Genomic DNA, 60922 nt, shown 5'->3' on the forward strand with positions numbered 1-60922 from the left:
TGTATCATATCTATCTAATAGACTCCAGTTGTGCATGTAAATGGAGAGTCCTCTTCACACACTGAGGTTAATTATGGAGTTCCACAGGGTTCAGTGCTAGGACCAATTCTGTTTACATTATACATGCTTCCCTTAGGCAGTATCATTAGAAGACATAGCATACATTTACACTGCGATGCAGATGACACCCAGCTCTATCTGTCCATGAAGCCAGATAACACACACCAATTAGTTAAACTGCAGGAATGTCTTAAAGACATAAAGACCTGGATGGCCGCTAACTTTCTGCTTCTTAATTCAGATCAAACTGAGGTTATTGTACTCGGCCCTGAAAATCTTAGAAATATGGTATCTAACCAGATTCTTACTCTGGATGGCATTACCTTGGCCTCCAGTAACACTGTGAGGAACCTTGGAGTCATTTTTGACCAGGACATGTCCTTCAACGCACATATTAAACAAATATGTAAGACTGCATTCTTCCATTTGCGCAACATCTCTAAAATTAGAAATATCCTGTCTCAGAGTGATGCTGAAAAACTAGTTCATGCATTTATTACTTCCAGGCTGGACGACTGTAATTCATTATTATCAGGATGTCCAAAAAACTCACTGAAAAGCCTTCAGCTAATCCAAAATGCTGCAGCAAGAGTACTGACAGGGACTAGAAAGAGAGAGCATATTTCTCCTGTTTTGGCTTCCTGTTAAATCCAGAATTCAAAATCCTGCTCCTCACATACAAGGTCTTAAATAATCAGGCCCCATCTTATCTTAATGACCTTGTAGTACCATATCACCCTATTAGAGCACTTCGCTCTCGCTCTGCAGGCCTACTTGTTGTTCCTAGAGTATTTAAAAGTAGAATGGGAGGCAGAGCCTTCAGTTTTCAGGCCCCTCTTCTGTGGAACCAGCTTCCAGTTTGGATTCAGGAGACAGACACTATCTCTACTTTCAAGATTAGGCTTCAAACTTTCCTTTTTGCTAAAGCATATAGTTAGGGCTGGACCAGGTGACCCTGAATCCTCCCTTAGTTATGCTGCAATAGACGTAGGCTGCCGGGGGATTCCCATGATGCATTGAGTTTTTCCTTTCCAGTCACCTTTCTCGCTCACTATGTGTTAACAGACCTCTCTGCATTGAATCATATCTGTTATTAACCTCTGTCTCTCTTCCACAGCATGTCTTTATCCTGTCTTCCTTCTCTCACCCCGACCGGTCGCAGCAGATGGCCCCGCCCCTCCCTGAGCCTGGTTCTGCCGGAGGTTTCTTCCTGTTAAAAGGGAGTTTTTCCTTCCCACTGTTGCCAAAGTGCTGCTCATAGGGGGTCATATGATTGTTGGGTTTTTCTCTGTATCTATGAAGCGCCTTGAGGCGACTTATGTTGTGATTTGGCGCTATATAAATAAAATTGAATTGAATTGAATTGTCTTGGGGAGAAGCAACCTGTCACTGAACAGACTCCTCTGGTTGTTAATGGCCGTGTGCAGAGGATGCCCAGCATTGTTCATAATGTCCAGCAGTTTCTTTAGTGTCCTTTTCTCTGCCACTGTCACCAGAGTGTCCAGCTGTATCCCGACCACAGAGCCCGCCTTCCTGATCAGTTTCTCCAGCCTGCATGAGTCCTTCTTTGCTGTGCTGCTCCCCCAGCACACCACAGCATAGAAAAGTACTCCAGCAACCACCGACTGGTAAAACATCCTCAGGAGCTTCCTGCAGATGTTGAAAGACCTCAGCCTCCTGAGGAAGTACAGACAGCTTTGGGCTTTTTTATACAGGTGCTCTGTGTTGCATGACCAGTCCAGTTTGTTGTCCACCCACAGCCCGAGGTACTTGTATGTGTTTGAGGTGTTGAGTTGCAGGTGGTTTGTGTGACTCCATGCGACAAAGTTCCTCACCAGACTCCTGTACTCCTCTTCCTGATCATCCCAGATACACCCCATGATGGCTGTGTCGTCCGCAAACTTCTGAATATGGCATAATTCAGAGTTGTAGCAGAAGTCAGAGGTGTACAGGGTGAAGAGAAGAGGGGACAGCACAGTTCCCTGTGGTGCTCCTGTGCTGCTGACCACAGTGTCAGACGTGATGTCCTTCAGCCTGACGTACTGTGGCCTGTCGGTGAGGTAGTCGGAGATCCAAGCCACCAGGCAGGGGTCCACCTCCATCCTGTTCAGTTTTTCCTGAAGCAGACGGGACTGGATGGTATTAAAGGCACTGGATAAGTCCAGAAACAGGATCCTGACCGTGCCTTTTCCCCCATCCAGGTGTGAGTGGGCTCTATGCAGGAGGTACAGGATGGCATCCTCCACTCCGACACCCGCCTTGTGGGCGAACTGTAGTGGGTCCTGGGCATGTTGTACCTGTGGTTGGAGGAGGTTGAGGAAGAGCCGTTCTAGAGTCTTCATAAGATGTGACGTCAGTGCCACCGGTCGGAAGTCATTCAGCTCATTGGGCCGGTTCCTTTTGGGGACCGGGACGATGCAGGATGTCTTCCAGAGGGCGGGCACTCTCCCCAGTCGCAGGCTGAGGTTGAAGACTCATTGTAGCGGCTCCCCAAGTTCAGCAGCACACGCCTTTAGCATCCTAGGACACACCTTGTCTGGGCCTGCTGCCTTTCTGGGGCGAAGCTTCCTCAGTTGTCTCCTGACCTGATCCACTGTGACACTGGGAGACGATTGGAAGGAGGGGGGGAAGATGTCCTGCTGTTGAGAGAGGGGTTGGAGGAGGGGGGTGTCATAGTGTCAGGGAGGGGGGGGGGAGCGAGGGAGGTAGGAGAGTGGGGAGAGGGCTCTGTAGTAAAGGTGGGGGTGGGGGGGTTGTGGGCTGGTCAAACCTGTTGAAGAAGTTGTTGAGTTCATTTGCCTTCTCCACAGCGCCCCCCACTGTGCTGTCCTTGGCGTTGTGGCCTGTGACAGTTTTCACACCACTCCCTCATATCGTTCCTCTCCAACTTCTGCTCCACCTTCCTCCTGTAGGTGTCCTTTGCTTCCCTCAGGCAGCGTTTCACCTCCTGCTGTGCTGCTTTCATCTCCTCCTGAAAGCCTTCTTCTTCATGTTGAGGACAGCTTTGACTTCCTGTGTTACCCACGGTTTGTTATTAGGGTAACACCGTACCGTCTTAGCAGGGGCGACCGCGTCCACACAAAAGTTGAGGTAGTCTGTCAGACGGTGTGTCGCCCCCTCTATGTCCTCACCATGTGGGCTCAGGAGCACATCCCAGTCTGTGGGGTCATAGCAGTCTCTCAGTACTAGCTGGATGATTATTCGTGGTGACGTTGCAGTACGTAGTTTCAGGAAGGTGCAGTTCTGAGAGCTCTGCTGCAGTTATCAGTCCTTTGTGATTGCACTTTCTTTTGTTCCTGTGAAAGTTATCTGATATCTTTGCCATCAGCCTGTCAGTTCTGTCTGCCTGTATTCTCACTACCAGCCGTTGCTGCCATGTATTGTCCACAATGAGTTTAAAGTCTGTGTCATAAAAGCACTTTTTATGTGTCGAGCTGTGGATGATCATTTGCTGGAGAATTACTGAAAGAACATTTATTTTTATGAATAACCTTGTTGTTTACCTGAGTGAAATCAAAGGGCTCAACAAAGCAGGGTTGAAAGCAGCAATTAAAAGTGTGAGCTACAACAGCGGAGCAGCCTCACTCTTGAGCTCAGATTCAATCCTGAACTCCACGGCTGTGTGAACATTTTAGGTTTATTGTGAGCTAAAGCTTTTTTATGTATGCACATCAAAACAACACGCTGTCTTGTTCTTAGGAGAGATTTTAAAATTCAAAACGAGCTTGATTAGAATCTCGATGCATGCTCGATCGTGCAGGTAAGGAAATCCCCAGAAACTCTACAGTCTACAGTAGACTTGAAGGTTCGATTACATGAGCAAAAATGGCCCCAGCCCTGATGCCAGCAACTCTGCGTTATGCACAGGACACTGTGACTGTTTTTTCTGGGATCACTTTAACCAGTTTGGATTCATGACAATGCATTTAATTAATCCAGGACAAACACAAAGCACAAAGGTGTCTGTATGTCTGCGTCTCCTAATATTCAAATCTAAACCAAAGATGGAGGGGGCCACTGTTCCTTCTGAAATGAAAGTGTCGTGTAAGTATTAGGTATTTTATTCTACTCACTTTAAAGTGTTTCATTAAAACTGAGAAACTGGGACTTTTCCCGACTCTGGACTCTTTCGATGCACATTTTGACAAAATGTGACGAAAGAGAGCCGAGTTTCCTGTTGTTTTAGTTTGTTTGTAATTTCAGCTCTCTGGTTAACTTACAGCACCAACAGTACTTGATTAGGTTTAGCAGTAAGTCCCACAACAAACCTGTGTGTGATGGCCAAACCCATGGCCACACTCTAAAGTCGGTAACTTTTGCATTTTCATTCTTCATTTTGAACATAGTAATACATTTTAGTTTCCAATAACTTTATTGATTGGTTTGGATACATTTGTTCTATTTGTAAGCGCGCACATTTAGTTTACTTATGTATTCATACTACTTAATTTCTTTGCTTTCTGACTAACCTTTGTCCTTTTATTTCTTACCTGCTATCATTCCTGGGAGTTGCCGGACAAAAGATGGTAGCCAGGGTTTGAAACCATTAAATACAAGGGAAGATAATTGGACCACACCACCACTTCCTGCTGAAGGGGGGGAATGTGTGTTTTCTTTACTTTAAAAACAAAGTATTTGTATTTAATTAAATATTTGAGTTTAGGGTTTAATGGGGTTTTTGATTTTCTTCTTTAGTGTTTAGTTTATTAACAAACTAGATTGTACTGCATCATTTGTGATTTATGATTGTTTTGTTTGTTACCCCTCATGTGTCACAATGGTCTGATCAGCCATTATATATACCCTTGTATGTCATTCATGTTTAGGTCAATTATGTATGTTTGGGCAGTCATTTGGTTTGTTAAGTTTGCAGTCTTTGCCTGAGTTCAGTTTTGTTTCTTTGACCTCTTTTATGAGCTCAACATTTATTAGTCTTGTAAATATAATTTTGGGGGTTAAATAAATGGAAACTATATTTTTCTAATAATTCCTGGGCTCCTCCTGTTTTTCAACTCGGTCCATCACATGTGGTGTCAGAAGTGGGATCCTTCAGTTGAGGAGACAGGATTTTTTTTTTTGCATTTTTCTGCCCTTTTTTTCTCCCCTGACAAACTTTTTGAGCCATGCAGAATACTGTGCGCCCAAAGAGAGGAAATAAAATGGAGGCCAGAGAGGCCTTGCAGCAGCCAGAGAGGGAGAAGGAGATGGAAGAAGGAATTCCAGTTGTGGCTGGAGACACTGAAGGAGAGGATACCAGGGAGCCAACTCTGCTTGATATTGCTGGGATTCTTCAGGCTTTCATGGGACAACAGGAAGTTCGAGATAAAAAGCAGAGAGAGGATGCTGTACTGCAAGAACAGCGTTTTAAAAGTTTGCAACACCAGTTTCGGCTTTTGCAAATGGAAGTGCAGGCCAGAACCACCCCAATTCCAGAGCCCACATCAACTGATCCAGAGTCTGTTGAAGCTCCAGCTGATTATCAGACACAAGCAACATCTCAGCATGAGGGTTCTGGCTCAGCCTCCATATTAACAGGTCAGTCTGTGCATATTCATCATCCTAAACTGGAGAAACTAGCTGTTGAAGATGATGTTGAACATTTTCTGACCACTTTTGAGAGAATTGCAGCTGCTTGTCGTTGGCCAGAGTCCGACTGGATTTTTCACCTCATTCCTCTTCTTACTGGTAAGGCTCGAAGTGCCTATGTTAATATGGATGTGGACGATTCACTGCAATATGAGAAGGTAAAAGCTGCCATTTTGCAAAAATATGATATAAACCCAGAAACATATAGGCAAAGATTTCGCTGTCTTGAAGTTTTTGATGAGAGTCCCAAGGAACTGTATGCGAGACTGAAAGAACTTTATGAAAAATGGATTCAGCCGAAAAACAGAACTGTAAAAGAAGTTGGTGAAATTATTATCTTGGAGCAGTTTTTAAGAATGCTGTGTCCTGAGCTTCAGGTCTGGATTAAGGAGCATAATCCAAAGTCTGCTGCAGAGGCCGCCACTCTGGCTGATGTGTTTGTAGCTGCCCGAAGTAAGAGTCAGCCATGGAGCAACAGTGCATGGAAGGCTGCCAGAGATTCACGTCGGTCGCAACCCCCTCAGCATCCTCAGAGGTCAGCGACGGGTGTGGGTAAGCCCTTTACAAGGGAAACGCAGCCTCTGAATACCTCGAAGCCAGGTAAAAGGCCACCAGTGTGCTACCTTTGTGGACAGGAAGGTCACACTAAGCCCATGTGTCCTAATAATCAAAGCAAATTATCTCAGATGTGTTTTGTGCCTCACCAGAATGTGGATATTAAATCTGAGAGAAAGCAGTCAAATAAAATCACCACAGTTAAGATTAATGGACAAGAAATTAATGCTTTAATAGACACTGGCAGCACACAGACTCTGGTACACAGGAAATATGTGTCAAAAGACTACACATGCCCCTCTGAAACCTTATCAGTTTGCTGTATACATGGTGATGAAAGACCATACCCTACTGCTGATCTGTTTATTGAAGTGCAGGGGACACCCTATCTGTTAAAGGTTGGTGTAGCTGATAATTTGCCCTATCCTGTAGTTCTTGGGGATGATCTGCCAGTCATCTATGATTTGTTGAGAGAAGTGCAAGAGTGCAATGTTGCTATAACAAGGGCTCAAACTAAAAATCAGGATGAGCATTATGCAACCCTCAGTGCTTTACCCTTCTTTGAGGCTGAACTAGAGACAGATCCCGGGAAGTCTCGGAAGCCACGCAGTCAAAGAAGACGTGAAAAATTTCAACATACTGTTGGAAAGACATCAGTTCAGGCTGCTCCAGATATGCCTTTAGGTTTTTCAGTACCTACGAACATCAGACAAATGCAGCAGGCTGATCCAACTTTGTCTGCCATGTTGCTGAGGGCTAAGGAAAAGGACTCTGAATCTGACACAAATAAAGAGCTGTACATTCTGCAAGATGGCATCTTATACCACCAGCACGGCCAGGTTAAACAGTTAGTGGTCCCTAAAGTAGCCCGTGAAACAGTGCTTACTTTGGGGCACTCCATTCCCTGGGCTGGCCACCTGGGGAAGCATAAGACCACCGCTCGCATCAAGCGATACTTTTTCTGGCCTGGTTTACGCTCAGATGTTGCTATGTTTTGCAGGAGTTGTCCTCAATGTCAGAAGACTTCGATTAGAGTCCCCACCAAAGCACCACTCCAACCTCTCCCAATCATTGGTATACCATTTCAGCGTCTTGGCATGGACGTAGTTGGTCCTGTAGAAAAAAGCAAATCTGGAAATCGCTTTATGCTAGTCATTACAGACTATGCTACGAGGTATCCTGAAGTCTTTCCATTAAAAACTGTTAAAGCAAAAACTGTAGCTTCCTCATTGATTCAACTGTTCTCAAGGGTTGGATTCCCACAGGAGATTTTAACTGACCAGGGCACTAATTTTATGTCCACACTGTTAAAAGAGGTCTATAAGCTGTTAGGCATCAGGAGTATGCGGACAACCCCTTATCACCCACAGACAGATGGACTGACGGAGCGCTTCAACCAAACTCTCAAACAAATGCTCCGAAAGTTTGTCAATGATACAGGGTCTGATTGGGACCAGTGGCTGCCATACCTCCTTTTTGCCTACCGGGAAGTTCCTCAAGCCTCCACTGGCTTCTCCCCATTTGAGCTTCTTTATGGCCATGAGGTGAGAGGCCCATTGACCCTGCTAAAGGACTCATGGGAGGGAGAGCAAGGTAAAGAGGAATCGGTCAATGTTATTTCCTATGTCATTCATATGAGAGAAAAGCTTCAGCAGATGAGTGAACTGGCTCAGAGTCATATGGCAGCTGCTCAGAGGCAACAAAAGACTTTGTTTGATAAAAAAGCTCGCCACAGGAGTTTTGTCCCTGGCCAGAAGGTTTTGGTAATGTTGCCAACTTCTGACAGCAAGTTGCTGGCAAAGTGGCAGGGACCCTTTGAAGTACAGAAGAAACTTGGACCTACTACCTATAAAGTTTCTACACCAGGTCTCCAGCGAGGGAGTAGAGTGCTCCATGTTAATCTTCTTAAGGAATGGATTCCACGCACTGAGAATAAAACGGAGGGTTTGCTTATTCACAGCGTGGATGAGGAGGAAGAAGTTAATGACTACTTGCCTTCAGTAACAGTCTCTGTCCTGGACCTGAGCCATCTCACCAGTGAGCAACAGTCTCAGGTAACACCTCTGATTAATTCAGACATATTTCAAAAGTACCCAGGTCGCACGAGTCTGGTGGAGCATGACATTGTTTTAAAACCTGATGCAGCTGTGAAGCGTATGAGTTACAGGATACCGGAACGCTTCCTGGTGGAGTTAAAGGAGGAGGTGGACCTCATGCTGTCTCTTGGAATCATTCAACCTTCAACAAGTGAGTGGTGCAACCCTGTTGTGTTGGCTCCGAAAAAGGATAGCACGATACGTTTTTGCATCGACTTCAGGTATCTCAATTCCATATCGAAATTTGACTCTTACCCGATGCCACGCATTGACGATCTCATTGAGCGTTTGGGGAAGGCAAAATATCTAACGACCATTGATCTCTCCAAGGGATACTGGCAAGTACCTCTCACTAAACAGTCTCAAGAGTTGACAGCATTCCGTACTCCGTGGGGATTGTTCGAGTTCACAGTCTTGCCATTTGGTCTGCATGGGGCTCCAGCAACATTTCAAAGGCTAATGGATAGGGTACTCTGTGGGCTCTCAGCATTCACCTGTGCGTACCTTGATGATGTTGTTGTTTTCAGTGGAACTTGGGAAGAGCATGTGGATCACCTAAGGATCGTGCTGGATCGGCTGTGTTCCGCAGGCCTTACCATCAATCCAGCAAAGTGTGCTCTTGCTAGGACTGAAGTCCAGTACCTCGGGTTTACTGTTGGAGGTGGGACAATTAAACCACAGGTTGACAAAATTAATGCAATTGCATCATGTCCTCTTCCACAAACCAGGAAACAACTGCGATCCTTCCTCGGCATGGCTGCGTTCTACAACAGATTCATTCCCAACTTCTCAACTAGAGCAGCCCCACTGACGGACAGGATTGGCTCAAGATGTCCCAATAAGATTCGGTGGACAGCTGAAGCTGTTGCAGCTTTCAAAGACCTTCGCCAGTCCCTGAGTAAGGACCCCGTTCTGCACTCACCAGATTTCACAAAAGACTTTACATTGCAGACTGATGCTTCTGAAAGGGGTTTGGGAGCAGTGCTTCTGCAGGGACCACCAGAGGATCGACATCCTGTCGCCTACATCAGCCGTAAGCTGCTACCAAGGGAGAGCCGCTACGCGACGGTTGAGAAGGAAGCCTTGGCCATTAAATGGGCACTTGACTCTTTCAAGTATTATTTGCTGGGAAGAGAATTCATCCTTCAAACTGACCACAAAGCCCTGCAGTGGCTGGAGAGAATGAAAGACACTAATGGGAGGATCACCAGGTGGTATCTGGCTATGCAGCCATACCGGTTTAAGGTTCACTATATCCCTGGTAAAGACAACACCATTGCTGATTACCTCTCTCGCTGCCTGATGGAAGATCCAGAAGTGGGGGGGTGTGTGATGGCCAAACCCATGGCCACACTCTAAAGTCGGTAACTTTTGCATTTTCATTCTTCATTTTGAACATAGTAATACATTTTAGTTTCCAATAACTTTATTGATTGGTTTGGATACATTTGTTCTATTTGTAAGCGCGCACATTTAGTTTACTTATGTATTCATACTACTTAATTTCTTTGCTTTCTGACTAACCTTTGTCCTTTTATTTCTTACCTGCTATCATTCCTGGGAGTTGCCGGACAAAAGATGGTAGCCAGGGTTTGAAACCATTAAATACAAGGGAAGATAATTGGACCACACCACCACTTCCTGCTGAAGGGGGGAATGTGTGTTTTCTTTACTTTAAAAACAAAGTATTTGTATTTAATTAAATATTTGAGTTTAGGGTTTAATGGGGTTTTTGATTTTCTTCTTTAGTGTTTAGTTTATTAACAAACTAGATTGTACTGCATCATTTGTGATTTATGATTGTTTTGTTTGTTACCCCTCATGTGTCACAATGGTCTGATCAGCCATTATATATACCCTTGTATGTCATTCATGTTTAGGTCAATTATGTATGTTTGGGCAGTCATTTGGTTTGTTAAGTTTGCAGTCTTTGCCTGAGTTCAGTTTTGTTTCTTTGACCTCTTTTATGAGCTCAACATTTATTAGTCTTGTAAATATAATTTTGGGGGTTAAATAAATGGAAACTATATTTTTCTAATAATTCCTGGGCTCCTCCTGTTTTTCAACTCGGTCCATCACACTGTGGCTTTGCAGTGTCAGAGCAGACACTGTTGCCCAAACACTGAAGGACTCAAAGTCTACTGGACAGAAACATACAGGAGATCCCTGCTCACTAAAATGTGACAATAAGAGTCACGGCTCTGGGTCAGTGTTTTGAGTTCTCGTGTTTGGTTTCATTTTGATTGCATTGTTGACCATTATTACAGGTTTCTGCTTATTCGTGTTTAAGGATTTGTTCCTTGGTTGTGTCTCATGTTTTTATAGTTCGAGTTTCATGTGTTATATTCTGTCTGCGTCCTTGTTTAGTGGTTTCTTGTTTCCTGTTTTATTGTGAAGGTCTGTGTCTCATGTGATTCAGCTCTGCTGCTCCCCTGTCTCGTTAGTCCAGTTTCTCCCAGCTGTGTCTCCCTCCTGTTGCTCACTCCCTGATTACCACCCTGTGTATATTGGCCCTGTGTTTTCCTTAGATCCTGCCTGTGTGCTCCTGTTTCTGTTTCGTGGCAGCAATAAAAGCTGTGGTTTTCAGTCACATTTCGTCTCAGAGTCCTGCATTTGGATCCACATCTCCACCTGCCCGCACACACAGCCCTGACAGTAAGACTTTATTCTAGTGATGGGCAGATAAAGCTTCATGAAGCACTGAAGCTTTTCATCCAATTGGTTCACCCCAGCGCAAAGCTTCTTGAAGCTTCATTTGCTCTAGTAGGACACCTACTGGACGTAAAAATATTAGTTGGCATGAATTTGAAGAGTGTGGCCTTTTGCACACAGTACTTGAAGTTGCAGTGCAGCGTCTTTCTTTTTGCAGCGTTTTCCTTTTTGCAGCATTTTTCTTTTTGCAAGTGTTTTCTGAAGTTGCAGTCCGTTTGGCCTCTCAGGGCCACCGTAACACAGCCTGTAAATGTCAACAACAAAAGGAGTGTGTAAAACATCTATATTGTAGTGATGCAGTATACTGTGTATATTTATACTGGCAGTATGGAAAATGATCATTTGGAAATGCTTAAAATGGAAATGATCATTTACTGTGAGGTGAGGTGTGGTTGGGTGTGGACAGTGGTTGTGCTTTTGTAACGTTGAGGTATGGACAGCTACACACTGAGGCTTTGAGCCTCAGTCCTGCCCATATTTTATTCAGTAAAAACTAAATTTTCACTGCTTTTATAACCTTTAGTGGGGAGAACGTAGCTAGAATTTAATGATTTAACAAATCTTTTGAATCCTTTGTCCTCCACAATGCTAAATGGCTGGGAGTCCTCAATCACCATGCTAACCAGGTCTTCATCTATTTGAGATTGTTCTCCTGAGGAAAGACAATAAAGACAAAGCACAAATATAAATATCACACACGTAACTTATAACAGCTGTATAATATTGTTATATCATTTAGTAACATTACTGCATGCTATATTATCATTGCATTTGATGGCTCACCTGGTCTTGCTCCACAATCGCCGTTCCCCTTATTCTCATGCAAAGCTCTGTAGTGCCTAAGCATGGATGAGGTGTTGTTGTTATATCCCAGCTCCCTGGCACATAGCAAACACCTCACCTTGTACAAAAGTAAAGCCGCTTAACATAAATTGTATTGCACCATCAGTATTATGAAAATACATCTTCTGTAGAAATTTACATACCTTGTTGGGAGGAATAAAATCAAAATGTTCCCACACAGGGGAGGATATCCTCCTCTTCTTAGCTGGCTCCATTCTCTCCTGACTTTCTCTCCTCACTCTCATAAACCTCCAAACTCTCACTAACCGCAACTCTCCATCAAACACCCACATTTTGAATGAAGTCTGAGGGGTTTATATCGCTGTCATAGCTCGCGGCAAAGTCCGAACCACTTCATGAACCAGTCACGTGGTACAGCCGGGCAGCGAGGCTTCGGACGTCATCATTTTCAGCTCCTCCCATAAATGAAGCAAGCCTCGATACGCGCATCGCGGAAACGCCCCCTCCATTACTCGACACACGCTCCGAAGCCTCGATACAGAACGTCACATCACTACTTTATTCGTACCATGACATGTTCCAAACATTGGACTGGTGTCAGCACATATCTAACTTTTCAGGTTTTCTGTTTTTCACGCACCTTAGAAGATTAGGTGCTAGGACTCTGATTTTACAAGCACACACCAGATTGTTATGTCGACATCTTCAGGCTTATTTGTTTAATTTTGATTGAACCCTTTCCAGAGAAAATGAAACTGAGATAAAGAACGCTCAGTTCAGCTTTTGGCTTGTCAGGTACAGACCTCGTGTCGACTACAGTATCCAAACTCTTTGGTTTTACTGCTCCAGGTAGATCATCTTGTCCTACTGGAGATGTCTCGGGTGGCAGTAAAAATAACTATTCATATAGCACTTTTTTACACAATGTTTAACAGTTTGGATTTTAAAAAGTGCATATTTATATTAGGGGTGCAACGATACACAAAATTCACGGTTCGGTTCGGTTCGATACTTTGGTGTCACGGTTCGATATTTTTTCGATACAAAAAAATGTTCATGCATTTTTAATTTGTCATTTATTAAAATTATAAATATATATTTTAACTCAAAAGTACAGTTTTTAAATTTAACCCTAACCCTTGTGCGTGTTTTTTATTTTGACAGCGAATGCGCACCTGCGGACCACTTATGTGTAGCCCTGGTTATTTAGCTCATCATATTGCAGCCACAGAAATTCTTTTGTCCATGAAACCATAAAGCTGCACTTTCTTTTTGCCTTATAGTCTGATTTGTCATAACTTCTCCGTTTTGTGGTAAGCTTTTCTTTGGCTGTCACTTCTTCACCCTGACCTGTCTTATTTGGCTCAGCAGAACTGAAATGCTTTTACACGCTCACTCACATAAGCTCAGCGATTCTCTGCGCGATCAACCTCTCACATGTTTAAGCTTGCTGCGGGAGATTTCACTTGTCATGTTTGCATAGTAAGCTAACGATTAATAAGACAATGTCAGAGGAATTGGTGCACAAATTATCATCACTCACAGATCAGTGCTGTCGCTCTCTATACACAGTTCGCACGATTGCAAAGTGAAAGCAAAAAAACAAGCGCAAATTCAAACGCGACTTCAATATGTCACATATTGACAGTGGCTCACCGATGCCAATGACATAATTACCCAGCTACATTTCTGAAAGAATGCAAAAGCATTGACATATATTTTTCCTACAATAGCCCGACGGGCAGGGAAGAGATAGATTTTGGTAGCCCGACTGAAAAAATCGCTAGCTCCGGGACGTCGGGCTAGCGATATTGCGAGCCCTGTATCTGATTGAGGAATCACTCATCTTTGGAAAAGAGAGTTTATTACAGAGAAATGGCTCTTTCCAAAATAAAAGCTATACTATCCGCTTCTTCTGGGCTATATTCTCAGCAGCATAAGGAGAATCATGTGCTAACAGCTGTCTAAATGACTCGGCTAAAGTTAGTAGCATGCTTGCTTTTTTTTGTCTGCTTCCACTTGTCTTTGCACTAGGATGATGTCGGCGTAAATGTGCAGTCATATTCGTTGTGTTCCCACTAGTGCTTTCAGGTTAATCTCGTTGAAATGACCTTAACGCCACAACACGGCAAATCTCCGTTAACGAGCTACCGCCGATCGCGCCGTGCATGGGGCTAGACGGCAAACACGTTAACGAGCTAACTGCGCTAACACACTAGTTCACACCAATGTAATTGAGCATTGCATGGCACATCCAACATACTGTTTTACTTTAGTCCATGACTCGCTTACCTTCAGGGTCATACGTCACATGAAAACCAAAATAATTCCAAACGCCAGATCTGAATGAGGTTCAATTTGCCTGTTGCAAGTAGAGCTTAACTTCTGTCTCGCTAGCTTGCCCTGCGCTCTTCCTTCTGACTATGCTGTCTGTGTTGAGCGCTCAGTGGATCTGCGCTCGACAGTGCAGCCTAGGCGGAGTAGTCGAATACAGATTCACTGAGCGCTCAACACAGACAGCATCGTCAGAAGGAAAATTGATAAAATAAATTACAAATGTTGTATTGTTCGATACATATGCGTACCGAACCGAAAGCACTGTATCGAACGGTTCAATATCGATACGAATATCGTTGCACCCCTAATTTATATGTGCAGATGCAAACCTTCATTCATTACTACCCACTCCTGCACACATACAAGGCCGATGGGCAAAAGATTCAAGAGAAGCTGAACCATGGAAATGAGTTTTGAAGCTGCAGAAAGCTGCTCCAAAGTTTAGACACGACAGCCTCTGGAGCGTGATCACCTCTGGTTTAAAACAAGACAGTGGCTCAGTGCAGAGACCCTGATCAGATCATCAGAGAGGCCAGCTGCAGTCAGAAGGGCTCATTAGCTGTACACAGAGCAGCATGTCAGGCCTCATCAATACGACTTTTAAATGAAGGAAATAAAATGATAGTATTTCTTTCAATCAGTACACAGGCCTTTTCTCTGCATGAACATCGTCTCCATCTTTTATCAGCAGCACTAAATCAAGCACACAGTGTTTTATTCACTGGTGTTTGTTTATTGTGGGACAATACTATGAGTCTGCAACAAAGACCGGACTGACACAACATTTACACCTTATTTGTCGCTGCTGTTATCTTATGAGTGATAAGCAACAGATAAGGAGCACATAAAGCAGCAGGCAGGCCATTTATGACTTTTTCCACCACGTTCTTCTTTCACAAGTTACAAATCTAGTTTATCATCATTAGAAACAGCTTGTCTTTCAGCACAATTATGATATAAATTACTGGACATTCAACGACATTTGAAACAAGCAGAACACATCACTGCTTAGCACAGTTTGAGAAATACCGTGGACGCATGTGTGAGGAAATCAAACCTTCTTGACTTGACGATTAAAACAAACCACAACGCCGATTCCACAGACGTTCACATGCTGTGTGAAATGTAAATGAATCTCATTTACATTTCACACCTGTAGCTCAGGTGGCAGAGCAGGTCAGCCACTAATCAGAAGGTCGGTGGTTTGATCCCAGGCTGCCTCCTGGCTGCATGCCAAATATCCTTGGGCAAGATACTAACCCCGTGTTTGCCTACTGGTGGTGGTCAGAGGGCCCGGTGGCACCAGTGTCCGGCAGCCTCGCCTCTGTCAGTGCGCCCCAGGGTGGCTGTGGCTGCAATGTAGCTGCCATCACCAGTGTGTGAATGAATGTAATGTGAAGCGCTTTGGGGTCCTTAGGGGCTAGAAAAGCGCTATGCAAATGCAGGCCATTTACCATAAACCCGTTTTATTTACAATAGAAGACATATCGAATGTTTATGTCCCATTTTAACAAGATCACAGGGTCATTTGGAATTTGTTGGAAGGAAAACATCTTTAAAAGTTGTTACAAGGCCACGTTTACCAGTGCGTAGCGTTCTTTTAACAGCAGTCAGTAAACATCTGTGAACTGATTTGATGAGTCTGATTCAGATCAGCACACAGGCCCTTCTGCTATGAGGCCCAGTTCACATTGTCCTGCTGAAATGCACCAATCAGGAGCATGAAGTGCGATGATTTCTTTCTACATGGTGGGACGAATATTCAGCGTCTTTAATGACTGAAAAACAAGAAACAGGTGCAGAAAGGTTTTGTGGTGTTTTTTACTCATGTACATCAGCTGTGTCGTACTTTCTAAAATATCGCCTTAAAACTCTTTGCACCCGTTATGTGAATTTATAATGTTCACAACCGATGTGGTCACTGGTTGTGAACTTAAACACCCAACGACGACTCTTCAGTTTTGTCTCCTGATAGAAATAAGGCCCAAAGAGTGGAAAGTGATTGTAATTCAGAGGGTTTTGACCACTGCACTGTGGCTGATCATTCAGCATGATGTGGCATAACAAAGACTGGACTGAGCCATGTTGGTCATGCACACATCCATGAAGAAAAACGGTTTCATTGTAATTTCTAACCCAGTTTATAATGACTCTCCATCCCTGCTGATTTAAAGCTGCACACATGTGAACGTGTTTAACTTTAATGCCACAGTGTGAGCGTGGTTTAACTTTTTAGATACTGACAAACCTGCTTCCTGCAGCACACACACCAGGTGCACAACGGCACGGCACAAACAACCTTTAAAGCCGTGTCCCCTCCTAACATGCTACTTGAGTTTTATCCTGTTTGTGCTGTCCACATCCTCGAGCTACTAAAAGTTGCAGGTTATCAGTGAGAACAAAGGTCAAGGGTACGTCAGACATCCAGCATTTGTAATCCTACTTGAAAGAATGACATCATCGTCACTGCTGTTAATAATTACAGTTGTGATAAGTGGGAGAGATGGTATTTATTGGTTGCACGAGCGTCTGAGACCCCAGTTGATTTCCAGGATCTGGAGCAGGAGGAAGAGACGGCGGAAGCTTCGACACAGACTGGGACGCTCTCAGGTATGTAGGACGAGCTGCTCTGCATATACGTACGTGTTGGAAAGTAAAGAGGGAGCTGTGGGGAAGTGAGGACTGCTAACACTCAAACCAAACTTCTCTGGTGTTTCTTCAACCTGACAATCTCACCCTCTGGGACGACGCACGCTCTGACCTGCCTTATGTGCTCTGTCTTGTATTTGGGGGTCTGGACCTTTGCTGTTTTCTGTTAATGTGCTTTGATAAGTGATGTTCAAAGGAAGGACGGGATCCTTTTGCTAACCTGATGTGATTAATGGACCTCAGAGCCACACAGAGAGGAAGCAGCAAAGGCGAGACGATGCGCCCGGCAGCTCAGCAGTACGTGGTGACCAGGCCGCTGTACTCGGAGGAGTCCTTCGCTCAGGACCATGAAAAGATCTACAGGCACCGCAAAACTATGCTGGACCACATCAAGCAATATTTCACGTAAGCAACATGTCAGACTGTTTGCTGTGTTTTCTGTTTGGTTCCTGTGATCACTGAATGCAAACCTACGTTCCAAACGACGAGTCTGCAAAGCTTTGATGAACTGTGGTGATTCAGCAGCAGCTGCTCTCATTTCCATCAACAAAGGTTCAAGCTTGTTTGGCTCAGTTTACACAGGTTACGTTTATAGTGATTAAGGTCTGACGAGACACTTTACCTGATACAAAAACATTATGTGTTATGTAAGACAAGTATTAAGTTTAATTTTGAGATTCAATTCAATTCAAATTTATTTGTATAGCACAGCAACAACAGTCGCCTCAAGGCGCTTCATCTCTATTAGATTAAAGTCAACATTTTGAGATTAAACATGAAATAGTATTTTGAGGGAAACGGTGGGAATGTGGAGACTCGCAGCTCCTCTAACATCTACAAAATGTCTTGTGAAAGAACTTGATCAGCTGTCTTATCGTGTCTTGTGTTACAACATGCATCTTCTTTATTGCACGAGGGTGTAACCACCGCTATCATTGGTCCACTGTCGCCTGTTTCGTTTTCTTCCAAGTTTGTGTGTTTTTCCCTTCCGAGCATATTCCTGCGCCATCACCACACAGTGTTCATGTGTTAACAGAGACGTGCGATTTCACTCTCTCATCCATGAAACAACCACATTTCACCATTTTATCTCAAAATAGATTTTCATCTTTAAACTCGAAATGATCACTAATCTTTTTTCTTAATGTGGCCTTAATCCTGCTGTTTGCTGTGTTTGTCTATCTTTATATTAATGATGCTTTAATGCTTTGATACTCAGCGTGACGTTAGACTACACAGGTACACAATATCAATTTTACTGTAGTTTCAAGTCGGAACATTTTTGAAAAATCCAGATTCTTATTATTTTGACCCTACACGCACACGCACAGGCAGCGTTAGTCCAGTTTCATCACCGACACCGGATTGGCCAATCGAGCCTCTTACCGCAACCGGGCCCTCCCCTCTGTGCGCACACACGAGAGGCAAGAAAGTTGAGCAGAAAAGCAAAGAGAGAAAAACTAAGTAAGTAAAAACAGATGCAGCAGAATGTGTGAGATTACCGGACATGTCAGCTGTCGGTGCTGCTGCACCAGCAACAAGCAGCCCTCGCAGTCTCTGGTTGATAGCACGAGTTTTAAACAGAATTACATCCGTACATGATGCATCCATGACAGTCTCTCTCTCCCTTTATATAGAAATACATTATTTGTTTATTGGGTGATCACGTCGGGCCAGTCGGACCAAATATGTCACGGTCGATGTTTTTGTCCCAGTCCAGCGGCGACGTAGATCAGCACTCGTCTGACATTAAGATTGTCACTGAAGTCTGAAACGTTAAAAATGAGATGTAGCGGGTGTTTTGGTGAAACGCTGGCAGGCCTGTGCTTTCTACAGGATAATGTGGGTGTAACTAAATATGTGGATGGATTTATCTTAAGACAGCGCAGATCTAAATAAAAATAATGTGTTCACTTTATATAGTTATTAGTATTTCTGTGATATTAACTAATTCAAAAGTCGTAATTGGGCAGGGTGGAGCTCATTGAAGACGTTTCTCCTGCTGTGCAGAATATATTTTTCATATCTTTTGAAAAGAACAAACAAACGCAGGACTTAAACTGATCGATGTTTGTACACTTTAATCAGTTTAAATAATCTTGTGAAGCATAAATGTAAAAAGTGGTTACTCTGGTTTTGGTTCATTATCGTTTCAGATGTGACGCGAAACGAGCCAAGAGCACGGCTCTGTCTCTTCTCCCAGTCATCGGCTGGATGAAAGCGTACCGATTCAAAGAATGGCTGCTGGGTGACATCGTGTCCGGTGTCAGCACTGGACTGGTGGCTGTGCTGCAAGGTGAGTATCACAGAAAGTTACAGCCTCTGAACTCTGTGAAGTAATGATAATAATAATGACTGTGCAACTTGGGCCCTATCTGACTAACTGATAACCTGTGATAACAGACAGCTGTGAGAACCTCTGCGCTCTTATCTGAGCTGTTTAAACGATAGTGAGTGTGCCTAACAGCAGCTTGGAAATGAGGAAATAACCATTTGATCGCTTGATGATTTTGCTCATTTTAATGGAGACACAATATCATCTAAAACATTCAGAAAAAGAAAAACATTAAATTTATAGATCAATTTGCATGTTGGTGCAGCCCTTTGAAACCTTTAGCAGCTTTCTTTTAATTGGCTGCTCCTCAGCAGCAGGTGAGTGGAGGTGACATCGTAACAGTATAGATGTAAAAAGAAATTAGGAGGACAGGTTCTTTAACCTTTGTGTACTTTACTTACTTATTGAGAGCCCAGAGATTTACTCAACTGGTGTTTCTGTCTTGCAGGGCTGGCCTACTGTTTGTTGGCCTCTCTGCCACCCTGGTATGGGCTCTTCTCCGCCTTCTTCCCTGTTATCATCTACTTTTTCCTCGGCACCTCCAGACACATCTCAGTGGGTAAGGCCATCGTCCATTTCTATGTAGCTGCTCTCTAAATGTTAGAGTGTAAGTATATCTGCCATCCTCCTGTCTCCCCGAAGGTCCGTTTCCAGTGCTCTGTCTGATGATTGGCTCGGCGGTCACCAGGCTGGTCCCAGACGAGGGGCCGGCGTTCAACATCACAGGGTTTGAAGGCCTGACCAGAGACGAGCAGAGAGTGCTGGTGGCCTCTTCTGTCACCTTCCTTGCCGGCATCATGCAGGTGAATCGGCTCGCCACAGCCAATAAGTTGCTCTAGTCGACACTGAGTCACCTTGTCAACAAGCATGCTTTCTGAGGATCAAACACAAACCTGTAGGATCTCAAACATACGTTTGTGATGTGGAAACAACAAAAAGCTTTGTGTCCTTGACAGAAAACAGATGTTGTGTTTCGTCCTTTTTAATAAGGCCCCTTGAGAGCCATTCATCACAACTTCATTTGTGAGCTCTGGCTTTCAAAGGAGCACACTTCGCTCCATCTTTCCATCAAAAAATACTATTGAGCAGCAAATGTAGCATAATAGTGTTAGCATGAAAACACTGACGGACTGAAAAGTAGGTTGACATTTTAAAAGTCATGAGAATATTGACTGTACTCTCACATTTATCCATTTAAGGCGAAGGTTAGCTGGACGCACCAAGAAGGCTGTGCTCTTTTTTTGGAATAGGTGAAACAAACCTAAATCCCAGTCAGTGAGCATAAGAGGCGCTCATAGATGGACTTACTACGTTTGGGTTTGTTAGCTTTGGACTGAGGTGGGATAAGATGAGCGCCATACAAGAGCAGTTATTACCTGCAGCGAGAGTCACAGAGCAATGAGGATATATGATCATGTCATATTTGACCTAGAATCTCACTCTTACATTTCACGTCCGCCTTTCTTTCAAGTCTTTAGAGAAAGTGATGGCAGGAACAATAAGCAGCCCAGTTACAGTAGTTAGAAAGTAGTTATGTAATGAACTCAAGTTATTCATGTTACTCCTGCGTAATAATTGTGTAATCAAAGACAGGATCTGTCATGCTACACAAAATCTGATTTTTCACTGCACTACAAACTACAGTTATAAATGAAAAATACAGCATTACTCTCTTGAAAGCAAACTGCCCAGAGAGTGAGCAGGCAGAGGCTCGCACTCCCTCGCTGTTTCCTGCTGTGTGCTCTGACAGCTGTGCTTTAGGGAAACATGAAGTAGCTGAAATATATATAAGTTATATGTAAAGTATGATGTTTAGTAGATGGTTCACTTCATCAATTATGTGATTTACAGAAAACTGGCAGTTGCTTTTATAACTGTTGAGAGGACTGCAGTTGACAATGTAAACATTCATTGGTCCCACGTGGACTCTTATCGGTACTTTAAGGGTATTTTTGTAATACTAATCACACAGAGAGGTACTTTTACTGTGTGTTAGCTGTTTATGTTACGGATGTGAATACCAGATCATGACATATATGCTGCTGTCTGCTAATCAAAGCAGCACATTCAGATGAACAGCTGTTGTTAACCTTGATGTAGTCGTACACAGAGGGACGTCACAGGGTTTTCATTCCTAAAAGAAATTCAAAAAACCTTTTTTCTTTTTCTGGTAACTCGCAGTTTAATAATACACTATTTTGTTTATCATGTTGGGTTTTTCAGCCTCAATGACTGAATCTGTTTGTGACTCCTGTCTCTGGCAGCTTGCGATGGGCGTTTTGCAGGTGGGCTTCGTTGTCATGTACCTTTCCGACACACTTGTGTCAGGTTTCACCACAGCTGCTGCGATCCACATTCTGGTGTCGCAGCTCAAGTTTGTGTTGGGGCTGGAAGTTCCAGGGATCAGCGGGCCGCTGTCACTCATATATGTAAGTACAGACCAGCTTGAAGCTTGCTCTGTTCATCACAACAGGTTGTTCATCTGCTGGTTTCATTCTTCAGACCTTGGAGATCATCTTTAACAAGATCACCTCCACCAATGTGTGTGATGTGGTGATCTCCATCATGATCATGGTGGTGGTGTTCATCGTAAAGGAGATAAATGAGCGATTTAAATCCAAGCTGCCTGTGCCGATCCCCATAGAGGTCGTCATGGTGAGCAACACTGCACGACTCCTGACATTTTTGCATCTCTTTGAAGGCTTGTTGGTTCCACAAACAACAACACTGATATTTATTACACTGGTTTTGGCTCTTCACTGTAACGACTGTACTCAGCAGGTGAATAACACTCATTAAAGTGAGTAATGTTCATTTATGGGCCAGAAAAAGATTTCAGCGAGAGATACCGGTCACAGGTTGACACCTGCAGTTAATAAATGCTCTCTGACTTTTGTATTTAAAAGAGTAAATAGCTGTGAATAATCATTTGTCATTTCTTTCACAGACTGTTATTGCATGTGGAGTTTCATATGCATTCGACTTTAAGACAAGATATGGCATTGATGTTGTTGGTTATATACCAAAAGGGTAAGAATACATCAAGCTCACAGTGAAACCTGTCGATTGTTTTATCTTTGCTGTAGAAGAGTCAGAACATCAGCAGCAGGAGTTATCAATGACAAACTTCCCCTGTAATATTATACTGTGGTTTTAATATCCTGAGACTGTGCATAACTCACAAGTACATAAGACGTTTATAAGGTGATAATAGCTAAAAGCTAACAGTTTGTTTTGGAGCCTGTAAAAGTGTGAAATCAGAAAGGCAGTCAAAGAGAGCTCAAACCACTTCCACAACATTATAGTTCTAAAATGCAACATGCAAACTTTACACGTGTTATGTCTCTTTCTGCTTTGGCCAAAGTTAAATATGTTTTTGATTTGATGACCCAAATGCAGACTCGTGGAGGCGAGACAGAAACTCAACAGACAGCTTTATCGCTGAACATCAGAAAATACAAAAATAACTAAACTTGTAATGGAACTAAACAGGCTGGTAGGCAGAACACACGGCGGGGAAAGAGGGAGACGGAGGCTTAAATACACAGCACAATGTCCAGAGAAGAGAAAACACACAGTGAACACAGCCGAGACAAGTCAGACATGAACACGAGAGAGAGACACAGAGGACAAAGACACAAGGGGAACCGAATAGTCCGAGAACTAAACAAGAACACTCAGAATAACTACGACCATGAATGACCCTGAACATCAGCCATAATACAAAATATTACCAGAATACAAGAAGGTCAAAATGCTGGGTCACAGTGACCCAGAACCATCAGCCTGTATTTTGAAACAGTAACATAATGTTACGCTTTAGCTAAGGGTCCAACATGTTAAGGTAACGTCTGAGTTCTGGCTCTGAATTGTTCCTCTTATCACTTGTGGCTGATCCACCTGAGCGTGTCCATGTTTAGAGACACAATGACCTGACAGACTTGTACCGTTTCAGGTACGAGGCGCCAGTCACCCCAAACCCGCAGATCTTCCAAGAAACAGCAGTGGAAGCGTTTCCTATAGCCATCGTGGGTTTTGCTGTGGCCTTCTCTGTGGCCAAGGTTTATTCTATAAAACATGATTACACCATAGATGGAAACCAGGTGGGTAACAACTCAGCCACATGTAGGTTAAAGTCGCGTCAGGACGTCAGTGTGATTTCTTATCTCTGTGACCCGGCTACAGGAGCTGATAGCCTTTGGAGTCAGCAACATCTTTGGAGCTTCCTTCAGGTCTTTTGCAGCGAGTACAGCTCTTTCTAGGAGTGCAGTTCAGGAGAGCACAGGAGGGAAAACTCAGGTAAACTAAGCTGATCCCGGATCTGTCCATGTCAGGCAGGGTTTTCTGTATTATTGTAGGGTCTACCTTACAGTATAAAGCACCGTGAGGTGACTGTTGTGATTTGGTGCTGTATAAATAAAGCTGTATTGAATAATATTGAAACTGAAGTCCAGTTTCGTGACACAAACGTTTGAAGTATCTTTACAATGAAAATCTTTATAATGAAATCTTTGTTTTTTCACTACAATTCATTTGTTGAATCCCTGGAAAACATTTAAATATGACAAACTGCATGAGATCAGTTCACAGAGTCTGTCATTCTCTTCTGTTTATACACCTTCATAGAGACTCTGTGATTAACTGCAAATGAATTGACAGCAGTTCCTGTGACACTTTCAGCTGCGGCTCGTCGCTCTGACATACGGTCACACAGATGCATTAAATTCACAGCGAGTGACCAATAGAAAGGCCAGCCAACAGTGACCTCTAGTGTTTAGAGGAGAAAGTGTATCAATCAACTGATCTGATAAAGTCCTTTTTAAATCAGCACAAACAGAATCTGATTTCCATCATGTTGGTTTTTCAATCCTCTGCCTCTTCTGTCGTTTCCAGGTAGCTGGTTTACTGTCAGCTGTCATAGTGATGATCGTCACATTGGCTATTGGATTCCTACTGGAGCCCCTACCAAAGGTATGTACACCTCCCTGTGCCTCTGACATGCTGTCTATACTCTGAAAGCCGATCTCTGGCCCTCTGCTTTAACAGTCCGTGCTGGGCGCCGTGATCATCGTCAACCTGAAGGGCAGTCTGATGCAGTTCAGAGAGATCCCATATCTGTGGAGGAGGGACAAAGCCGACTGTGTAAGACCTCACAAACTTTCAGTACTCTTAAAGACCATGTTTATATGTTGTAAGAAAGGACACGTGGTTTCCTTGTTAGTAAACAACATGTTTCTTACCACAACAAGGTGGTGTGGCTGGCTAGCTGCATCGGTGCCTTCTTGCTGGGGCTGGATCTGGGACTGGCTGTCGGCCTCGGTGTGGAGCTGATCAGTGTCATCCTCAGGACTCAGTTGTGAGTATTTGGTGTACAATGTGATCATGTAACTGATTACTGTTGTTCTTTCATCACGCTATTGTCACGAGGTTCAAAATGATGGCTTTTATTCTGTCAGCTGTTAGATAAATGACCCCGACAGCGAGTACAAACACGTAACGCTGATTCTTGTAAATGATACAGTAGTTTACATTAAACCTGTCATCGTTGTATCATCATCATTGTGAGCGTGTTAGCATGTCATGTTTACTTGTTTGCTTCAGTCCTCGCTGCAGTCTGCTGGCCAACATCAGGGGCACCGATATCTACAAAGACCGAAAGGACTACATCAGCGTGAGTTAGCGTGTGGCCCCTCAGGTGGCTTCAGTTTACCTTTCAAATATTTACACAGCTGTCGGGATATTATCTCAGGCATTTGGATTAGTTCTACAGGCCACAACAAAATGTATGGTTTTGTAATTATACAAATTAAAATAATGATCAAACTAGAGGTAAAATCCTGTGACCAAGTCTTTTAAGTAGGCTATTAAAGAATAAAATACAGAGGGTCAGGCATGATTTTATGATGAACACAGTTAGTCCTTCTTGAGTCTGAATGAATGTTTATGTAAAGGAAAAATGCACATTTGTAATGTGCAAAGGCTTTTATTAGAGGCTATGATGCACGTAGAGCAATCAGCTCACTTACAAAATGTACATACTCAGCAAGTTTCATGTGATTTCAAGATCTATAAGAGTCAGAGAAAACAGTGGCGATTAAAGGTGCTGAGAGAGACTTTACCCTCATTTACACTGTATCTGTGAATGAGTGTTGTGTTTAAATTATAACATAAAGGATACGTAATAACTAAGCACTTGACTGTCTTGAAAATGACCAATACAAAAGCAGCGGTATTACTAATTACAACTAAAAAACAACAAACTTTTCACAGGAAGTGCTTATGCCTTATTATCTCATAGCCAACCTGCTAGGAGACATTGCAGTTACATTCCCTCAGAGTGTGTCACGGCCAGGCAGGCCGGCGTGTTTGCGGTGTGGACCCAAAAGCAGGCACGGGAGAGAGAACGAGCTGTAACAAAAGGCGAGGCTTTTATTGAGGCTGATAGCCAAAACAGAAAACAAGGCAAAGCAAAACTAAACTCAATGAAACACAGACATGGACCTGACGAGATAAACAGACGACCCGACAATGAACACAGAGAGACAGAGGACTTAAATACACAGAAGGGTAATGAGGGAAGTAGAAACACCTGGAAACACAGCTGAACGCCACAGGAAGACTAAACTAAACACACTGAACATGGAACACAAGACTAAATAAAACAGGAACAAGGAAAAGACGTACACCTGACAACACGGAACTCACCGACATGAAACACATGACACACCGGGGAGACACGGAGCACCAGGAGAACCTACATAGACAGTAATGACCCATAAAGGAAACACAAACCAGACTAAAAACTCAACCAAGAGAAACTAATAATCATACTAGAACTTAACACATCTCACAAGTAATACAAAATAAGTCAACTACACCCTTAACTTTAAAATAACACATGAGTTTAACATGAGTTTAACATAGGAAAGCAACCTCACCAAATAAACTCAAAAATGCTGGGACCCACCTGACAGAGTGCAGAGCGCCCCAATCGAAAAATCCATGGAGTCCCCCTTCATCTGCTCTTGCTCTTGAGTATTTCCAAGTTTGGATATTTATGTCCTCCAATAATGCAGAAGGAAGGTCTTTTTGTGGATGCTTTGATACTAAATGTACCTGACAGTTTACCAGCTGATTTTCAAATTGAGATTTGAACAACTAGTCATTGATTTTGATTTTGCAGTACTTTAAAACTCTTTGCAGATATACGAGCCAGAAGGAGTGAAGATCTTCAGGATCCCATCTCCAATCTTCTTTGCCAACACTGAGTTCTTCAGGAACAAGCTGGTGGAAGCTGTAAGTCACATCTGCCTTTAATGGAACTGTTAAAGAATAAAAGCATCAGTTTGGATAATTTCGTTTTTAAAAAGCATCATATTCTTCACAGGACAATAAAATAGATGGAGTACAGTCTCATCTCTGATACTATCTCCTATGATTACTTGTGATAAATGACACACTTACTGAATGTCTTTCCAGGTCGGCTTTAACCCATTACGGGTGTTGAGAAAGAGAAATAAAGCAGTAAGGATGATACGGAAACTTCTGAAGAAGGGCAAGTTGCAGTGGACATCTGTGAGTATCGAGGCTGAGCTTGGTTTGATAGTAACGGCACAAATGTTGCCTGTGTCGACACATTAACAAGGCAACGAAGCCTCATTTACTCATTTTTAATATTAACATTTGCTTCTTGCTCATCTCTTTCAACTCAATTTAGGTAAACACTGTAAATCTGCATGTTTAGAAATGTACAGAAAACAGCAGCTCTCATTTCTAGAAATATAGACACATTTATTAAACCCCCCAAAATATGACTATCCAGAGTTGGGATCAGGAAGCAGAGATGCAGTCTTACACGCCTCTCTGCAGCTTCTCTCCTCCTGCTACCCCCCAAAAATCCATCTCCATAGAGACTGTGTCAGCTCCCAAACAGACAAAAAACAAACTAAAAACCAGCAAAAAAACGACTTAGAGCAGGAACACGGCTTCTGCACAAAGACGTAAACACAAAGTGCGGAGCCAACGCATCCGAATCAGCAAGCTGTCGGTTTTCTCACCCGACGGCACGGACACGGTCGGGGCTGAAAGCCGACAGCTCGCTGATTCTGAAGCGTCAGTGGGCGCTTTGTGTTTACGTCCTTTTTGCTCTGATTCTGAAGCTGCAGGTTTGATCTCTTTCCAAACAATATTGACCGAACCAGCAGCCAAAGACGATCCAAACTAGCTTCACATTTCGCTTCACATGAACATTGTCACGAATTTCCTCTGACTTTTGCTGTTTTGCTTCCACCACGATAAAAATCACACTTCATGTAGAGCTCGCTCTCTCTAAATCAATAATCAAAACCCACCCCTGCTTATTGCCCAGCAGTCTACGGTGTCAGCCGCTGTTTTTGTTTTTAGTTTTTTATTTTTTACTTACTTCTGACAAGAAAGCCTCATTTCTGCTGTTCAATACTGAACAAATTTAAACTTTTTAAAATTATGCAAAATTGCAAAATGCTGTGTCTCTAATCAAACCTCAGTAACTTTGCTCTGCTTCACTTCGTTTTTGACTGCACAATATTTTTAAGGTCATCTGCTATAAAATCCCAGACCAGGAAAATCACCGTCACGTTTTTCTGTGTTTTATCCTCAGTTACTTTGACACAAAGGCACCTGCTGTGATGCTCACACCTTTGATAAAGTCTCACAAGTGTCAGGTTTCTTTAATAGATATAAAAATATAGATATATGTACTGATAAGTGATCAGAATTATAATATTTCTGACTGTCTGAGGCAAAATTTCCCCGATTCAAATCTAATCGTAATCGAATCGATTCTAGAAATCAGTGACGATACCCAGCCCTACAATACAGCATCCACATCTGAACCACAGAGTAAAACAGTGAAATGTGGATTATTAAATATTAGGTCTCTCTCCTCCAAGTCTCTGTTAGTACATGACTTAATAATTGATCAACAAATTGATTTACTCTGCCTCACAGAAACCTGGTTGCAGCAGGATGATTATGTTAGTTTAAATGAATCAACACCCCCGAGTCATTCTAACTACCAGAAACCTCGAAGCACAGGCCGAGGGGGAGGTGTGGCAGCAATTTTTCACACCAGCCTATTAATCAACCAAAGACCCAGACAGACTTTTAATTCTTTTGAAAGCCTGATGCTTAGCCTCGTCCACCCCAGCTGTGAAACTCAGAAACCAGTCTTACTTGTTATCATCTACCTGACTCCGTGGTATAATTCTCAAACACGTAGCCTAAAGCAGATGACTCGTAATCTGGAGAGGAAATGGCGTGTTACAAATTTAGAGGATCATCATTTAGCCTAGAGAAATAGTTTGCTGCTTTATAAGAAAGCCCTCCGCAAAGCCAGAACATCTTACTATTCATCACTGATTGAAGTAAATAAGAACAACCCCAGGTTTCTCTTCAGCACTGTAGCCAGGCTGACAAACAGTCAGAGCTCTTTTGAGCCAACAATCCCTTTAACGTTAACTAGTAATGACTTCATGAACTTCTTCACAAATAAATTTTTATCATTAGAGAAAAAATTACCAGTAATCATCCCACAGATGTAATATTATCTACAGCTACTCTTATTACCATTGATGTTAAGTTAGACTCTTTTTCTCCAATTGATCTTTCTGAGTTAACTTCAATAATTACTTCCTCCAAACCATCAACGTGTCTTTTAGACCCCATTCCTACAAAACTGCTCAAAGAAGTCCTGCCATTAATTAATTCTTCGATCTTAAATCTGATCAACCTATCTCTAATGATCGGCTATGTACCACAGGCCTTCAAGCTGGCTGTAGTTAAACCTTTACTCAAAAAGCATCTCTAGACCCAGCAGTCTTAGCTAATTATAGGCCAATCTCCAACCTTCCTTTCATATCAAACATCCTTGAAAGAGTAGTTGTCAAACAGCTAACAGATCATCTGCAGAGGAATGGTTTATTTGAAGAGTTTCAGTCAGGTTTCAGAGCTCATCACAGCACAGAAACAGCTTTAGTGAAGGTTACAAATGATCTTCTTATGGCCTCTGACAGTGGACTCATCTCTGCGCTTGTCCTGCTAGATCTTAGTGCAGCATTCGATACTGTTGACCATAATATCCTATTAGAGCGATTAGAACATGCTGTAGGTATTACAGGTACTGTGCTGCAGTGGTTTGTATCATATCTATCTAATAGACTCCAGTTTGTGCATGTAAATGGAGAGTCCTCTTCACACACTGAGGTATTAAAGGACTGTTGTATTGGCAGTGGTATGATATAAAATTGGTGGAGAAAAATGACAGTGTCATTTGTACAACAAACAGTACAAGGTCCAGCATCACTTATCTGAGACATGAGCGATTGCATGAATATGATACGAGGTAGAGCCTGGTGATAAAACAATAAAAATTAATAAACATTCCTCGACTGCGATATAAAATATGTTCAATATAAAGTCAGTAAGCTCATTGCATCCATGTTTCGACAGACAACATGAAAGGCAACAACAATTATACTGAACCAATCGTGTGGTTGGAAGGAGCATAGGAGGAGCTGACAGCAGCACATGCTCTTACTACACACTATGCGTAGGAGTGCGAACGAAAGATAAAACGACGACAAAAATTGTTAACAAAAACTCAACAAACAGCATTAACAAACGAAACAGCCCAGTGGACACAGCGTGTTTAATATTTATACGGCTTTGTAATGTGTGAGTTTGTCTCTGGTTTAAAGCGCGTCTACAACTTCGCTCGATCAGTCACAACATGAGAGTCTTGTGCGAGAGCAGAAAGGCTCATTATGGATTCATCATCTGGAATGTGTTCCCTTGTGGTGAAGTCTGACATAGAAAACATATTTTGCTGTTACAGATCGGCCTCCTGAATACCTCGTGTGGACCCATAAATGAATCAGAGGACGAGAGCAACATGGAAGAGCTGGACCAACCGACTGACTTCAAAGACTTTCCTGCCCGGATCGACTGGAACGCCGAGCTTCCGGCCAACATTGCGGTTCCCAGAGTTGAGATTCACAGCCTGGTCCTGGACTTTGCCGCCGTCTCCTTCTTAGACATCTCTGGACTGAAGGGACTCAGAGCAGTGCGTTTGTATTCATGCAGCAGCAGCAGATGTTTCGCTCTGGCTCTGTTTAATTCATTTCTCTTTGCAGCTGCTGAAAGAGCTGATCCGAGTTGAGGTTGAGGTCTACATTGTGGCCTGTGACCGTAAGTACTAACGTATTGTCTGTATTAGTTTAGTAATCATGTTAGCCTACCATGCTAACCTAAACACCTGCCACATACTCAGCTGTATGTTTGTCTACCATATTTGGACCTTCTGCTGCAGCTTACATCCTGGAGAAACTCCATGATTGTAGCTTCTTTGATGATGAAGTTCAGTCTTCAATGTTCTACCTGACACTGCATGACGCCATGCTGCACATCCTGGAGAAACATCCGGAGCCTATTCCAAAAAAGTCTGATTATGAGAAGGTAAAGAAGAGCAACAAACACAATATTCAGGGAGTATTTGACATCTTACTGTTGGAAATATGTACACAATACTATTACACACATGTAGGGTTTTTACAGTATAAAGCACCTTGAGGCGACTGTGCTGTGACCATAAATACATTTTAAAAAAGAAACTAAATTGAATCTGACGGTCTTTATGTTGTTTTACAGATAATGACAGGAGTCACTATTCATCATCTGCCCGGCAATTTGAGGAGCAGAGACAGAAATGTAGGTATCAGTCTCAAACTGTGCTTTTCAGTGTTTGTGGTTTTTGAGAAATAACTTTCATCTATTTTACTGGTTACAATACAGAAGCCAAAAGCAGAAAAATAAAATCGGATGGATTTATTTCCAACTTCTGAAACGAAAAAAACCCCCACAGAATTTTATTATTTCTTTAAACTTGATCATTTAAAAAATATATATATAAAAACTCATTTCAGCAGCCTGATGACCAAGACAAGTCTTTGATTTAATAACTGATAAGCTTTCTAACACATGCAGTCCCATGAAAAAGAAAGTTTCCACAGGACTATACAACTACTGTGGAAAAACTAAGTACGCCCCAAAACTAATACACAGCCCGAAATAATAGGGGTCCTCAATTTGATGCTGCAAGATAAAGAAGAAAAATCACGGAGGACAACGGTCATGTGATCTGTCAGTGGAAACACATGGGGAAACAGCTGACACCAATGAACATAATGACGTCACAGTGGAAGAGAAAAACTAAACACAATGAACACAGGAACACAAGACCTCTTCAAAATAAAACAGGAAATATAATGAGACACAGAGATGACAACATGAACTTGACAACACAAGACATGCAGACACGAAACACATGACGGGCAAGGGAGACGTAACAGAGGGGTGAAGACACAAAGGGAATCTAATAACAAAGAACTAGAATGACAAGCTAATGATAGAAATAAACTTCGAAAAATTAAAGGACTTAAACATAAAAATAAACTCAAAACACTGGGTCACAATGGCCCAGGACTGTGACAGGAAGTCGCTTTGATGACAGATGAGATTGACTGAACGTGACTGAACGTCAGCTCCTTCTTCTCCCACAGGCTTCACCCACACAAACAAAGTTATAACTTCAGAGTGACGATGATGAGGACGACCAAAGACGAGGAAGATGAACCTATTAACCCTGTGTGTGTGTGTGTGTGTGTGTGTGTGTGTGTGGCTTTTAATGCAATGCATGAAACTGCATTGATTCTGTTGCTTTTTTATCGTATACATCATATAGATTTGTAGACAATTACTGTATAATTTATTTTACATGTTTATTTTCATTTTCATGATGGTGAGGATGAATTTCTTTGCAATGGTAATATTACTTTCAAGAGTTAAAACTGACTGAAATGCTGGAATAAATTTTTTACTCTCTACATAATGCTGTTTGTTGCCTTTTTTAATCCATTAACTTTGTTACATGTTAATATCAAAAGATAACATGCATTAAAAGTGCAGTGGGCATGGTTATAAGTATCTTAACTGTTACTGTTAGCTTTACTGTTATCCATAAATGATTAAAGCCACAGTATTGCTCTGGACAACATGCTACTTTTGTTACCATGACTACTGCATACTTTGCCTCAATAAACAAACTCTATAATTTAGCTGTAAATTCTTCATATTGTAACAAAACACATCACAGAAAATTCAATTATTTATATATATTGTCTCCAATTATTTCGATACTTTATCCTCTAAGGACAAGAGAGATGGACTATCAAAGGTTCACGTTGGTCCTTTTAGCTGTTTCACGTTGTTGATGTTAAATTGAGTTCTAAAATAGGAAATGTAAGAAATATTTCTCTCATTCATCGTTTCTAGAATAACTGTGAAAAGTGAATTTCAGCACATGCAGCAAAGGTTTGTATGAGTGTGTTGCTGAATGAGCAAACATGTGAGAAATCCTCGTGCCTGTAATCCTGCAATAACTGCAGGTGAATAAAAATCTGTTTGTGTTAATGATTGATTTGAACAAAGATAAAACCAACAGAGTGATGAGACTCAGATTAGATACAGCAGACAAAGGTTGTTTGAAGAATCTGTTTTGTTTTTCATTTTGTGACTTTGAGTCTCACATCAAAGGTTCTTTTACATTATTTATTTTACAGTATTATGTAATGAAATCATAGCCGCCGTTTTCAATCTGATTATAATTTATGTATGCTCAAAATATTTTAATTATTCAGTTGTTTGACATTTCGAATGCATTTGTCCCAAATTAAAGATTCTGATGGCAAAAAAGACCAATAAAAATATCAGTTTTAAGTATTTGATATATAAAACTAAAATTTCATGGCAGTTATAAATGTTGAAATTTTGCACCATAAAACTTTTATGCAAACTATTGACAGTCAAGCAGTAAATGTTGTACGAACTGGCTGATTTGAGATGGAATAACCCATGAGAAAAATGTTCAACAAATCAAACAAAAAACAATTAAAATACCTTCCCACATTGAGACAAATCAGCACAGCTAATATCAGATGACATTAAAGTCGTTTAGTATAAGAGTGTTAAGCTGAGTTGACAGGGGAGCACCTGGGAGTCTCTGCGACATAGACACACTGAGGTATTGTAAAAAGGTATGAATCTTGTTTTTACTCAACATAATGGAAAGTGTTGTCAATCATAAAAAATGATAATGATAATAATGATGACTCATAAAAGATAATACAGACCGACTCGCTGACCTTCACCTCGCCGGTCTTTTCACAGTTTAACCAGAAAACCCTGGAATGGCTTCTTGCCACATCAAATAAAATCTCTAATTGTCCTGTTGTAATCTGGCACTAGATAAGACTTTTTTAAGTTATTGATCATACATAAGAGTCATAACAACAAGCAACAAGAAAATGTGCGTCAGCATAATAGAACTTACTTTGATAAAGGATGACATAAGCATCTACTAAACAATGTATGGACAATGAGACAGATGTAGGAAAAACCTACAGAAATCCTGTGAACTGTTGTGTTGTGATACACATGCCTCTCAGCTATAGTCTAACCTCTGAGCAGATGCTAGCATGCTAATAGGCTAACATGGCAGTCTTAAAGTTTGGCTCACATTAGCAAGTTCTGGCTAACTTACACACAGCATTCATATCTAAATTAAACTTAGCACTTCACTAGTGCAGTGTGTTTTTCATAATCTCATTCTGAAACCTGCGTCCTTATTTAGGACGTGCCTTCGCTCAGCTGGCAGAGCTTCCTCCAACCTATGAAGCGCCTTGAGGCGATTTTTGTTGTGATTTGGTGCTATATAAACAAAATTGAATTGAATTGAATTGAATGACCTCTACACAGCTTTTTCCCCCCCATGCTAACGTACCGCTTTCTGGGTGCATGAAGACATATCAGTGTAGGTATGTGGATCTTATCATTTTCACAAGCAGAGATAAGATTGAATGTTATATAGCTTAACAGTTTCTTTCCACCCACTCTCTGCAGGTTTCTTCCTGTCTTGAGCCTGATGGCTGTGGCGATAGGCCTGGTCACAGATCCTGAGGGTCTTAGTGATGACCACAAAAGAGTCCCAGTGGCCTCCTCTGTGACATTCCTCATGGGGACTTTTTTAATAGATTATGAGCTATGTAAGTAATTTTGCAGGTTTATGGAGGTGTCTTCATAGCAAGTTATTTAACTTTAGGTCTATCGGTTTGCATAGAGGTCTGCCCGCCCCTCATTGAGCCTGGTTCTGCTGGAGGTTTCTTCCTGTTTAAAGGGAGTTTTTCCTTCCCGCTGTCGTCAAGGCACTTGTTCATGGGGTGGGGATCATATGATTGGGCTTTCTCTGTTTCCTTTGTATTATTGTACAGCAATTGTGATTTGCAAGCAAGCAGGCAATTTATTTATATAGCACTTTCAGAACAACTCTCAGCTGAACACAAAGTGCTGGACACTGGACACGCCAGAAATGATACATTAAATAAGTTAAAATAAATAAATAAAGATAAAGATAAAAATAAATAAGATGCTAATTAAAATGACATTTAAAATAATAAATTAGCACAAATAGCAAAAAATAAAATAGTATAAAATGATAATTAGAATTACATTTAAAACAATAAAATCAGCACATGACATTAAAACAATAAAATGAGGGTCATACTGTGTCAGCTGAGATGGTCTGGACAGGTTCAGAGGGGGAAAGGGGATGTACTGGGGAAAGAGTGTTGAACGTGGAGCTGCCAGGAAGGAGGAAACAGTGCTTAACAAGTTTATTAGAGTACCACCTAATGCAGTGTCTTTACTTCTGCTCCTCTAGTGTTGGACAGACTGGTGGTGGCTACGCTGACTTGCTACGCCATCTTGTGGTACAACATTGTGGCCCAGCCCTCATTTAACTAACTTCATCTCGTCATCACACTTTTCTACAGTTTATTTTAAAGATTTAGTTAAGAGTCGGATTAATAATGCAAACTGTAATTTATTAAATAACATTCAAAAGTTACCCAACAGCACATAGAACATAGTTCAGTAAAGTTCAGTATTCTTGGAAAAGTGGTTGCAGGAGGTGAGCTGGCTTCAAACAAATGACGAACGCACAGAGATGTGGTGCAGAATATGCCGTTTGCCATTTGTTTGAAGCCAGCTCACCTCCTGCAACCACGTTTCTGAGAATACGCGCTTCTTTTGCGGTTCGGACTCCTCCTGACATTTCTTTGGAGGTGGAGGAACACCAAAGTAAAGGAGCTTCTTCGACATCTTTAAGAGTTCTGAACAAACGTCTGTCCTCCTCCAGAAAATCTTATGTACACAAACACGCGTTGCAACTTCTTATCTGGTGCGCGTCTTTTATTTTGACAGCGAATGCGCACCTGCGGACCACTTATGTGCAGCCCTGGCTCTCACACATAAAGCAGTATAAAGCAGCTGTTGTCTTTCTACACGTCTCCATCTACACATCTCCGTGATTCGGAAAACTCTCATCTTATAGGGGCCAGAGGTGTTTCTATTCTAATTGACCAAAATGTTCCCTTTGAGAAACATAATGTAATTTCTGATACAAGTGGCCGGTATGTTTTTGTTTCGGGTAAACTTTATAATTTAAAAGTAGTGTTGGCCAACATATATGCCCCAATATTGATAATGTAGATTTCTTTCAGCGTGCTTTCTCATTGCTGCCTGATCTGAGCTCATACTCTCTCATACTTGGTGGTGACCTCAACTGCTGGCTGGACCCTGTGTTCGACCGATCCTCCCTGAATCCCTGCACTGTCAGTAAATCTGCTCGTTTCATTCGATCCTTTTTATCTAACTGTGGTGTCTCTGATGTTTGGCGCTGTTTACGCCCCCACAGAAGAGAGCACTCTTTTTTTCCACAGGTACACCACACTTATTCTAGGATTGATTATTTTCTCGTTGATAATCAGCTGACTCCATGGGTCCAATCCTGTGAATATCAGACCATAGTAATATCAGACCAAAGCCCTGTTGTGCTATCAATGAGTTTCCCAGACGTCCCTCAATCCAGATGACACGGGTGTTTTAATTCGACTCTCCTGGCAGATGTAAACTTCCTGGAATTCATGAAAGAACAAATAACCTTGTTTCTTAAAACAAATACCACAGGAGAAACTTCTAGCTTAATAATTTGGGTTTATACTGAAATTCTATACACTGTATTTATATGTTCTATTTCTATTGTATATATTAATCGGCATCTGTGGGTGGACAGCAAAGAAAGATTTCATTGCACAGAGAAATGCCTTTTCCCTTGTGACACATGACAATAAACACTTCTTGAATCTTGAAAGCCTTTCTCAGGGGGCAAGTTATTTCCTACACTGCTAATATGAAGAAAAAGGCCCGTATAGAACGACTCGATTTAGTCAACCGAATCAAAGAAGTAGACCTGCTCTATGCTAAGGTAAAAAGCCCAGATTTATACAATAAGCGCGTGGAGCTTCAGACTAAATTCGATCTCCTCTCAACGCACTCAACTGAACGTCAGCTCCTGAAGAGTAAGAGTTTGTTTTATATTCATAGCGACAAAGCGGGTAGGATGCTTGCCAGCCAGTTAAGGGGCTTCCAGGCAAAACAACACATCACAAAGGTTAGAATGGCTAATGGTAATATCACTTCGGATCCTTCCAAAATTAATGATACGTTTAGGACTTTTTTACTCTCAACTTTACACCTCTGAATCACCGCAGGAAAGCACCTTAATGGATAACTTTTTAAAGCCTTTGAATGTACCTATGCTTTCCTCTGATAGTAAAAACAGATTAGACAAACCCATCACGCCAGAGGAGCTGGGTGCAGCCATTTCTTCACTGTAGCCTGGAAAATCCCCTGGTCCTGACGGCTTTCCCGTAGAATTTTTCAAAGCATTTTCCCCCTTGCTTTTATCTCAATTACATTTAACCCTCTCCTACTCATGGAAGCGTGGTAAACTTCCGCCATCCTTTTACAGGGCAAGTATCGCTCTTGTCCGAAAGAAAGGTAAGGATCCAGTGAAATTCTCATCCTACAGGCCAATCTCTCTATTAACCTCCTAGGACCTGGCATCCACATATGTGGACATCACATTTTGGGATGTCTAGACCAAAATAGTTAATTTTTCTCTACAAGTGCCTGATATCCACTTACAAGGACATTATGCTGCCACTGTTCTATCAAAATTTAAAACGAATGTCCTCATATGTGGATCTCATTTTTCTCAGAAACAAAAATTAGGTAAAAACAAAACAAATTCATCAGGTCCCAATCAGCCCAAATAGCAAAGAAAATTTCAAAATGCATGCCATGAAAGAGTTTGGGTCTTAGGAGGTTAAATGTCAATGCTAAAATTTTGGCCTCAAAGTTTTGGCAATGCAGACTGGAAAATATTTTGCCCTCAATTATATCCGAAGATCAAACAGGCTTCATTAAGAATCGTTACTCTTATTCCAATATCCGCCGACTATTGGATATATTATACACCCCTTCCGGCCAGAGTCCTGAGTGCATTCTCTCCTTAGACGGGGAGAGGGCGTTCGATCGGGTCGAGTGGAAATACTTATTCACAATTCTAGATAAATTCAATTTTGGATCGAAATTTATTTCATGGATAAGGTTATTATATACGTGTATATACGCTGTGCAGCTCGGCTGTTATGTGTGTTAACACAGAAGGGGATACGGCTTCAGCGTCCCAGGCGTTCGCTGTTGGCCTGCTTAACACTGTGGGGAATAAACAGTGGGGAATTATGCTACGGTTCGTGCCAGCTAATCGTTAGCCGGCCTGCGAGTAGCATTCGAGCTGGTTGGCCTGTCTGGCGTGTCGCCCGCAGCTTGCCGGTTAACGCGACCAGCAGGGCGCCGCTCGTAGCTCGGCTACATTGGGGAAATGTGTTCCAAGCATATACTTTTACCTGTCAGAATAAAATGTGAAGGGGAATTCAAGTTGCGGCTAGCGCCGGCTACCTGTTAACACTTCCTGGTTAGCGTGTGCCCCCGCCCCCTTGCTTGGTAGCAGAAGTATGGCAGCCCACATGTCCCAAACATCTCTGTGTATGGCATTTTTGCCTTTTTATGATAGGCACGAGCAGTGTGGCTGTGCCTGGGTGAAAAAGGAAAGATATATGACTACATAAAAGCAGCCTAGAGCATGCTGTGCTGGCTAAAGTAGCTGATGCTTGCATCCACTGCTTTGTTGCCAGCGTGGACTAGGCAGACCGTGCTTGGTTTCTGAAAGCATTAAATGTAGTGATGTGCGGATCGATCCTGAAATATCGATTCCTCCGATACCAATCATTTATGTTCTAGAATCGATTCTCACATTAAAATATCGATATTTTAGTAATTTAGGGTAAATTTGTAGTTTATCATTAACAGGAACACAGTGGAAAGAAACTATAACATTCGGATTTTCTACATTCAAAGGAACTACTTCCCCTTCCGCCTTTCATAGTTATGGGCGAAATACGGCTGTATAAATGTCTTGCAGCCGCTGGCGTGCGCACTCACAACAATGACTGAGCGTAATTGGAGTCATGTGCGGACGTATTTTACCTCCACAAACAGCTGAGACGTGGTTTGCGATACATGTGGCAAAAAAGTGCTCCAAGAGTGAGGTGTTGTGGCCATACTTGCCAACCTTGAGACCTCAGAATTAGGGAGATATTCAAAAGGGCTGTTAGGGGGGGGGGGGGGTGATAAATACATTTTACAGGGTTTATTTATCGGATAAAATATATTAAATGTCACCGTTATTATTGACCGGCCTGGAAACAGCGGGAGTGTCCAAATTCAGAGGCTGCTTCCACCTGAGGACCCGGCCTTCGTGGTCTAAAGAAAGCCGGGGTACGTCATGCGCTTCCTCGGTGGAGTGAAACTCAGCCGTCTGCTCCTTGCTCTCTAAAATATAACCGGGCGCTGACGTAAACTCTCCACCGTCTCTCACTTCTGTTTAATCATTTTCTGTTTGACGTTTATTCAGCTGTGTGGAATAATAAAGTTACATTTAATTTAATCTAAACTTTAATCTCAGCCAAACCGATTTACTCACGAACAAATAAAACACTGAAAAAGCCAAACAATAACATTTTTAAGTTATCAAAGTGACTTATATATCATGTTTAACCCGAGTAGGGAAAGACCGCGGGGGTTTGAAGACGATGTGTCGGCTTAAAACTAAGTCGCTGCCGCCGTTGTTGGAGACTGGAATTGGCTGGGCCGCGCTATGAATTCTGCAACATGGTTTTTCAATTTTGTTGTCCGGCTGGAAAATCAACAGAAATTCGGGAGAATGGTGGCTCCGGGAGATTTTCAGGAGGGGCACTGAAATTCGGGATTCTCCCGGAAAAATCGGGAGGGTTGGCATGTATGGTTGTGGCAACATCACTAACCTTGTCAAACACCTCAGAGTAAATCATATCACAGAATATGACGAGCGTATGTTGAGGCGAACTGAAGAGGAGGAGAGGGACAGGTGCTGCTAGGGCGAGACAGACGTCTCTCACTGAGTCCTTTAGAGCTGCAGGCAGGCAACGTGTTCAAATAGCGCACAACTTCAGTTTTTTATTTCTATATGATGAACTCTACATTATTAAGTGATAAGAACAAGTAATCTGATGTCCTGTAATCATTATGACGCTATAATTTGAGATACAATAAATAAAATAAGTTTTTGTACAAAGTATTGGTATCGGATCAGTATCATCGATACCACCCTGAATATTACTTGGTATCGGATCGGAAAGGAAATCAGTGGTATCGCACATCACTAATTAAATGGCCCGCCCCTCCACCTTCTCCTTCCTCCAAAAATAGGAGAGCAGGCTACTATGAGGTACATGGCTGCCACTGCTGTGACTCCAGTTGGGCAGGCCATGGGCTGGGTCCCCTCCCACACCTGTTGCTGATTTACTGCTGGCCCCTCCCACAGTATCCCTCCCATGGCTCCACCTCTGTGAGGCCTGGGCTTGTGGAGGTTGACTGTCAGGTGGCGGATGTTGAAGAAGCTTCCATCCTCTCCTCCAGTGTTGCCCACCTGTCCCTGGACTGCCCCCTGCTGGTCCCCGGGCACAGTGTCGGGCGAGATGGGTCCCTTCAGCTCTTGATTGGAGCATTCTGGGTGTGGGAATTAGCCCTTCCTGAGGTCCCATCTAGCAGAGTGGACCTCAAGGTTGTTGCTATCACGCAGCCTCAGCACCTACTTCCTAAGGTGCCGTTGCTGCCTGGTTGGACTGGTTGCAGGCAGTGAGTGCCCTGCCTCCCAGGATTTATGGTCCCCTGCCCGCAGTTGGTTGCTGCTGTGCATGGCGGGAGTAGTTGCCTTTGGCCCCTCCCCCGTTAGCCCCCCGGTCCCTAGTTGCCTCTTCAGGCCTTCCCTTTGCAGGGCGGCATGCCCTGACAGGGGCGTGAGGGTTACTTATGCCCTGCTGGTGGCCATTTTGTCACTCCCTCTATGGATGGAGCTTGACACGACAGCTGCAGACGGGCTGGGCATGGAGAGCCTACCCCAATCCTGTGCCTCTCAGGCTAAATGAGGATGATGGCTGCAGCGTTCCCTCCCAGGGCCCCGCCTCTGCAAGGCCTGGGCCGGTGGAGGTTGATTATCGTGAGGTGGATGTTGAAGAAGCTTCCATCCCCTCTGGCTGCCACTGGGGTAGGGTCCGGACGGGTGAACCCATGTCTGGGTTCCCTGGTTCTGGGACCCTCCCACAGCATTCCCTCCCATGGCCCCGCCTCTGTGAGGCCCGGGCCGGTGGATGTTGCTTATCGTGCGGTGGATGTTGAAGAACTTCCATCCCCTCTGGTTCACCTGATTCCGGGCCCCTCCCACAGCGTTCCCTCCCATGGCCCCGCCTCCTTGAGGCCTGGGCTGGTGGAGGTTTGATTGTCAGGAGGTTGATGTTTATGATGCTTGGCTCCGGACAGACGACCAGGGTTGCCTGATGGAACTGCCTGTCTACCCTGAGAAGAACTGAGGGATCTATGCCGGCGTGCGGAGACGGCCGTGTTCAGTTGAGGTGGGGAGGACTCGGAGCCTAGGCTCAGCTGTCCTCCAGCCGCCCTCCTCCCTCCTGACACTCTTGAGTTGGGCCTGGTGGCCAGCTCTGCTGCAGGCTGTGTTCCCCTGGCCTGTTGCCCGCGCTTCGCCGGTTTCATACGCCAGTCGGACCTCGCTGCATCTGACCGCTCGGTCAGCGGTTGACAGTTCTCCGGTCTGCGGCGCTGGCTCTCTGTCTGGCACATTGCCCAAATGTTGCGGGTGGCCGGCTGCTGCTGCTACTGCTGCAGCTGCAGGCTGTTTCCCTGGCGTATTGCCCGCGCTTTGCCGGTTTACGCGCCAGCTGGACCTTGCTGTGTCTGATGCTCAGCCAGCGAGTGAGTGTTCTCCAGTCTAGTGTAGCCTGTTTTGTCTGGCGTGTTGCCCGCAGTGCGTGGTTCACACGGCCAGCAGGGCTCCTGTCATTGCTCGAGTAGGGCGGCTTCTCGGCTCTGACTGCGGCTTAAGCCGCCGCCGCTGCTGCTGCTGCAGCTGCAGACTGTGTTCCCCTGGCGTATTGCTCGCGTTTCGCCGGTTTACGCACCAGCTGGACCTCGCTGTGTCTGATGCTCAGCCAGCGAGTGAGTGTTCTCCAGCCTGCAGCGCCAGGCTCCCTGCAGGTGGTTCACCCATTACACGTTAGCCGGGCCTCGCTGTGTCTGATAAGCCAGCCAGCGAGTGTGTTGTGCCGCTTGGCCCTGGGACGACCTGTGGGTCGCATCCCTGGCTTGGAGCTCCTCTCCAGCGGCTTCACTACAGCTGCTTGCTGTGTTCCCCTGGCGTGTTGCCCGCATTCGCCGGCTTACACGCCAGTTGGTCCTCGCTGTGTCTGATGCCTCAACCAGCGAGTGAGTTTTCCCCAGCCTGCAGCGATGGGTCCCTGTCTGGCGTTGCCCGCTTCTTGCAGACAACGAGTAGGGTCTCCTCTCAGCGGCTCAGTGAGCTACGCTTCCTCTCCTCTCTCTGTTCCTGGGATTTCAGGTTCGGGTCCTGAAACCGGAGGCTCCAGCTGGAGATCCTTGGGGAGCGTACGCACGGGCTCGTCCTAGCCGACCGCCCGTGCTTCTGGCATTCCGTTGCTCCAACCGCATGAGCTTATCAGACCTTGCTGTGTCTGACAATTCGGCCAGGTCCCCAGCCTGCAATGCTGGCTCCCTGTTGGTGCTTTGCCTGTGTGTCACGGACTTACACGGCCAGCATGGGGACGCCCAGTAGCCGGGACTTTGTGTCTCACCTCGAGTGTCTTGTTGCGAGTTCACTCTTGAGGCTCCTCTGTCTATGGACAGGCACGTGATGACGGTGCTGGGGGTGGACCTTTGGGTCATCGCCTTGCTCTGCCCTCCACTTACGCAGGCTAGGCTGCTCGCTTAAAAGCAGTACAAAAGAACAGCTATGTCTGCAGTGTCGGTGTCTTCAGTGAGAGCCAAAACAACAACTTTTCAGTGTGAAAAAACTCAGCTCGTGTAACCTGAGGAAACGGTCTCTAAATATCTTTTAGCTGTGGTTAGCTGGATGTCAGTCTTATGTTACAGACGCTGTGTCGAGCTGCAAGTCATATTTTCGGCGCTACGTTGTAGTGAGATAAGTTTGTGGGTGTTTTGTGCAGCTTCGGCTGTCCTGTTAACTGCTCTCTGGTTAGCCTATAAGCTAACAGCTAGCCTGGTTAATGACGCTAGAGTTCCACGCACATGCAAACAGCTCGTCTCTACTGCTTTAACTGTTAAAACAGAAGGCAATACTGTGGCTGACAGGGTTTACTATGTGAAGCTTGTTTAGTTTAAACAGTCTGCATTAAGCTGGGCAAACACTGTGCGATTGTTTTCAATCACGTTATTCAGCTCCTGCTCAAACTGTACAGGGTCTCACACTATACGGCCTGATGCTCTGATGCAACCTGAGTGCTCAAACTGTGCGTCCATAACATGAAGCTTATCATACAAAATCTGTCCCTCGCTCTCCCTCTCTCTGTCTTACAGACACACACACACCACCATCAACTTTGCTAAATTGCTAATGAAAAACATTGACCAGGCAGCTGTGATTGAGCAGCAATGTCCATCCAACTCTTTTCATGGTAGTTGTAGTCGTGATAATTTTGTGAGGCCACATTGAAAAGCCTCGGATACGGAAGTGTAGAGCTGCCACCCAGGCAAAGAAAAATAGAGCTGAAAAGTTTATTGTTCTAACAATATACCTTTCACGTTTGAACAATATAATATCACGTTCGTACAATATACATAATTATCACGTTCGTACAATATAAATATTATATTGCACGAACGTGATATTATATTGTTCAAACATGAAAGGTATATTGTACCAACATGAAAAGTATATTGTTAGAACAATAAACGTTTCACGTTATAACGTGACATAGCTCTATTTTTCTTTTGCCTGGGTGGCAGCTCTACGCTTACGTACTCAGATGAGCTTGCTTCATCCTACAAGTTGTGCCTCCATCTCTTTTGTCCAGATCACACGCTGCACTGCTGTGCTGCTCCTCCTTTTCTTTCATTTCTGTGTTTGTGTGTGTGCAGTGTGAGAGGCTGCGTTGAGGGGCGACAGGATTTCAAACAGGTTTGATTATCATGCGACCAAACGATTGATGATTGGGAGCTGGTCGTGAGGTGTTAACTGCTTTTTGTTACCCCATGCATACTATATGATGCACACACGATTAAGGCAAAACACGGGCCGATCCCCAAAACGGTTGCACGACTGAAAAATCGGCTCAAAATGGGCCAAAAATCACACAGTGTATGGGCAGCTTTTGGAGGCTAGCTCCAAGCAAACATCCACAGCTTGGCAGTGTATACAGCACTATAATGACCAGACCTGATTCTTTTGAAAACCTTACATCTTTCCACAGGTCTCCACTTCATCAGAAATCACATAGACACAGAGCTGGATGAGGCCAGCACAAACAGCGGCCTAACCAACGAAGATGATGGATCCATGGGGTCAGGAAGGCCAGAAGCAGGGGAGCTGGAGAGGTACCTTTCATGTCCATTCACTGGAGGTGTGGATCTATTGCATGGCGTTCCTCACATCAAGAAGCTGCCGATCAAAATCAATACAGCTCTTCCTGCATCTGGAGCTTGTGAAGGACTTCTCAGTCATGCAGGACTCCTGTTCACTGCTGAACAGTCACAGATTCACAGAAAGAACCTTGAGAGCAAACTGCTGCAGAAGCTGAACCATCACCTCACTGAGTGAAGAAAGGGCACATTTTTGGTAAATATGCAGAAATAGATGCACACCCATACAACTTATGGTAAACTGAGCTGCCTTGTATGAACATATGTTGAAGCTGCCTCGTTCTGTTTTCTCTGAGGCTGCTGTGCCATTTGGAGCAAAGATGAATATAAAGTTTACAGCATATCTTGTCACTGGAAATTGTTTGCACTGTTTATATATTTACAGTGGGGCAAAAAAGTATTTAGTCAGCCACCGATTGTGCAAGTTCCCCCACTTAAAATGATGACAGAGGTCAGTAATTTGCACCAGAGGTACACTTCAACTGTGAGAGACAGAATGTGAAAAAAAAATCCATGAATCCACATGGTAGGATTTGTAAAGAATTTATTCGTAAATCAGGGTGGAAAATAAGTATTTGGTCACCTCAAACAAGGAAAATCTCTGGCTCTCACAGACCTGTAACGTCTTCTGTAGGAAGCTTTTCTGTCCCCCACTCGTTACCTGTATGAATGGCACCTGTTTGAACTCATCATCTGTATAAAAGACACCTGTCCACAGCCTCAAACAGTCAGACTCCAAACTCCGCCATGGCCAAGACCAAAGAGCTTTCGAAGGACACCAGGAAAAGTATTGTAGACCTGCACCAGACTGGGAAGAGTGAATCTACAATAGGCAAGCAGCTTGGTGTGAAAAAAATCAACTGTGGGAGCAATCATCAGAAAATGGAAGACATACAAGACCACTGATAATCTCCCTCGATCTGGGGCTCCACGCAAGATCTCATCCCGTGGGGTCAAAATGATCATGAGAACGGTGAGCAAAGATCCCAGAACCACACGGGGGGACCTGGTGAATGACCTGCAGAGAGCTGGGACCAAAGTAACAAAGGTCACCATCAGTAACACACTACAACGGCAGGGAATCAAATCCCGCAGTGCCAGACGTGTTCCGCTGCTGAAGCCAGTGCATGTCCAGGCCCGTCTGAAGTTTGCCAGAGAGCACATGGATGATACAGCAGAGGATTGGGAGAATGTCATGTGGTCAGATGAAACCAAAGTAGAACTTTTTGGTATAAACTCAACTCGTCGTGTTTGGAGGAAGAAGAATACTGAGTTGCATCCCAAGAACACCATACCTACTGTGAAGCATGGGGGTGGAAACATCATGCTATGGGGCTGTTTTTCTGCCAAGGGGACAGGACGACTGATCCGTGTTAAGGACAGAATGAATGGGGCCATGTATCGTGAGATTTTGAGCCAAAACCTCCTTCCATCAGTGAGAACTTTGAAGATGAAACGAGGCTGGGTCTTCCAACATGACAATGATCCAAAACACACCGCCCGGGCAACAAAGGAGTGGCTCCGTAAGAAGCATTTGAAAGTCCTGGAGTGGCCTAGCCAGTCTCCAGACCTCAACCCCATAGAAAATCTGTGGCGGGAGTTGAAAGTCCGTGTTGCTCGGCGACAGCCCCAAAACATCACTGCTCTCGAGAAGATCTGCATGGAGGAATGGGCCAAAATACCAGCTACTGTGTGTGCAAACCTGGTAAAGACCTATAGTAAACGTTTGACCTCTGTTATTGCCAACAAAGGTTATGTTACAAAGTATTGAGTTGTATTTTTGTTATTGACCAAATACTTATTTTCCACCCTGATTTACGAATAAATTCTTTACAAATCCTACCATGTGGATTCATGGATTTTTTTTTCACATTCTGTCTCTCACAGTTGAAGTGTACCTCTGGTGCAAATTACTGACCTCTGTCATCATTTTAGGTGGGGGAACTTGCACAATCGGTGGCTGACTAAATACTTTTTTGCCCCACTGTATATTATTTACTGTAGGTATTGGTGAAAAAAGCTTTATGTTGTGAAAAACTGAAATCTGGAAATTAGAATTGTTGTGCCTTATTTTGTTGTTTTTACATATATTCCTTTTGAAAATACTAAAATTTGTATATTTATTTATTTTTGTTTGTCTGATAGCATTTATTTATAAAATAAATTGGACATTTCAAACAGTTACTCGCTACTTGAGTAGTCTTTTCACCAAGTACTTTTTTACTCTTACTTGAGTAACTTTTTTGACGACTGCTTTTCACTTTTACTTGAGTAATAATGTTTTAAAGTAATGCTACTCTTACTTGAGTACAATTTTTGGATACTTGACCCACCTCTGGTTCTCTTAGTGAGAGACTATCTCTCCACCATCAGGCCACTCAGCGACGCGTTCCGATCAAACGATCACCGGTGTCCCGTCTGCACAGCTGTTTTATACGTGAGCTGTGGGGCGTAGCCGGGCGTGCCGGAGTGTCTTAAAGAAATCTCCACACGCCACGACCAAAGGGGGTCGTACCCCGTACATATGGAATATGTAACGGTGTGGAGAGATAGTCTCTCACTAAGAGAACAAAGGTTTCACCGTAACCGTACGATTTTCAGTAGATTTGATTAAAACAGGCTGGGAACAAGATTTAAATCAGTCATTGTCTATGGATACATGGTACAGTTAACTGCACATCCCTATGTTCCTGCCACTGTCTTTTACAATTTTAGGTTGTGCATAGGGTCCATCTCTCCAAAGTCAAACTATCTCGTATGTATCTGAATGTGGACCCCACTTGTGATAAGTGTGGGAGTGTGGAGGCTTCCCTATCCATATGTTCTGGACGCGCCCTAGCCTTGAAGGATTCTGGAGAGATATATTTCAAACCTTGTCCCTAATTCTTGGATATTATATGGATCCTAATCCATTATTTGCGCTTTTTGGCACCACTGGGGAGGCTGATGCACGCCTGACCGTTGCACGCTCTCTTTCGCCTCCCTTGTAGGGGGCAATTCCTGAAATACTTTTCCAGCCTTCAGGTTGCAAGCCTAACTTCCAGCATTACTCAGTAAATCCTCCCCCTTCTTTTTTTCTTCTTTCTTTAGTTCTTTGTGTTTGTTTTATTTTGTTCTGCTTTTTCCTGTTGTATTTGCAATGGGATTTTTTTGTTGGGTTTTTTTGTTTGTTTTTTGTTTGTTTATTTCTCTACCTGGCCTGAGGGATAGGGCTACTATGTGGTATGGGTAGGGGGTAAACTGATAAACTGATGTTGTTGAACAATTCTGTGTGTATCTGTTTTTCTTTGTTTTAATTTAATAAAAGTATCTTTGAGAGAAAATATGCTGTCCACAGACAAGCCAATGACCTTTCAAAGTCCAAAATATGAAATTAATAATGTAATTTTCACAGTTCTTAAATAGGAAATTCTTCTAACTAGTCCTTTTGATCAGTTCAGCATTTCTTGCTTTATCCATCTATCCATTCGCTTCTGCTTCTCCTTTTCAGGGTCGCAGGGGGCGTGGAGCCTATCCCAGCTGTCTTAGGGCGAGAGGCGGGGTCCACCCTGGACAGGTCGCCCGTCTGTCACAGGGCCAACACACAGACACAGACAACCATTCACAACTATGGGCAATTTAGTGTTTCCAATTATCCGAGCCCCACTAGTCAGCTAACCTTTTACATGAAGAACTTTTACTTCTTTCTACACTGTGATATTGATCATGTCCATCAGTGGGAGGAGTCACTAAATAACCAAAAGCTTATGGCTGAGAATATATATCCATGCACTCATTAACCTATTGTTTACTGCTGCTTGTGTCCACAAGCACTCAAAGAGTTTATTCATATTGACAAATAGCATATACAGTATCCTTTTAAAAAGCACGTCATGGAGGTGGACAACGGTGTCCGTATCTTCAAGTAAACTGTAAATTTGAGCTAGAAACTAAAGGCCAGTAATTGTACACAGGTTATTGAGAAGCACAAATACAAATATATATACATCATGCTGTTTACAGCTTACATGTTGGAAAAGCTGCACAGCTGTATGTTCGCAGGGGGCAGGTGCACAGGCCCAACCCTCCATGATGCCACGCTACACGTACTTGAAAAGCACAGCCAATACAAGCAGAGGTTGGAAAATAGTCATAAAAAATGTACATTCTGTACAATCAGGAGGTGTCAAAAGATGACTATAACTCAACTAGCCACTCTAATTTGACCACCAGTATAGCCCCAGAGAGGGTCTGTGACAATAAGCTTGGTGATGATGCTTTAATGCTTCGGTTATTTGTTTAGCAAATACAGGAAATTTGGCTCTAGAAGACCGTCTCCTGGATCATCCAATCAAATTACATGAAACCCCGTTTATCACGTTTGTTGTTACAGGCCTTGTTGCGCTGCTGCGGTATCCCCTTGCAAATGTAGCATAGTGAAGGACGCCTTCAAAACTGTAACGACCAGACACTGCAAGAGCTTTTCCCCCCAAGCAGTCAGAGCCCTCAACTCACTACCACCAAAGATACACAAACAAAAGAGAACACAAACACCTTACAGTACTCACCAAAAGACTCAAAAACAACACAAACTTCCACAAATGCACTACAAACCGGACCTGGGAACAATCTGCTTATTTGCACACTCAGTCACATAGTTACTGAACACATCTCAACTATATTTGCACATTTTGTCTCTTGCACGTCTTCGTCCGTTCTCGTCTAAAATATCCTGACTCATAACTTCAACCTGGTATTCAGTACCTGCTGCACAATCCACTTCATATTGTCTCTGCCCTGTCTGTTTATTCTACATGGATAAAGTTAGTAATAGTACCTTTTTATCAATCATTTGTAATTCCTAGTTTTTATCTCTTGGAGATATATCATTTATACTCTTATAAATGCACCAGGCTGGACTCGGGGAGAAACAGCATCTCGGTACGCTGTATACTGTGTATATTGTTGTATTGACAATAAAGTTCTTGAATCTGAAAAACTGCAATAAATCACACTGACCTCAAAGAGACAACAGCCAATTCTTCACCTTCACCAGCATGCATGGAAATAGATTTATAGAACCTCCAACTAAAAGTGCAACTCCTGCTCTTAATCATAGCCTTCAGGGGAAATGACAGCGCTTTGCTTAAAGTAGCTTGCTGTATGGTCTTTTCATGACGTGACACTGCAGGTACATCGTTTTTCCTAAAAGGGGCCAAACCCAAACAGATCACCAGACAAAGCATAGCTTCATTTTTCCACAATATATTTTTAATGAGAAATACTGAAGACCTCGTCAGTCAGACCAAGTGATAAATGTAGTTTTCAGTAACTTCTGTTAAAGAAACCAGCTGACATTGTACTACATCACATCATGTCAAACAAAAGGATAGAAATGTGCTGTTAAAAATTTATTGACTCAACATCTTTAAATGTACATGTGTGGCATCAGCTAACATATATACAGACATGTTTACCATATGTTGTTTCAAAAACAGGACACTCCTGCTCTCTTCCAAGTCAAAAGTATGTTCAGTGGAAGGTTTAGCACAGTTAACTTGAGTGTGCACCACATACACATTTGCTTTGGGCAGTTTTATGGAAATCAATGTCTACAACCTGGAACCCTGAGGTTTACTATCACATTACTCAGACAAGCAGTATGGAACAGAATGACAGACTCATTTCGGTGGTAGTTTACTGATAATAGGGCCGATACCGGCCCTGATCCGGATGGTGCGGACCAGGCATTTGGCCCTGGGGAGGGGGTCCCTGCATTCGTGGAGGTGGGGGTCCTCTTGGGGCGGGCCACATCCCAGGACTGAGCCCTCCTGGCTGGGTGAAGGGGGGACTGAGGGTACCCTGGTCTTCAGGGAACTGCTGCATGGAGTTCGGGTTATAATGATGAGGTGGTGGGGCATTAACAGGAGGGCCGCTATGCTGTGGTGGAGGTCCTGGGGGTGGGTGATTCATGTAAGGGGGTATCATGTGCGTTGGTGGAGGAGTAATAGGTGGGGGCGCTGTGGACATTGGGGGAGGAGGGGCCTGGTTGTACACCATGTGTGGTGTCCCAGAGGCCTGGGGAGGATGCTGCATTGGGTGGGTAATGGGAGGCGGCGGGGGAGGCGGGGGACCAAAATGCTGTTGAGGTGGTGCCATCATATGGTGAGAGTGCGACACTACGGGAGGCTGGCCAGGATAGTCCCCGGGGTGGTGGTGGGGTGGCTGGCCAGGGCCTGGCCCAGCAGAGAGGGGCTCGCGAGAGGAAGAGGAGTCGTCTTGAATGGGCACAGTGATGAGATTACTGTGTTTACGAGTTGTTACCGTGGCAATGCGGAATGTCTCAGGACCCAGAGAAGGAGTCGGGGGCGGGCCTTCGTGAGCGGAGGGAGGTGGCGGCTGACTGTAAGGATCGTGGCTCCCGTGCTGGAGCGGGTTGGTGAGATGGACATGGTTCTTGGGTAAGTGAGGTGGAGGCAGGCGGAAACGCTCAGATACATCAGAAGCAGGGGGCAGGTGCACGGGCTCCTGGCGGCCTGCAGAAGACTTGGCAGCCCTCATGTGGCGGTGGTTGACGTGGGCCTGGAGGTCACGCTGAGACAGGTAGGTGCGCTTGCATCCTGCTACAATGCTGCACATGTAGAGGGAACCACGTTGGCACTGTTCAATGCGCTGAACCGGGTCTGTGCAGTTATAGAGGGTCAGGCTGAAGAAACACAAAGTCAAACAGCTCAGTTATTTAGTTGGACAAGTTCGCTTTTGATCTAATCAACCTATTTTTGGACTGGGGGACTTCACAGTACTCACAGACAATATGCAAACTCCACACAGCCTGTTCGTGGCTTAAACCGCAGGACCTTTTTTCATGAGGCCACAGCTCCAACCACCATACCGCCCCAACTGGTCAATGTGGCCCTTTCCACTGGTACCTACTCACCTCGACTCGGTTTTCAGGGTTTTCCATTAGGTGGTTGTACCAGGTGCTTTTTTAGTCCCTGCTCAGCCGGGGTTGCAGTGAGCGGAGTCAATGCAAAAACCTCTGTGACCTCAGCAGATTGCATGCCACTGACTGTCCAGTCTACGGCGTCACTCGCTGAGATAGAGGAGCAACTCCATCAGAAAAATCAAAACTGCCATTTTTGAAACCTGCCAACATTATGAAGGCTCGTGAAAACCGACTTCATGGCCCTTAAGCCTGACAAGAAGCCACAGGCTGAGGTATACCATTGCAATTACTGAGCTGTATTTGTGTCTCAAACAAACAAAGTCAGAGTTTCGGACACATTGCTACAACAACCCTATGTACACTGAGGTGCGACTCGGTTGTAATAGAAAAAGACCAAAACACAGTCGAGTTGAGTGGAGCTGAGTAGATACCATCTCTATTAGCCCTGTCCAGGGTGTACTCTGTTCAGCCTATCACAGCCTGCATGGGCTCCAGCCTCCCTACAATCCTGAAGTGGATGCTGTAAGTGGTGCCTTTAGTTTTCCTTGCTATCAGTTTTCCCAGGATTAAAAAAAAAGAATGCTCAGTAGGCAGTATTTCTACGAGCTCAGCAAGTAAAATATTGGCCTAACACAAAGAACTGTCTTCAATGTGGTTGAGGAGGTAGGTGGAAAGACTTAAACTGTCAGAGAGAATGATTCAGAGTGCTTCGTGCACCTGGCAGTGTGGGTGTCAATCTACACGACTGCAGGTTTTAACAGATTATTCGGGTTCCCGTTTCACTTTTACAGGACAAAAGACTTCAGATGTTGGCTTCAGATTTTCTTGAGGTCCCATTCCTCAGGTCACTAAGGCTACGTCCACACTAGCCTGGATAGATTTGAAAACGCTCCGCGTCCACACTAGTGTTTTCAGTCGTTCTCACAGAGTTGTGCGTCCACATTGAAACGTCTGAAAACGCTTACGTTCCAGTCCTGCGCATGCGTGAAGATTCGACCTGCCTCATTTCCGTCTGCCGCTTATTTACTCTCCGGCTCTTTGAAACATGGCGGCAGAATGTCGATGAAAAGCAGCGAGTTTTTTAAATAGACTAACGATGACGTGGAGTCGTTGCTGTGAGTAACACAAAAGTACAAAGTTGCAAAAGCGAGTGAGAATTAAAGAATTTAAAGAAAAGTTCTCTGGAGCACGTACAGACTGATATTCATCTTTAACAGGGCTGTCAAACAGAACAGCTGCTGTATAATGCCCTCCGCTATCTTAGTTTAATTGGTCACATGACTGCATCACATGACCAACACTACAGCTGGGAAATAGAACGATAACGATATGTGTTGCGAAATAACCTTTTCTCGATAGAAAAATTAAACTATTGCGATAGGCCTCACCGCTCTTGTCCTCTTTAAAAAAGAACAGCCAATCCAAATTAAGTAGCGCAGAGCCGAACCAATCACAGCCGCAGCGTCACGTCACGTGACTTGTTACGTACAGCACAAGTGCCAAGCCGCACATGTGTATTTGTTTGGGAAGCAGCCAGCCACCGTGCCGCCGGGTAACGGAGGAGATGAGTGTGTCGACTAGAGAAATCAACCGAGCGTGACCGAAGGTTACCGAAGAGAAAACAGATGATGGTTCCAATGTCGGAGAGATTGTCGAACGGAAGAGCCATAGAAGCTCCGTAGTGTGAAGGTATTTCGGCTATTTCAAGTCTGACAAAAACAGAGCAGCTGCACTGTAAATGTGCCGAAAGCAAGTCTGGAAATACAATAAAGCGGTGCAGCTCAATCTCTGACTGGAAGCGCTGATTCGTCATTCGGCTTTTGTCAGACTGAAGTAACTGTTACAACTGTTTGAAAAGCTCAGCTACACAACAAGGACAGATGGAGAATTTCCTTTTAGTTCTCAGATTATTTGATGTTGACAAAAGTTAGTCAGTTTTGTCTGTTCTTCTGTAAAACAAACTAAGATTTATTTTTAGAATTAATATTTTGTTTCTAAGTGGAATCGACAGTTTAGTCTGTTTGGTTTGTTCTATTTTGAAACTTAAACGCTTTAGCGGCTGCCTTTTGTGTAGTTTGCAATATTTGCCTTTATTTATCTGAAAAAGTCTCATGTTCCTTAACTACATCTACCCTGTTGAACTTATTATGGGAAATAAATATTTAAATCAAAACAAGCTGCTGATTATTTCACATTTTACTTGTGAGCAACGGCACATTTAAATCTTACAAATATAGTTATTTGGCTGATATCGTGATATATATCGTTATCGCCTGAAATGAAAAAAACATATCGTGATATGAAAAAATCTTATATCGCCCAGCTCTAACACGCATCATCGTTTTTGAAAGTCTCTGTTTTCGCTGTCCACACTGCGACGCAAAAGCACCGTTTTCAAATGTGTGCGTTTTCGAAAGCGTTTTGAATACGCTGCGTTTTCCTTGAGCAAAAACGCCGTTTCAGTGTTGACGGGAGGCCAAAACGGAAAGAAAACAATGCGTTTTCAAACAAAAACGCATTAGTGTGGCCGGAGCCTAAATCAGGGACATCTTAGTGGCTTTATACTGTAGTGATTTTATGCCCCTGCTGCTCAAAGTACTTGCAGGAGTCGACTATTCTGGCATCCAGCCATCCTTATTTTACCCTCATTGCCATGTACCAAAGTTAAATAGTCTCACCCTGGGCACATCTTCTCTCCTTTCTTCTCATGAAGTAGAGCACAGTCATAACAGAAAACATGTTTGCAGGGAATCTGAGGAGTCAAATTGGCAAGAGTTAGACAGTAACATGACTCTGAGATGTTGTGCAGAGAAACAGCAATAAGACATGTACCATCCGTCCATACAGCTGAATAGGGAGACCGCATTTGTCACAGAAGTGAATCGGAACGTCATCCTTTTCTCCAATCAAGTTTAACTGTTGAAATAAGAGGACACAAAAATATGACACGCATGTAATGACCACTAAAACCAGATCATTGTATACTTTTTCTTTAATTCCAATACTACACGTCTTACTGGCGTGCCAGATGCTGGTAATGATGCTACTTAATCATTAATATTGTTTCCCCTCACACAGCAGACGTACCTTATAGTCCCAGAACAACGGTTGTGGAAATCTCCTCTGACTTGCAAACACATCACCAGCTTTAGTTCCACAGTCAAACCTGTCCTCTTGCTTAAAGCCAAAGTTATCTGTAGTAGAAAGAAAAAAACAAGAGTAGCATTAATAAAACAGTATTTAAAAAAAACCTGACACTTCAGCTTTTCCCAAAGAGGAGGGCAAGAACATAGCACAGTGTCACTATCCAAAGGAGCTTAAAATATTCTGTGTGTATAAGACAATTACATGTACATGGAAACTAAAATGAAAGGTACAAATAAAATCTAAAACGCTTACTTGATGCTGTCCTCATCATCGACTTCATCATTACTTTGTTAAAAAAAGAAAAAAGAATCAGCATCGGTATGGCAACAACATAAACTTCACATAAATAACATTTAATAACATCTAAACTGAATTTATGAGGAAAATAATAAAAAGGACATCCATCTTCTGTACTGTGTGCAAGTGCCGCAGTTAATCCTTAAACAGCATGATGACATATGGCAGTAGGCTGTCACAGTGCTACTGTGTGCCAACGTATTATGATATCCAGACTGGATGACTGTAAAAGCATCAATAATACAAGTGTTACACTTTCTGTTAAACTGATATTGTTATGATGTATTGTAATTGATACGCCACGACAGGTTAGGCCAAGAATAAATGACGGTTGTGAGCGACAGAGACAGCTTTACAAAAGTACAACAACATACAAAAATGCTTGAGATCCTTTTTTTGAGTATTTTGTATCAAGTCCAAATAACAAAGATGAGCCAGCAAATATGGATAAACTGTGAGCTCTATCTGCCCAAAGAAACGTTCAAACTACCACTGCAAGTGTCACTGCACAACAACTGGTAAAGAAAGATGCCCACATGTCAACCTGTAAGTCTGTTGCTACCACTGGCACATCATCTCTGTTCAGCCCACGAGTACGTCGCTGATACCTGTGTAACACATGTCATCGAGTCTACAATGACTCCTACCACCAGAAGAAAAAATGAAAGTTTTTTCTCCCTCCACAGAGATACTTAATATACTGCATGGTGGCTCCGTTGTGTAATGTTTTTTACATTTGCCTAACTTGTGAAACATTCCTGGTTCAGGGCCAGGAGGAGAGACAAAGCACACTGTGGGCAGCCAAATCAAGTGTGCAGCCCAACCCACTGGAGTGGGGATGAAAGAAACGTCTACTCCATATCCTGCACATATATCCCAGTGAAATGTGACAATGATATGAAAAAGGAACATCTCAAAATAGGGCTGTGCGATATGACCAAAATCTCATCTCCCGATATAAGACATCTATCGTCCGATAACGATATAAATCACAAAAATGTAACATTTTCTGTAAAGTCTGTGAATCTCAGGTAGGTGAAGTGTTTCCAGCTGCGCGTCGTGTAGCTGAGTCGAGTGTTTTAACCGATGCATGAAACGATACATTTTTAGACATAAGTTGTAACGGCCGCCGTTTTCTTTGTGAGTATTTATTACACGGCGTGCTGCGGGGAGAAGCCTGTTCTAACGTTTGAGTCTAAGGTTGATTTTTTTTAGCACCTGGCATCTTTTTTACTTCTCATCCGTAAATAATCTGCTCTTTCACGCGATTCAGTTTATTTTGAAAAGTCTCAACAGGATCTTGAGCTTTATTGTGAAAGGTTTATGTGGAACATAAACAAGCGGACACGCGATGGTGTTACCGTCACTGTTGCTAACGACAATGCATAAAAACAGGCGCTTGTCCGTCTGTAGTGTGGTTATATTAAATATAAGAGAAAGAGATCACTTTAATGAATATAGCCACTACAGTGACATCAAAACCATGAAAAAATATTACTGTAAACAGTTTATTTTGCGACACCACGAAACAAATGATAGTGTAAAATGAAACGACAGATGTTTATATATCGTCATATATATGGTTATATCAAACAGCCCTATCTCAAAACTTATATTGCAGAAAAGGAACTCCATTATTTTGAAAAGAGGAAAGGTTGATTTTACAAACACCAGCTGAAAGACACCAACAACAATGCATTAGCTACTTTAAAAACTAACCAACAAAGAGTTGAATATCATTAAGCATGCTATGTTTATATACTTTACAGGCAAAAGTACTAGGCTACCTACATATTATAGCTGCTCAGCCACAAAACCCACAGTGCAGAGTTTGTGCTGGTGTGAATGGAACTCTGCATTGGCATTTTTTACAAACCATGCACCTTGGCACTGCTTTGTAGCTTTATGTGGGCTGCAAATGTAAGAAACATTTCATGAATTGACTTATTTCAACTGCCACAATATTTTACAGCTCCACTCTTGAATTCAGTGAATGACCCATGTTTGTAAAGGCAGCTAGCTATTCAAATTTATATACAGTGGCAATAGGATTGAAAAAGTTTTGATTAAGAGGTGTGGCCCAATACTTTTGCCTATACAGTGTGACATCATAAAAACATTAGTGCTAATGAGCATTTTGTACCACATAGTGTGCTTACCATCTTCTCCAGGCTCACTTTTACAAGTTCTGCTGACAGGTCTCTGGGGGCGCTGCTGAGGTTTGCTCCTTATTGGCTGCTTGGACAGAAGTTTGATGGGGATTCGTCTGCGAACATCCGGGCCTCCCAAACTCCCAGAGCCATCGCTTCCTTGAAGATCATTGTCTGTGGAAGAAAAAGAGTATATCAACTGAAACAGACTGCTATATGTTGTGCGCTGTACATTGGACAGTTACAGAGTTAGTGAGGGATACCTCATGTGGTGGACTCAAGAGCCACACCAAAATTTAACAGTTACACATATCCATCTACAAAGAGTTGTTTTTAAAGCCTTTAGGACGTCACTGGATTGTGACAGTGCTTGTAACAGAGTCCCTTGCCTGTTTACATTGGTTACATAGATTACAAATAATTTCATTCTGGAATTAGACTTTATGGTGAAACTCAGTGACTCATAGGTTAAACAGGATGCTTCTTTTTCTGCCGGCTTCTTTTTGGGTTCCACAGTAGATCATCTGCCTCCGTCTCATCCAATCCCCATCTTCTATCACACCAACCTCTGCCTGGCAGCTCCATCTTCTGTCCCAGCCTTGCCTTTGTCTCCAAACTGCTCAATATGAGACATCTAATGCTGTACGTGTTGGTCACTCCCAATGAAAATGTTAACATCTTTAGTGGACTACCATCTTGTAACTCTTCCTTTCACTCGTGCCATTATTATTCAGTAACAAATCATCTTTGACACTCATCTCTACCCTGCATGGACTCTTTGCCATTCTTGTGTATTGCCCGTTGCTTTGGATGGCTGACCCCAAATATACAACTCATCCACCTTCATTACGTATACTCATCTTCACCTTTCCACACACAACTATTCCGTCTTGATTCTACTGACTGTCATTCCTCTTCTGTCCAGCGAATACCTCCACCTTTCCAGGCTTGATACCTTCCACCTGCACCCACTCTCACAATGTCGCCTACGACACAGAAACTTGTACCTGTCCCTTAGCAAAGCCACAACAAGCGAGGAGTAGCTCAGAGCCGCAGATATTTATAGTTGGCAATGGTTTATCACTTTAGTGACACTGCAGTAATATAAACAATTGGAAATTAGATTAACAACGTTAGCGTTTCGCCTTTAATACTATCAGCAAAAAAGGGCTCGTGTATGTGGGTTAACAGTCAAGAGACTCGTTATAAGATATAGTTTCTTTATACAGCTAAGTGGTTAGCATATGCTAACAATCAAGCCGCATTCGCGCCCCAACTAAATCGCAGCTAGCCGTAAACCCACTAACATGTGAGAATATATCTTTTGCAGTTGGGTTTAATATTTGCATAAACTCTGGTGGAACATTTCGTGTAACCTTCCAGACCAACTTAGGGCGTAACGTTAACTTTTGGCGAGAAGTACTCAAGCCTTTTTTGGCTAGCCCGCACCATTCAAGCTTTAATGTTACCCTGGGAGATTACGGGTTAGCTTAGCAAAACCACTTTCCACGAGGGGGCTTTGTAGTCACGTTAGCTCTTAGAGCTGGTATGAAAACGGCTACGCAGGTTAAAAAAATATATAGCATGAATAACAAGTTTTGCTAACGTCTCGGCCCTACTTTGCATTTTGCTTACCGCTTTGGTCCATGATCCAACGAGTGATCGCAATGCATTGTGGGATACGAGAAACTGACGAGGAGAGGAGGTGAAGTGAAAGGGAAGGAATGAGGATAGGAAAGAAGGAAGCGAAAGAAGGACGACGCAAACAGGGTTAAAAAATTAAGAGCTAAAAATAAACTGTAGTTAGTTCACGTTAAAACCAACAAAGAAAAACAACCGCGCGTTTATTATGCCCGTGTACAGTTGGCCTAAATGGCTGGGTAACAATACTGAAAGTAAAGACAGGACGTCGTTGTGATATTTAACAGAAACGATCGTCCATTTGTTTTCTGTATCGACGCAGTTCCTCCTTTATGTTTTACGCTACTACCTGCCACAGGTCACATCCTGTCAGTCATGAGAGTGACTGGAAAATCTGAAGGCTTGGACTGTCTATCATATTTCATAAACATGTTGCTGTAAAGTTCAGGTTATTATTTATCCACTGTTTACATTGTTTTAGCAGAAAAAAAGTTAATTTTATCCTTAATAAAAAAATATCTGCTGCCATAGTTTAAACACTTGTTAGATCATCCAACATGTGCTATCCATGCATATTTACTTAGAATGAAGCTTGTTTCACAGCTGAACTAATTCACATTGTTTCATAGAGTTTCTAATACATACTTTGAGGAGAATATTTGTCTAAAATGAATGTCATCAAACACAGAAAGAAGGTTGCATTTTGACTTTCATTGTAAACTGCTGCACACTCAGGGAAAAGTCCTGAGTCTGCCCATATGGGTTTTATTTTGCTAGTAAGTAAAATAAAAGTAAGTAAAATTTTATTTGTATAGCACCTTTCAAGATAAAATCACAAAGTGTTTCACAGAAGCTAGAACATAAAACAACATCAACCAAAGGCAAGTTTAAAAAGAAGGGTTTTAACTGTTTTTTAAAAGAACTGACAGAGTCTACAGATCTGAGTGGAAGAGAGTCCCAGAGTTGGGAGCCACAGAAACAAAAGCTCTGTCACCTTTTGTTTTTAATCTAGTGTGCTGGACAACCAGCAAGCCCTCAGGGACCTGCTGGGAATATCAGGATGAGGAAGATCACTGATGTAAATTGGAGCCAGTCCGTGCAGTCCTGAGGGTCAGGATTATATGGGAGGAACCTGGAAGCCTTGGTCAACAGCCTTGCAGCAGCATTTTGAACACCCTGCACACGTTCCAAGGAGGCATGAATCTGCTTAACATGAATATCCAAGGACAGAGCTGAGTCAGATGTAACACCAAGATTCCTAATAGAAGATTAAACAAAAGCGAGGGGGCCTAATTGTTTTAATACCAAAGGTACAAATTTATCAGGAGCAAAGACAAGGACTTCAGTTTTCTCAGCATTAAGTTGAAGATAATCATCTGCATTCCAACCTCTGATAGAATCTAAGCATCTCTGCAAGATTAGAAGTTTAGAAACATCATGTGGCTTAAAGCAGATATATAGCTGAAAATCATCTGCATAGCAATGATACGAAATGTCCTTAAAAGTGCTGAGAAGTTCCTGAAGAGGGAGTAAATATAACAAAAACAGTACAGGTCCCAGGACAGAACCTGTGGCACACCAAGAGAGGTGAGAGAGGACCTGAGCTTGGAGGAAGCCACAGAGAAGGATCACATAGATTTAAACCACTCCAAGGCCGTTCCTGATATACCCACCCAGTGTTTTAGTCTATCTAACAGAATATGATGGTCGACAGTATCGAAGGCAGAGGTCGGGTCCAACAACAGTAGAGCAGTGCACTCAGCATCATAATTCATCAGTATATCACTGGACACTCTAAGAAGTGCAGTTTCAGTGGAATGAGCTCTACGTAAACCAGATTGGAAATGATCAAGAATGTTATGTTGATCAAGAACCGCTGTGAGTTGCTTGGCCACAACATTCTCTAAAATCTTGGCGATAAATGGTAATTTTGAGATAGGTCTATAGTTGATAAACAGAGAAGCATCAAGTTCGGGGTTTTTAACAGCACTTTTACAAAAAACAGGCACCTGACCAGAAAGCAGAGAGGCATTGATGATTGTAAGCACACTAGGACCAATGGACTGAAAGACCTTTCTAAACAAAGGTCCAGATAAAACATCAAGAGGGCAGGAGGACGGGTTCATTGAATCAGCTAATTTGACCAGCTCAGGTAAGGACACAAAGATAAAGTCAATGGTTAAGCCTAAAGAAAAAACGAGGTGTGTGTCCTTTGGCATGTGTGGGGCCAGACACATGCTGTGTAAAATGAAAGTAGTAGTAGAGAGTACAGATTGTACAATTCTGAAAACCTTGCAAGTCAGTATCAGGTATGAGCACCTTCTTCAGCACAGGCTGTTGCTCTTTTAAGCAGTTTTCTTGTCCAGGAAGATCATTCATCTTATTTTATTTCAGACATAATTAGTCCATATCATTAAAATAAAGGAAAAGCACTCTTCTTTGAATGTTGGCCACTTTTTGTTCCATTCTCTAACAAGATAGTCTCAGGCTGCTTCGATAATGTTGATTTCTTGGGAGGTAAATCTAACAGCGCCATTGTGCATGTCTCAGGTGCACTGGAAGCAAA

At 43.1% G+C, this 60922-nt stretch overlaps 2 protein-coding genes across 3 annotated transcripts; one reads left to right on the forward strand and one right to left on the reverse strand.

Moving 5' to 3' along the window:
* The first annotated feature begins 10594 nt into the window (after positions 1–10594).
* On the forward strand, positions 10595–32411 carry LOC120745805 (chloride anion exchanger-like). 2 transcript variants are annotated; one of them, XM_040050961.1, is made up of 22 exons: positions 10595–10952; positions 16703–16760; positions 17043–17204; positions 18956–19095; positions 19583–19693; positions 19777–19937; positions 21399–21563; positions 21637–21789; positions 22082–22164; positions 23090–23237; positions 23320–23433; positions 24028–24105; positions 24181–24276; positions 24384–24490; positions 24736–24805; positions 26338–26430; positions 26614–26709; positions 30008–30235; positions 30306–30360; positions 30482–30627; positions 30820–30879; positions 31731–32411. In XM_040050961.1, exons 3-22 carry the CDS (start codon positions 17077–17079, stop codon positions 31755–31757), a joined length of 2259 nt encoding a protein of 752 aa, XP_039906895.1. In that variant the 5' UTR covers positions 10595–10952; positions 16703–16760; positions 17043–17076; the 3' UTR covers positions 31758–32411. The 2 variants fall into 2 exon arrangements, with proteins under 2 accessions (XP_039906895.1, XP_039906896.1); XM_040050962.1 differs by lacking the exon at positions 10595–10952 and having other exon boundaries at positions 16208–16760.
* A 17013-nt stretch (positions 32412–49424) lies between these two features.
* cbll1 (Cbl proto-oncogene-like 1, E3 ubiquitin protein ligase) lies at positions 49425–58790 on the reverse strand. The gene is made up of 7 exons (XM_040050533.1): positions 58351–58790; positions 56725–56889; positions 54521–54553; positions 54209–54315; positions 53954–54037; positions 53800–53873; positions 49425–50881 (listed from the first exon to the last, which is right to left on the reverse strand). Exons 1-7 carry the CDS (start codon positions 58361–58363, stop codon positions 49873–49875), a joined length of 1485 nt encoding a protein of 494 aa, XP_039906467.1. The 5' UTR covers positions 58364–58790; the 3' UTR covers positions 49425–49872.
* Positions 58791–60922: the final 2132 nt, after the last annotated feature.

This window comes from Simochromis diagramma, unplaced genomic scaffold (assembly GCF_900408965.1).
Source record: "Simochromis diagramma unplaced genomic scaffold, fSimDia1.1 OVJJ01000131.1, whole genome shotgun sequence".
Taxonomy (NCBI): Eukaryota; Metazoa; Chordata; class Actinopteri; order Cichliformes; family Cichlidae; genus Simochromis; species Simochromis diagramma.

Coding starts and splice junctions, on each gene's coding strand:
- LOC120745805 (XM_040050961.1), top strand. CDS start 17,077: ATGCGCCCGGCAGCTCAGCAGTACGTGGTGACCAGGCCGCTGTACTCG. Junction 17,205..18,955: donor CACATCAAGCAATATTTCAC/GTAAGCAACATG, acceptor TTATCGTTTCAG/ATGTGACGCGAAACGAGCCA. Junction 23,238..23,319: donor ACACCATAGATGGAAACCAG/GTGGGTAACAAC, acceptor ACCCGGCTACAG/GAGCTGATAGCCTTTGGAGT.
- cbll1 (XM_040050533.1), bottom strand. Junction 54,316..54,520: donor GATGATGAGGACAGCATCAA/GTAAGCGTTTTA, acceptor TTTCTACTACAG/ATAACTTTGGCTTTAAGCAA. Junction 50,882..53,799: donor GGAGAGAAGATGTGCCCAGG/GTGAGACTATTT, acceptor GTGTTTCTTCAG/CCTGACCCTCTATAACTGCA.